At 41.4% G+C, this 63765-nt stretch overlaps 1 protein-coding gene across 1 annotated transcript; it reads right to left on the bottom strand.

Moving 5' to 3' along the window:
- Window positions 1-3017: 3017 nt before the first annotated feature.
- Cenpe (centromere protein E) lies at window positions 3018-62166 on the bottom strand. Its single transcript, XM_057793282.1, has 47 exons — window positions 62111-62166; window positions 60251-60342; window positions 59050-59139; window positions 58794-58912; window positions 58074-58193; window positions 57331-57412; window positions 57090-57157; window positions 56945-57010; window positions 55768-55819; window positions 54669-54756; window positions 53471-53600; window positions 51909-52028; window positions 50705-50863; window positions 48327-48495; window positions 47485-47573; window positions 45735-45902; window positions 44305-44379; window positions 44003-44122; window positions 42817-42939; window positions 41925-42081; window positions 41501-41655; window positions 39088-39402; window positions 38692-38964; window positions 38421-38576; window positions 36914-37114; window positions 35686-35844; window positions 33733-34023; window positions 33462-33611; window positions 32201-32482; window positions 29902-30060; window positions 29428-29712; window positions 28748-29035; window positions 28236-28331; window positions 27528-27809; window positions 26763-26921; window positions 25184-25444; window positions 22432-22536; window positions 20988-21206; window positions 19251-19448; window positions 18154-18357; window positions 16659-16886; window positions 15303-15488; window positions 11389-11501; window positions 9921-10018; window positions 6683-6863; window positions 4274-4560; window positions 3018-3292 (listed from the first exon to the last, which is right to left on the bottom strand). The coding sequence occupies exons 1-47, from the start codon at window positions 62164-62166 to the stop codon at window positions 3198-3200; spliced, it is 7569 nt and encodes a 2522-aa protein (XP_057649265.1). The 3' UTR covers window positions 3018-3197.
- Between the last annotated feature and the right edge of the window lie 1599 nt (window positions 62167-63765).

Raw genomic sequence — 63765 nt, 5'->3', positions numbered from 1 at the left:
AAGTGGACTTGATAGCTGTCTTTTCAGTTCTGCCTGGGCTGTGTAAGGCTCCTGCTGGTTGGCATCGCTGTCCCGTTTCAGGACGCTCCTGAGTCCACTCATGAGCTCACATCTGGCTGTGCTCCTTGCTTTAATAAACATGACTTTTCCTAAACCTTGCAGGGTTTGGAAATACGTCCTTTTATGACTGTGAGAGTTCTGCATCTCTTGCTTAATTTTATTAAAGATTTAAATCCAAGGCTCATGTCTGTAGTCCCTGTACCTGGGACGCCATGGTAGGAGATTACAAGGACAAACTGGGCTGCACAGCAGGGCCTACTCTCAAAGGAAGAAGGTTCCCATGCAGAAGTGCGTCTTTTCAGTCCCCAAAACAACAGGACAAAGGACACTAGCCCACTCCAAGCGTGTGGCTCTGGCAGGCCTTGCCCTTCCCCCCAGTTCTATCAGTCTGGCTAAAAACTGTTAAATTACATTCCTGAAGCTAGCCCCCAAGGTCCCTTCCCTAGTTTGGCCAATCCCTCCTCCTGAGGCTGATTACCAAGGTCCAGCTATCAAAGAATTGAAATGCAGCAAAAAGATTTCCTTGGCTCACCTAATTAGCATGCCCCATTAACGTTAAACACCTTATCCTAATACAGGATTTTACGTTTACAAAATGTCATTTGCCTGTGTGCCATAGCTGTCTCCTCTCTATCCAGAGACGGTCTTCTGTCCTCTGGAACAAACACCCTCGCCTCCGTTTCCTTGTTTCTGTCCCCTTCTCCCTTTTCCTCTTTCTCCAGTCTTTGTCACTTATTCCCCACCCTCTGTCCCTCTGTATAATGTGGCTGGAGGTGGCTATGTGGTGTCTCCTGACTCCGCCTTCTTTCTCCCAGCATTCAGTTTAGTTTTCCCCGCCTACCTCTATTGCCTGCCAGGCCCAAGACAGATTCTTTATTAACCAATGGTATTCACAGCATACAGAGGGGATTCCCATATCAAGGTAGATTTAAGTGTCCCCTTTTGAGCTCTCCTTGTTACCTAGCTTGTCTGGGTTTGTGGATTATCCTTAACAGCTAATGCCCAATTGTGAGTATAGTTTTTCTTTCTGTATTTTGCCTGAAATCAGCTGAGTAACTGAGTAATTCCATTGTGTAGATGTACTACATTTTCTTTAGTTGAGGGATATCTAGGTTGTTTCAAGTTTCTGGCTATCCATCAGAGTCTCTAAGATCCCATTTTACATTATCAGAATGGACAAGATCAAAACCACAAATGACAGCTCATGCTGGGGAAGATGTGGAGCAAGGGGAACACTTCTCCCTTGCTGGTGGGAGTGCAAACTTGTACAGTCACTTTGTAAATCAGTATGGTGGTTTCTTAGGGAATTGGGAATTGGTCTACCTCAAGCCCCAGCTATACCACTCTTGGCATATACCCAAAAGATGCTCTATCATACCACAAGGACACCTGCTCAACTACGTTCATAGCAGTTTTATTTGTAATTGTTATGAAAGACTTTCTTAAAAAGCAACGAAAGAGCATGTCACAGCATGCCTTGAGGTCGTGGGAATGCTTAGGCTCCGTCCGACTGCTGTAGAGGCAGGGGAGACTGAGGAATTAACGACCCAGCCCTCCTGAAGGCAAAGGCTGCATAATTTTACAGGGTGAGGAAATATTAGAACCATTAGGAACATTTGTTATCTCTGTCTGTAGTCCCCACAAACAGGGGCTGGAGGACCAGAGGGGCTGATGCTACTGAGGGAACTAGGAATAAGAGAAGCCATGTTTGAACCCTAGCTCAGTGGGCCAGATAGAACTATTGAGAGAGGAGTTAAGGAAAAGGCTGGCCCAGCGTGGACCCCTAACCCTGTGGTGGGGCATGAGCTGCAGAGAATAGGAAAGGCTTTCGCAGATGGCAGTGTCTTAGAGCTGCATGTGAAGTCTCTGTAAACAGAGGGAGCAACCTAGGGAGACAGGAAATAGTATAGCAGGTCTGGATTCCTTAAAGACAAATGCTGCAAGATTTTGTGTCAAACTAAAATTTCTAAGGGCAAAGTTGACAGAAAGCCAATTGCCCAATTGCGTGCTTACGGGCTTCTAGAAGGCTTTAAATCCTGAGGAGCTCACAGAAGACACCCATGATCGAACACCACAAGCGAACATGGTCCAATGGATGGGCCCTTTTCCATGTTGTTAGATCTTGCTTGTGCCCCGCTGTAGCATCTTCTTAGTTGTGAACTTCTGGGGTCATGTGACATTTGCCGAGAACAGACGACAACAGACTTTCAGACTTGCGATCTTTGTAACCCTCCTATTTGCTATGGGATGATGATTTGGGGTGCTGCCTTGTCCGGCCCATCATCTGAAAAAGGTTTTGTTAAATGAATGACATAGTGTTAACTGGTGTTTTGCAAATTTGGAAAGCCATCGGAGGGACAAGATGGAACTTCCACCTGCATTGCAACCCTACTGGTTCCCTAACAGGTGGAAAAGGACACCCCCAGAAGCCATAAGGTTATTGAATGAAAACCCCAGTGCCAGAGGTGGGCTACCTCCTTGTGAATTGTTGGCCAGGCAAGCCCTCTAAGCCTCACAAAGCATAAAGCTATTGGTATTGTCAAAACTAGACAGTAAGACCCTATTCCTGGAGAAATGCATGTGCGCGCTGTGACTGCAAGACATGGAGAAACGAGGCTGGGACTGAACTGGAAACAGTTTTCACAGGGCCAGAGGGGCCATGCAGCTTGCTGGAGACTGACAGCCTGCTCTGGGTAAGGCCTGCTGCACGAGATGGAGTTCCCATAGCGCTGTAAGCCACAACAGAAACTTGTGGCTGGGGAGGTCACAGGCGGTATTCACACTTTGGTCTGTCGTGGGCTCCCTATCTGGGGTCAGTAAGCATGTGTGCTGCGTCTTCCCGGGAAAAGTCGTCACACAGCAAAGCTTTATATTAATTTGTGCTATGGAAAGACTAGAGATTTCCTTAAGAACTTTATTCTTTGCAATATATAAAAATAAATAAAATATTCCAACTTTTGGGAGTATCACAAATACAAGAAGAAGATACTGCTATCACCACTCTAAATGACTGGAATAAATTTGTTTCTTGTTCCTCCATCTTCTCATTATAATGGCAAAGTGAGGATTAGACTGTCAGGTCAGGGTAGATACACAAAGAAGGCCACTCTGAAGGACGCTGTCGGTGGGCCGGCTGGCTATTGCATTTTGCACTCAGGTCCATCTTTCCCCAAGGAGGGCTGACGGAGGTCTGCCTTGGGATCCACATTCTCTACTTCTGCAGCTGGTTCCTCTGACAAAGGAAATAAAAACAAATTAGCCCTATGCGAATTCACCTGGTGCCCTCAGGGGCCAAGAGTATTAGATACCCTGGCTCAGAGATCCACAGTAGTGAGTTGCCATCAGGGTGTGGGAATGGAACCCTGGTCTTCTTGCAAGAGCAGCAAGTGTTCATAACTGTTGAACTATCTCTCAAATTCTGAGTTAGAGTTCTTAAAAAATACTATACTGTTTGGTAGCTATCCCAGCAATTGGGAGGCAGAACTGCTGCAAATTCAAGACTAGCCTGGGTTACAAAGTAAAACTGTCTAGAAACAAAAAAACCCAAACCAAATACCACCTCTCAACAACAAAACAACAAAATGTTACACTGTGTGCTGCTAGGTGTAGTGGAAATCTCACCCCTTGTCCACTGTGGACAGACACTACCTGCCCATCAGCGTCATCCCAGTGGGTGGATGGACTGTCACACTATGGTGGGGCTTATATGCTTATTTAACAGTCCACGACTAGCACTAATGATGTTGGAAGTGTGAACATGTGAACGTGGAGGTATAAATTCCTTTAAGTGAAAAGGGAAAATTTTACTATAATCTCTATGAATATCAAACAAACAAAAACAAAACAACAACAACAACAAAAAAAACCCTCCCAGTAAACAGTATTTTATGTTATTCAGGATTTAGAGTCCTCTGGAGGTCCTGGAATGAATCTCTCACAGATAAACGTGGACTACAAAAATATGCATTGCACAGAACACTTAGTGGTCTGACTCTGCGCACAGACTTGAGTGGGTGAAGTCAGATGTGGCGCTTTTGTAATTGTGGCAATGACAGCGAGAGGCGAGGGAACACAGTGGACGGCAAGTCTGGAAAACACCATGTGACTGTGAAGTAACCAAGGCAACAGGAACATGAGTTCTGACGGAACTGACGGTGCACACGAATCCCACCCATTGTCCCCAGGGATACCCAGCAGCCTATGCATTACCTACCTGGGCACAGTCCTAAACTGGAGTTATCAAAATAGCGAATCGGAGGAGGTGCTGGTAGAGACTTTGACCGGTTGTCAAAAAACCAAGATTTTGGTGAGTCTTTTGGCACAGGGTCCTGGAAATTCCGTTCCCTGCACTGAGAAGGTGTGTTCTGTCTCCTTTTAGACTCTGTCCCAGTCACTTTCGGGGACTTTGGCAAGGTCTCATGAGCTGCTTCTCCGTAGGTGTCTCTTGCAAGGGTCCTTTCCTTCCAGGCTTTAAGCTCCTTGGAGAGCTGAGATTTAGCACTTAAATGGAAGCAGAAAGACAGGACAATTCAATTCTTCTTTTTGGTTTTTTGAGACAGAGTTTCTCTGTGTAACAGCCCTGGCTGTCCTGGAACTAGCTCTTACAGACCAGGCTGGCCTCAGACTCACAGAGATCTGCCTGTCTCTGCTTCCCGAGTGCTGGGATTAAAGGCGTGTGCTACCATTGCCTGGCTGACAACTCAATTCTTAAGTGTGGACATGGAAAAAACTTAAAAAGAAGAACCCTACCCTACTAAAATCTCCACCATGAAATGTGCCTTGTTCCATTTGCTCTTTAATCTCACCCTAACGCCTTCTGTCTGGACGCTTCCATGGTTCAGAAGTGAAAAGGTGCTACATAAATTGAATAATTAAAGTAAAATTGGTTTGTTCTTTTTTTTGACAGGGTTTCTGTGTTTCCCTGGCTGTTCTGGAACTCACTCTGTAGACCAGGCTGGCCTAGAACTCAGTGATCGGCTTGCCTCTGCCTCCCAAGTGCTGGAGTTAAGGGCATGTGTCACCACTGCCCAGTAAAAATTTTTGATTATGAAGTTTTGAGAAAAAATTTTTTTTTTTAAATTCAAAGCTTAACTTCAGTTTTTCTGAATGAATCCACACCATCCAGAGTGCTTTATGTGCTCTGTAATTAGGTTATAGAATGTTTACTGAACCTTTGCACAAGTATATTTCTATCTATCCTATTTTCTGTGGTTTCTGTGCTGCTGTAATTAGGTTATAGAATGTTTATTGAACCTTTGCACAAGTATACTTTTATCTATCCTATTTTCTCTTTACTTTCCCGGTTGCTACTTCTCTACCTCCCTGAATCAATACATGACTGGATTCCACCTTCAAATTTTTTGTTTTTGCTGAGACAGGGTCTCAGTAAGTTCTAATGGCCTTGGCCTTGTGAGTCTCCTATCTTTGCCTCTTGAGTTCTGGGACTGTAGTCACACAGTGTCTGGCCCTTTGTTCTTGCTCAATGTTACTCCACATAAAAGGTTATTTCGCTGTTAAACCATTTGCCCTGGATATTTCACTCATTTCTGTGGTGCTGGGGATGGAAGCCAGGCCTTGTGCTTGCTGGGTGAGCATCCCGCCATTGAGCTTGCCCTTTAGACTTAATGTGTGGCTTTCTTCTTCTGGGCCACTAGGAGAGTGTTCGGTAAAAAACTCTACTCTTGTATGGTAGAAGAAGCCAACGAATGCAACGCTTTACATTTGTCTGTAAATGGGGATAATAATGGACTCGGGGGTCCTCTGTGGGACTCAGCTTCACTGACTGCAACAGATGTTTTCTCAACATTCTTCATTTCCTGGTTCTTGACCTAGTTAAAAATAGTTCAGAACAGCTGGGAAGATGGTTTAGTAGGTAACGTACTTAAGTTTAATTCCTAGAATCTGAGTAAAAAAACCAGCTGGCTGCACAGTATGAATCTGAATGTGTGCTGGGGAGGTGGAGGCACGAAGTTCCCTGGGGTGAGCTGGTCAGCCAGGTCTCAAACCCGCCAGAGAAGTACCAGACCGAGACACTCACACTGACCTCTGGCCCCACATACACAAGTGTGCACAGTTAATGAATAGCACACGTGAAATGGAGCCAGTATATTCCCATTTAATTTTCTTTTTCCCTTGACAGGGTTTCTCTGTGTAGCCCTGTCTGTCCTGGAACTCGCTCTGCAGACCAGGCTGACTTCAAACTCAGAGATCTGCTTGTCCCTGCCTCCTGAGTGTTGGAATTAAAGGCATATGCCATCACTGCCTGGTTATTCCCATTTCTTTTAACATAAGCATTTATTACACAATATCTAAAAATTGCCATCTCTCAAATTAGTGGAAGGTTGACAACTGCAGAAAATATATGCAAATAATTCCAATATATGTAGCCATAAGCAGGATATGCCATGCAAGCAAAACTTGTCTTTTTTGTTTGTTTGGCTTCTTTTTTGTTCATTTGTTTTCTTATGTTTTTTGAGACAGGCTCTCTCTATTAGGTAGCCCTCGCTGTCCAGGAACTTACTATATAAACCAGGCTGGCTTTGAACTCAGAGATCTGTCTGCCTCTGCTTCCAGAGTGCTGGGATTAAAGGCACGCACCACCACACCTGGGCTTAGAACTTACCTTAATAATTGATTCTTTTGCTTTATTAGCTGTTCATTCTGCTGCTTTAGCTTAGAAATTTCATTCTCCATCCTCACATATTCACTTTTCAGAATGAGAGCTTTTGTGTTCTGTACAATTCCGCTGCCACCCCCACAGGTTAAGGGTTTACTGGAAAGCTGGGAGCTCGGCTCTGACATAACTGAAAGAGACAAGCACACACAGGTTGATACTCTTTCTTTTGTAAGAAAACAAAAAACAATAGGTGTTTCTGTGTTGCCCAGGCTGGCCTTGAACTGGTACTGATCCTCCTGAATGCTGGAATTAGGCCCTGTGCTGCCATGTCTAGCCAGGCAGATAATCCTCATTAGCTCTGATGTTCAAAAAGAAATATTAAAACTGCAACAAGCCACTAAAAAACATTTCCTGGACATTACCTCTGATTTTCTGTTTCCCCCCAGTCTACCTGACCACCATTCTTCCTTTCCCTACGGTCCGCCCCTGCTGGTTACATCACTGCACCCTCCACCCCAACTGGGCAACAGCAGCCTTTTACAGTCAGAGCCATTCTGAGTTGACACGTTTTCGTCACTCGCTACCTTGCTGCAGGTCAGGCAGAGACTGCCCCAAAGTCACTCAGTACATTGCAAGTACTCCACATCTTAACTAAATACATCTTCAGATGGGAGTAGAATGACAGCATTGTGAACAAAACTGTATAAAAATCGAGGTATTATTTATCTGAACAATTCATTAGGTTACCAAAGTTCATTAAAGAGACAGAGAGGATATCTTAGGAGATTAGTGATGTACATTTTTATCATTCAGGTGCAATACAGGCAGACATTTCTGAAAATCAGAACTGCTGCAGTATCCCAGTCATGAGCATCTCGTTAGATGCAGGAAAGGCTCTTGATGATAAGTGTTCTGGAGAGACTAGAATAGGAGGGACATATCTCAAAATAACAACTGGAGTCTACAGCATCCCCACAGCCATGAGAACAATTCCAGACACTGTTACTGAAATCATGAACAAGACAAGGATGTCTACTCTCCCCGCTCCTGCTCAATACAGTGTTACAGGTCTTACTGAGAGGAACAAGACAACTGAAGAAGACCAAGGAAATATAAATAAGAAAGGAAAAAGTCCAAGTATCCTTATTTGTAGATGATATGATTTTATTTATAAAATAAAAGACCCTGAAAATCCACTAAGAAATTTCTCCAGTTGACAAATATTTCAGCAAAGTAGCAGGATATAAAACCAACATACAAAAATCAGTAAACTTTCTAAAAAAAAAAAAATCGTAGAATAACCCTAATCAAACAAGTGAAAGACTTATATAATAAAAATTTTAAGACATTAAAGCTAGGCACTGAAGATGACATCAGAAGATGGAAACATCTCCCGTGCTCATGAATTAGTAGGATTAATATTGTGAAGAAGGCCATCCTACCAAAAACAACCTATAGATCGAATGCAATCCCCATCAAAATCCCAATACAATTCTTCGTAGAAATTGAAAAAAATAATCTTAAATGTCATATGGAAACACAGAAAATCTGAGATAGCTAAACCAGTCCTGAATATGAAAGAACTGAGTTACCAATATCCCCAAATTTCAAATTATAGCACAGGGCTAAATATACAGTAATAAAAATAGAATGGTATTGGTATAAAATCAGACATGATCATCAATGGAAAAGAACTGAAGACCCAGATACAAGTCCACAAGCCTATGGATAGTAATACTCAGTCAACATTCTTCCTCTAATGGAACACATGACAGACATGAGAAAAAAGCTGCTGCAAGGAGCACACAGAAAGAAATTCGATCCTTCAGTCTCTAAACTATGTCTGTGGCAAATTTTGGTTTCCATGTAATTATGTATATTATCAGTCTTATGAGCAGACAGGCTAATGTTTACTCAGTTATTATGTAGCCATTTTAATTTCTTAGTTGTATGCATATAGCTATTACCTGACTGGATGTATTTGATTTTAATTGGGAAGTAAGTTTTCCCTTGATAGTTAAGTCATTCTCACACTAGTCAACACTTCAGTAATATGTAAAAACCTTAATTATGTAAGAGTGAAACTCATCCTCAAGAGTCTACAATGGATAATAAGCTCGTGGTACTGTAATGCTAGGAGTAACATGACTGACGTAACAGTGGACCTGTGCAGGCTTAGTACTGGACGTCATGTGAACAGCTGGAGTCCTCAAAGCCTGTATGTGCTTTGCGGAGTTAAATGGAAAGGACCTTAAGATGTATGTGTTCTTGCTAAGCTCACAGGCCTCACAGAATGAAGAGGCAATCATGGAGCCTGTGCTCATGGGATCTGTGCTAGGTTCTCCGCATATGTTATGGTTGTTAGTTTTGTGGGTTTTTTTCTCTTAATTTTAAGCAGTCACTTTTATTTTGATAGGATCACCTAACACTGTTCTCTTAGAAATTTCCAACACACAATAGTGTTGTTAACTACAGCTCTCATGCTCATTAGGGATTTGGATTCCTCACACAGCTGCAGCCCCGCACCTTTTGGCCTGGTTTCCAGTAGCTGTCATCCCACTTTCTGTGTCTGTGTGCTCAACTCTTTCTGCATACGTAAGCAAGACTTATGATGCCTTTCCGAGTCCAGTTTACTGAATTTAGTATGATGTCCTTCAGTTTGTATAAAAATTATTTATTTTATATCCTAACTGTAGTTTCCCTCCCCCACTTCCCCTCTGAGACTCCAGTCCTCCTTCGATCCACTCGGTTCTTTCCAAAAAGGGACAGGCCTCCCATGGGGTCAATAAAGCATGGCATAGCAAGCTGAGGTAGGGCTAAGTAAATCTCCTTAAGGCGGAGCAAGGCAACCAGTATGAGGAACAGGTTCCCAAGAGTCAGCCAAAGACCAGAGGCCACCCTGCTCCCACTGTTAGGGGTCCCACAAATAGCTTGGTGTTCTTTGGGGACTCCTAAGGTGGGACTGGGAGTGTTTCTGACTCTTTCTCTTGGGCCTCTTTTCCTCCTACTGGGTTGACTGGTCCAGCCTTGATAGGAGGTTGTGTACCTAATCTTATGGTGACTTTTTATGCCATGTTCAGTTGATATCCTTGGGAGGCCTGCTCGCTTTTGAAGGAAGAGGAGGAGTGGATCTGGGGGGCAGAGGTAGTAGTGGTAGGGAACTCGAAGGGATGGAGGGAGAGGAAACTGCAGTTGGAATGTATTTTATGAGACAAAAAAAAAAAAATTGTCTTTTTCAACTTACTTGAGGTATCCTGGGCCTGTTGGTTTCTCCTGAGGTTTTCTCTCAGCAGCCTTATTACTTCTTTCTGATGCTCAACAGTGGCTTTTGTAGAAAGAATTCTAACAAGAATAAAATAGAGAAAATATATAAGGGTCCAAGTGATTTTATAGAGGAATTTTTGATTTGATATGCCACATTGATGTAACACTCTTACACAGGGGCGGGGGCAGGTCAGCCCCTGGAATATAGCTCAGCTCTCATGGCTACCCAACTATTCTGTTCAGTTATAGGAACAGTCCAGCTTTACTACAGAGAAACTAATTCATTTAAAACTTTTAGAAACATAATAGGCATTAGTTATATACTAAACAAAATTATTTTTGGACACTATGAGCTCTCACCATGGGGTGACATAAACAGAATCTCACCAGGGAGTGAAAAGGAACAGAACAACAACAGAATCAGAGCACCAATTCCCATCCTGCCAGGACAGCAAATCCTCACTGCAGATGATGTCAGCAAAAGTGGAAGGTCAAACTCTGCACTGCTCCCCAGTGCAATTCAAGAATTAATCAGAAATAGTAAACTATAAGCCTGTCTTAAAACTTATACTGTTCTTGAGCTGGAGAGATGGCTCAGAGGTTAAGAGCACTGGCTGTTCTTCCAGAGTTTAATTCCCAGCAACCACTTGGTGGCTCACAACTATCTGTAATAAGATCTGGTGCCCTCTTCAGGCCTGCAGGCATACATGCAGGCAGAACACTGCACACATAACATATAAATAAATCTTTAAAAAAAATTAGACTGTTCTTAAAAACTATGAAAAGAGTGCTGAGCATTGTGGCATAGACCTTCAGTCCCACTGAACAAGTGGATCTCTGGGTTTGAGGCCAGCCAGCCTTGTTTACAAAGTGAGTTCTAGGACAGCCAGGGATACACGAAGAAACCCTGTCTCAAAAAACCAAAAACTATGAGAATATATGCTGACTGTATTTTACAGGTATGCTATTATGTGTAACAGGACACACAGTTAAGTTGGTAAAAAAATATGCTGTACTGTCCTAAATACTAAAAGAAAACACTCATGCACACTCAGAAAAGCAAAGGCTCTCAATATTCCTTCTGCAGGATGACCTTTAAGTTTTTATTCAGCTATCAATTGAGGCAGAATCATCAAAGACACCCGGCTAAACGAGTGGAATCATGCTTGGTTTCTTCAGCACTGGGGACTGAAACAAGGACCTTGTGTGTGTTAGGCAAGAACCTTACCACCAGTTACACCACAGCCAGAACTGTGCCTGTTTAACAGTTTGCGTATGCAATTACAATTTAATGAGCTTAAAACCTATGGGTGCTTACACATTTTTTAAATATAAAAATATTTTTACAAATTACTTTCTAAAAAGTAAAGAAATGCAAAGATATTTGTGGAGTTATAAAGAAGTGCTATGTGACTAAAGCCATGTTCAACAAAGGCAAAGAGACATACTCCTTCTCAAATTCTTTGGCATTTTCCTTCTTTTCTAGGTCAATTTTCACCAGCTGCATTTTGAGATCCTCAATTTCTTCCTTATAAGGCACAGCTCCTAAAGCAACTTTGTCCTGTCACAGAAGAAAAATAAAGAAAAACAATGATTAGTTCTGTTTTTGCCAGCTCTAAAGTGTTTGGTTGCCTTTCATGAAAGATAATGAAGGCATATCCCTATATCTGACATGAAGTTTATCTGAAACTATATATAAGCAAATACTGTTTCTTTCTTCAAGAAAATATTCTTCCCAATGAACAATGTGACATAGTTTAGCAGATGAAACAGAAGAGTTGAAAGAAATGAGATAGGGGCTGGCGCAAGGGCTCAGTGGTTAAAAAGCCCAGCTGTCCTTGAGAAGGACCCTGGCTTAACCTCCAGCATCCTCGGAACAGCTCACAACTGTAACTCCAGCACCAGGCCAAGTGTGTGGTACAGACACACACGCAGGAAAAACTCTCATACACATAAGAGACAAAATGAAACAAGTGAACCAAGGAACACTGGGGAAGGAAGAGCGGCAGTGCGGGCACAGAGCAGACATAATCCCAAGCCACAGAACTCCCGGGTGTTTTCTATCAGGACAGTTCAGTGAAACTGATATTTGACTTGGAGTACATATAACCTTACATGTCTGCAAAGGTATGTATCTTTTTAAAAAATCGTGACTATACTTGAATGTTTTCTCCATTTCCTTCTTTGTGGGGTGCACATACATGTGTCATGGCTTGCAGATGCAGGTCACAGGACAACCTGCAAAGTCCGTTCTCTCTTTCCATCCTGCGGATTCTGGGGATCAGACTCTGGCAAGCATCCTTACCAACTGAGCCACTTTGCAGGCTCTTGACTATTTTCAGAGTTTCATTTAGGTTTACAGAAAAACTGAAAGCAGGGAAAACTCATAGGCCTTGTCCCTTTTCTTCTTACTTAGTACTAAACGATGCAATAAATAGGACAGCACATTTTCTACAAGTGAGCTAATATTGCATCTTAGTTAATTTTTGAGATAGGGCCTCACTGTGTAGCCCTGGAAGTCCTGGAACTTACTATTTAGATCAATATGGCTTTGCTACAGAGATCTGCACGTCTCTGAGCACTGGTACTAAAGGTTCGCACCACCACCCTGCCCTGATACTAATGCTTTTATGTGCTTTAGATTACCCATGTTGTACTTTTTTTCTCTCTCCTTCCCCATTCCTGGCAAACTCTAATCATTTTACTGTTCCCTAGTTTTGTCTTCCCCGGAGTACATATCTGAAGTCTTTCTAGAAGGAGGGACCCTTTTAAGATGGCTTTCACTTAGCTGTTGTGTCTTTCCATGACTCGCTTTGTCTCCCCCATCACCCTCCAGCTTTTTAAAAACAGAGTCTTTCATATTCTTTTTTTTTTTTTTTTGGTTTTTCGAGACAGGGTTTCTCTGTAGCTTTGGTGCCTGTCCTGGAACTAGCTCTTGTAGACCAGGCTGGCCTCGAACTCACAGAGATCCGCCTGCCTCTGCCTCCCGAGTGCTGGGATTAAAGGCGTGCGCCACCACCGCCCGGCTCTTTCATATTCTTGATGCGCTTTAGTCCCGCGTTTATTTGTGGGCGGCTACTGTGAGCTCGGTTATACAGGAAGGCAATTGATTTGTGCTAATTTTGTATCCCATGATTTTACCAAAGGTGTCTATAAGTTCTGAGATTTTATGGAGTCCTTGGGGTCTTTTGTGTATAGAATCACATCATCACACGAGGGATACTTAGTGACTTCTTTTCCTATTCATATCCCCTTTCTTTCCTTCTTATTACTTTAGCTATTCTGAATAACAGTGGAGAGAGAAGACACCTGTCTCTGATCTTAGTGGGAATGGCTGGAGCGTTTTTCCTTCAAGTATGATATTGGCTATAGGTTTGCCATGTCTAGTCTTTTATTAATCGTGATATGTTCCTTCTGTCCCAGGGTGATCTAGGACTTGGCTATGTAGCTGAAGACGACTTTGAACTCCCGAATCCCATCTCATTTTCCATGTGCTGGGATTACAGGCTTGTGACACCAATGTTAGGGATGGAACCCAGGGCTTCCAGCTAGCCAGGAAAGCACACTATCATCCTTAGCCCTCTCATGACTTTTTAATAGTAATAGTCTATCCTCACTGTACAGACACACCAGGATGCACCCATGGATCTTCTTTTGAGAGTGTGCAGTTCATTCTAAGTTTTGCTCATTTCATATCAAATTGTTTGATTTCCTTTCTGTTATAATTTCATTCTATGTAAAGAGTCACCGCCTAGACTAAGGTGACACGTGCTCTCTCCTGTGTTATTTTCATTATTCTGTTATAATGTGCTCTGTCACTCCTGGCTTATGAAAGTCCAGGTGTCCAGTATCGATATTTGATGGATCATCCTGTTCACTAAGGATGTCCTTTTCTCAAACATCACATGGCTGCTTTTGAGTGTGTCTGTTTTAGGTTCTCTGTTCTATCTCACTGATCTATTTGACTATATACTGTTTTAAAAGTTCAAACAAACCAATAAAAAAATTTCAATATATGCCAAAAGTATAGAAATTTCAGATAGTCTTTAGCTACGATACAAAGACAGTATCTAAACAATTCTTGCCCCAGGGAAATGAAAATTGGAAAAGCTGATTCAGAAATGAGCAACAGAACTCTGTGTGACCACAGTCATGCTCACGAAACCCACTAGCCTTCAAGTGTTCAGTGTTAGTAATTAGAAAGCCTGAAGTAGAAGTTCCTAGCTAATAAGTCTTGTCGATTCTGGGGCTGGAGAAATGGCTCAGGGGTTAAAGGCTAGGCTCATGACCAAAATATAAGATTCGGTGATTCTGTTAACTATTCTTACACTAGAAAAACAGCCCTCTGTGCTTCTGACCTGAACCACACTAGATTTAGAAATTAATAATGGAAGGGGCCGGGAGGCGGCTCAGCAGTTAAGGCCACATCTGCTCTTCCCGGCACTCACAGGCTCCTGTACCTCCTGCTCCAGGGGATCAGTGGCTCGGGCCACCTAAGGCACCTGCATTAACCCCCACCCCCCCAGCTAAAAATATTAAACAGCTAAAAAAAGAGAAATGAGGAAATGACTCCGGAACAATCCCTACAGCTTCATTTCAGCTCTGACTGGGACATGGTGAGCTTCTTGTTTTGCGGCCCATTTTCAATCATAATTCATTCTTTCCACACGCTCTTACTTTTTGTTAAGGCTCAAGCATTTTACTTTAGTTTTTGTGGTCTTTATAATCTCTGAAAAGGCAACTGCATAGGATGGCTATAAAGGTCTAGTATAGTTCAGATTTTAAACACATTCATTTCTATCTGATCCGAGCAATTTGTAATGATACAAGAAGAAATTTCCACGATTTTATTCAAATTACGTTCTTTCTTTTTCAGTTAATGTTCTATTACCTTAGATGAATGAATGCGGAGGATAAAATTAATATCCTTAAAAATAGAAGTAAGTACTTTTGGAGACTACAGATTTAAAAATATGATTCAAAGCAACAATTTTAAAAAGTAAAACTATAAAAAAAGTTTATGGATCTCTTCTTCAGGATGGAACAAAACCATATCCTGGTACATCACCCAGGCTAATTCTGCTGGCTTGAAGTATCCCTGATGCCTGAGGCAGTCTAAACCGAGTTTTGACAAAATGTGCGGCTTATTCTACTTTGAAATTCTTTTTTCCAGTATATTAAAAATAATCAGGATTTTACATGTAAATACACCACTACATTTCATTTTGCCACTTCCTTTTGAAGTCTGAGCTCTTACACCGGTGCTGTGGTGAGGCTGTGATAAGAGGGGGAATAGAGCATCCGAATATTTGCTAAGCCCAACAGGCTGAACGTTTGTATTTACGAACCTGGCCTGACCTACCTGAAGCATCTGTAGTGCGGCTTTTGTGTTTTCAAGGCATTTTTTTGACTCATGAACTTCACTCTGGAGTTTTGCTACCAAGTCCTTAGACATTGCTAGTTCTTTCTGCATCTTTGCAATCTGACCCTCCTTATGAATGGCAGTTTCTTTAGCTTCTTGTAAAGAGGTTTCCAGCTCCTGAATTTTCTGTTAGAGAAAGCACAAATCCACAGTATGTTATATGAGACAAACATGACCATCTGTAGCTACGTATTGAGTTTTCACAGATTGAATCAACCAACAGTGAGAGGTTAAAACGGCCTAATTCATCCAAGTACAAGCCCTTCTAGAAAGTGATACTTCACGTATTGAAAGAATGCCAAAATTTCACATTGTAACCTGTCAGCAAGTTCTTGCAAATGAGAACACAGCAGTCACACGGCACACTAACTAGCAAAGTTCTAAGCACATTTAGTAGTGAATCATCTTTTAAATAAAGGGCACTTGGACTTTCTAAAGTAATTTAAAGGTGAAATATATGAAAAAAACCTCAAAACCATAATGAAAATAAAACCTCCCCAGATCCTCACCAAAGACTAGAAAAACATTTTGGGTATCCCCTCACCCTTAGAAAACTTCAGAGCAAGAATAAGCAAGTATACAATTTATAAAAATGGTCAATGAACTATACCCAATGAGTTATACTTGGGGGAAAAAATCTGTGATCTTCTAGTTTCTAATGGCATACATCAGGCTAATGGTTGACGTTGTATATTAAGTATTTATTTTGGTAAAAATGATAGATTATAATTGACTTTTGGTTTCCTATTAAGACATTTTGCATTGTAACAAAACACAGTAGTATATTTGCTGTTGCTAAAAACAACAAGCAAAGGCAGCTAGCTAACAGTCTACCTGGGTTGTTCAAATGATCCTGATTCTTACACATATTAGTTTGCCTAACAATTCTGTTATACTTTGAGCCTCTTAGCTTTTTATGATGATAATAACAGTCAATATTCAACACAATAGCTAAAGGTAAGCTAAACTTATTTTCTCTAAGCTTGCTTTCCACATATAGTTTAGCTGAAATTCATACGCTTTAGGAAACTTATAGCATCCTGTAGCAATACCACACACGGCATAAACTACCCTGCATAACCTGCATATAGTCTTTAAACTAGGGCTTACTTCTGTTTCCTAACTCACAGGAAAGACTTGACATGATACCAAGTTTCATTATTAGTTGAATGGTGACTACAGTACAACCATATGCAAAAATCCAACTCATCACATATCTATCTGTACAACAGTGTATTCATATTTAGTGGTTACATTACAGCTACATATTTGCTCTGGACGCCGGGAAGTTCGTACCTCTGATGCTAGCTGGGCACTGCCTGATGCAGCATGAGGACTTTTGCTGTCGTGTGGGAAAGGGTGCGCAGTAGGATAAGCGTGGGCAGCGGCCTGGGAGGCGGTCAAAGTCTGGCAGTCTTTGGATAGCTGTTCAGTTTTCTCCTTCAGAGATTTCAGGTAATGTTCTAATTCTTTGGATCTTGTGGCATTTCCTTCCTCAAAGTCTGTGAATTTGTTTATCATGGCCTATGAACAGAAAGAGACCACCACAGTTTAAAATAACTGGTGCATTGCAGTCACAGCAAGAAAAGCAGTGGAATTTCAGGTCAGTGCACGCATGTCAGATGCTAAGAATGGTGTGGCTAAAGTAGGGGCTTGACAAGATCATTAGGTTTAGAGTAACACAGGAGGGGACTGAAGAACTATGCAGGTCAAAGTCATCAACAGCAGAGTGCACACAGGAACCCTAACAATTACCTACTTTCCCCATTCATTCCATCCTCAGCCCAAAGAAAATGACTTACTGATGTCAACCCCCTTTTCTATGTGCTGGGATGTTTCCCTGTATGTTTGTCTGGGCACCATGTGTGTGTCTGGTGCTCATGGACATCAGAAGAGGCCATTAGGTCCCCTGGAACTGGAGTTACAGACAGCTGTGACCCACCATGTGGAGTGCTGGGAACTGAAACAGGTCACTTGGAAGAGTAGCTAGTGCTCTTAATGGCTGAGCCATTTCTCTTGCTCCAATTTACTGATTTTTACTATTAATCTATAAATCTTATATTTCTGTGTAGAATATACTCTTTTCCACTGAAGACTGGCTGACACGGGTTTGAAGGGAATGTCCTAATACAGTAAGAAGCTGACGGGGTGCTCAACACCAGGTGTGAGCTAGAAATTCATGTGTCATTTTGGTACAGGATCTTGGTAATAGGAGAGGTTATCTCTAGGGATGGAACATATGAGAGTTCTCTGTATTAACAGGCAATTTTTCTATTAAATTAACTGAGAACAATACTGACACACATCAAAGCAAAGCAACAGCTGGCACCTCTGTCTGGGACACGCAATCCGGGACTGCAGCAGGTGGTGTGAGGCTGCCAAGGCAAATGCTCAAAAGGCCCCGGATGTGCCCAGTCAGAATCGTCTATGGCTTCGCCACAGTGGCTGCCCACAGCCTTAGCAGAAATACATCTCCGTCTCCCTGAGGCCACTGGGGCAAAGGCTCTACCCTCGCGAGCACTGAGCAGAGAGTGAGAAGAGACCAGGGAGGAGAGACAAAATCTCCCGAGTGGGAACTCGGTGTCACATGTGAACAGCCTGCCACCTTCCCAAGCACAAACTGGTTTAATGATCCTGAAGAAGCATAATAGAAGAAAAAATTTTATATAATCAAAATGTTCACAGAGCCCTGACATATAAATTTAAAAAATATAAGCTAGTCTAAGCCTTTTAGAAACGAGGAGAAAAAGCAAAGTATAGAAGAGCCTGGATGATGAACAAGCATACTCACGGTTATTTTGCTATTGTAGAAGTTATTCATTTGGCAAACACTGTTGTTTTCTTCTTGGATACCACTTTTAAGCTGCTCTGTATCAAAAGGAGTATTCAGCCACTTTTTCAAAAACCGAGTCATTTCTTTCTTATTACTTAGTACTTGCTGGAATTCAGTTTTTATGGCGGGAAAGTCATTTTCTGAAAAATCCTTGAGAATTTCCTGTGTCAAAAACAGGAATCAAATTATATGAACATTAGGAAAGATTTCATCCAAATAACATATAAACTATAAAAATATCATAAAGGGGAGAGATACCTTCTGTACTCTATTTATTAGCAGATTAAAGTAAGTGAATTCTAATTTAAACCTTTATTCTGATTACTTGCATAAGAGAATGTTGGTAATATACTCTACATAACATTCTATGTACATGTCAGGCCTTACATGTGTGTTAGGAACTGCAGCCAGTTCCAACATCGCTGGGAGAACAAGAAAGTCCTTATGGTACTGATACAGGGAAGATTCTGACTTTCAGTCCCAGGTGCAAGAAAGCACTGGGGAACCTAAAATTCTGAGTTCTCATTTGCTGAAATTAAATCTATTTTCTGTCTATGCAGGTCTGAGAGCGTCTAAAGGGTCGTCCAGTCAGCTATCATTCGGTGAGTTACTAGTCATTTCAAATGCATACAAAGGTATCTATTTAAAAAGTATACCTCAAAGGAGGTCAAGATCACGATGGAGAAATCTACAGACAGCTGAACCATGAACTCATGAACTCTGACCCAACAGCTGTGGAGCCTCCATGTGTGGGAGACAGCTGTGAAGCTTGACTATCCAAGGGGCCCCCGACAGTAGGGCCAGGACCTGTCCCTAGTGCATGAGCTACCTTGTTGGAGCCCATTCCTTATGGTGCCATGCCCAGCCTTAATGCAAGGGGGAGGGGCTTGGTACTGACCCAAATTAATGTGCCAGACTATGTTGACTCCCCTTACCTGTTGGGAAGAGTGGATGGGGGTTGGGCTGGGGGAAAGTTAAGGGGGGCTGGAGGAGGGGTGGAAGGGAGAACTGTGGTTGGAATGTAAAATGAAATTAAATTAAAAAAAAAGGTATACCTCAATATGGAGGTCCATATCCTGGCTCAGTGTGAGGCTCTCCAGGTCTTCGGATGGGATATCACAAGCCCGCTGAAAGCTCCGTATTTTAGTCCACAGTCCATGCTGCTTCTCCACTTCCTGGACAAAAGCCACTTCGAATTTATTGATGAGCTCATGTTGCTCTTCCTTTATCTTTGTAATGTGGCTCAACACATACTTGAAGAAGATAAATTGAAAAATGAGACATTGTATTTAGGAGCATTTTCAGTGTCTGAGATGGCGAGGCCTCTTGTTTACTGTTTATACTGTGGTAGATGACGATGCAGGAAGCTACTCTTTATCCACAATTTCTCTTCTCTGCCCACTGGGAGAGCAGCTCTTCCAGACTGCTGCTTCCTTGTTTGACTTCCTATGGGATTCCTCATATTGAGTGGTTTTGTCACATGACCCTTTCTATAGCTCTGTTTTTCCTATTAGTTCATGTGTGTGAATAAATGTGTCCATGGACCCCCGAGGACTGCAGCTCAGGTGGCTGAGTCACAGCCTGGTGTTGGGAGACCACTGGGTCCTCTGGAAGAGCAGCCAGGGTCTCAACACCGAGATCTCTCTCCAGCCTTATTACATAGCTTTTGGTTAAACTGCCAATCTGCTGTCAGACATTTGAGATTAAAAAAAAAATTCATTTTATATAAAATTACATGTATATGTGTGGGTATGTGCACATGAGTTTAGTAGGTGTCCACAGGGTCCAGAAGAGACCTTCAGAGTCCCCGGAGCCAGAGTTTCAGGTGTTGTGAGCTGCTTTGACCTCAGTGTTAAAAGCTGAATTTGGGTCTGTGAATAAACAGTAAATGTTCTTAACTGCTAAGCCTTCTCTCCAGTCCCATTTTGGATTTTCAAAATATTCTCCTAATAATCTTGTTTAACCCCCCACACCCATCCGTCATGTCGCATGCTTCAAGATTTCTTTGTTAAGCACATTTAGATGTCTGGCCTTATGTCAAAGATAATTTTAATGCTACAATGGTCCCCAACCTCATAAATCTTGGGTATCTGACCGTCACGATCTGTGAGAGGATTATCAAGTAAAGACACTCTACACACCCCGGGAAGTGCCATGATCCACAAGTAGCCTCACCAGGGCTCTAGAGGCAGGAATTACCTGCTGGAGTGAGTAACTGACTCCGGGCAGCCATGCTGCTGAGGGCTTCCTTAGATTACTGAACCACCTCCATGTCGTGAAGGAGGCCCCAGGGATACAGCTTTCCTGAGTCATCACCCCTCTTGGGTGGGCTTTCGGTCAATGTGGTGGTTCTGAGTCATCCCTGAGTACCCCTCTAAACTGTAACCCCAATTAACTCATTGGTTTACCAAGTTGGAGATTGGTGCAATTGTGATTTTGGTCCGTCATGGATTCCCTATCTGGGGTGAACAGACCTGTGTTACATATCCTCAGGAAAAATATCACAGAACATGTTGTCCATACCTCTATGACCGCACTTATAACCAATCACAAGCCTGCCTTACTCGATCATGACATCTTTGGGATGGGACTCATGTGGATTCTGAGTATCCTTAAACAGTGTTTAGGCCGACAGGCAGAGCTCAGGCTTTGCTGAAGAAATCCTAGCTTCAGATCCATATTAATTTGGTGGTTAATATAAATAGTATCCATGGTAACTCCCAAAAGACTTAAATACATCGAAATGTACAATTGAAATTATAGTATAAGGCCAATACTAAAAAAGCTGGTACCTTAAGTTTCTTCAGGATTCTGTGGAATTCCATGAAACATCTCTGGTTTGCAGTAAATAGCTTTTCAATCTCTTTGGTTTGTGGGTATGGAAGTGAAAGCTTTGCTTTTATAGAAATTACCAGCTCTTTTTGGGTTTTAGTTTCCTTCTCCAAGTCAAGAGAGAGCCGATTCAAGCACTCATAATCATCACCCATTTCTGAGTACCTTTTCAGGAGCTCCTAAAGGAAATCCAAATTCCTGTTAATGAATACTGGAATTGTAACAAAATGTAACACTGTAATACCTTCTATTGGAAAAAAGAAATGAAGAACTTTGTGTTTAAAAGATATAATTAGTGATTTTTAGATTATAGAAGCAATGTATAAGATTGTAAAAATTAACCAGAGGAAAATACAATAAGAAATCCAACTTTTCTGGCTGATGTTGATAAAAGCAGCAAGAGTCTGTGCGTAAATCAGCTACCGTGACTCAAACAGCCCCTCTCCCCCGCTGTAGTCTGTGATCTGTTACACTGCTTCCACTTCTGTCTCTCTGTGCTCTGTCTACATCACTAAAATTCATCTTTCAAAAGAGCTCTCTCAGTGGGCAGCGGCGCTCACATCCTTTAATCACAGCACTCGGGAGGCAGAGGCAGGTGGATCTCTGTAAGTTTGAGGCCAGCCTGGTCTACAGAGGCAGCCCAGGACATGCAGGGCTACATAGAGAAACCCTGTGTTGAGAAAACAAAAACAAAAAGAAAGGTTCTCTGCTTATATTCCACTTTCAATACTCAAATCTCTCCTTTCCAGACATAGGTCATGTGGTGTCTCTCGCAGCACGACAGAACTCTCCAGTGGACCTCCTCCTACTCGGAGCAAACATGAGTTTTTCTGTGGCCTCGTGGTCTACTCCTCCATCAGCTTCGACCTTACTTCCTCTCACTAGCTTCCCTCTCGAAACTCCTGGAACAGGAGGAGCTTCTGCCTTGGGAGCTTTGTACTCTTAGTCCCCAGTCTACAGAACTCGTCCCCAGAGCAAATAGAGCCATTACTGCTTTTAGAGATTTGCTCAGGATTACTTTCCCACACGGTCCTTAAAAAGCAAACCACACACTCCCACTGTATCATTTGTACATATATGTGTGCATGTATATGCACGCATCACTGATTAGACTACACTGCTTAGGGAAACACACACTCCCACTGTGTCATTTGTACATATATGTGTGCATGTATACGCACGCGTCACTGACTAGACTACACTGCTTAGGGAAACACACACTCCCACTGTGTCATTTGTACATATATGTGTACATGTATACACATGCGTCACTGACTAGACTACACTGACTAGGGAGACATCTGGTATGGTCTATCTGCTGTACACAGTTTCCTTTAATTCTCTTAGGCTTACAGGACCTTTGGAACGGTGACAATGCCACACAGCTCCTACAGGAGCTCTTACTTTTATCCTGAGGCACTTTTCTCGAAGCTTTCTTGTTCCATGTTGCTCTCCATCACACAGTAACTCCTCTGCATGTTTTACTATCTCTTCATGGTTCTGATGATCCTGGTACAAAGAAATGCACAGCAATAACTACGTTTACATAGCAAGTCTAACCATACATGCTTACATCTTAACTACATTTACATAGCAAGTCTAACCATACATCTTACATCGGGTTTCTGTGATGGAATTAAATATTTCATTGTAATATAACAGTGTTAAAATAGGCAAAAGGGAGTAATAATTACTGCCAAACTACACAGTGAATGACTTCACCTCACTGAACTCACTCAATACGTGCGAGAAGCACATGGCATCTAGAAAAGGACTTGCTGCTCACTGGGTCTTAGATCTCCAGTTTGTAACCTCTCAAATGTCCACATTAGAATCACTGTCACCAACTAAATATGTTAGAGAACCCAAACCTTGTATGTTCTTCCACCTTGGGGTGGAAAGTCTAAATTTCTTTCATATTCTTGTTGCATTGATTAAAAAATACAGGACATACCCTTCCTCATTAAACTAAGTCATTAGTTTAAGTTGGGAATAGTAATACCTAGAAGAATATCTGCTCGATACAGATTTGCCAAACAAATTATGTCTGTTTGTAAATTTAGACAGGCCCCACATACGCTGGACTCCTAAGTGTTTAATGTTTATGATAACAGTACATGAGGCTTTCTACTTTACCCAGCAAACATGAAAATAGAAAGTTACAGATTTACTTTATATATCCAATTTGTCTAAATTTTATACTACTTTTTAGAGTAGTGAATTAAACTTTTAAAGATTATTCTGAAATAATGTTAAGAAAACTTTTTAATCTCTACTTTGCTTTTTTCCTTCTAACTTCAGTAATGAAGGCTCACTTCTAGAGTCTATCAATAGAGGAAAGGCGGCATTTACTCTTTCGCAGATGTAGTCTTTGCGGTATCTTCCACTTACGGTAAAGCTAGTTTCCTTCTGTGGTTGTTGTCTCAGAAATTTAGAAGGAAAATAGTATCTAACAAATCTTTTTTATAAAGATGAAGAATTTAATTTTCTGAAAAGCACTGTGGCTTTTATGCTTCCTTTCTGTTATAATTACGGCATGTTTCTCACCACTTTCACCATCTACAGACGTTTCCAAAAAGAAAATAAAAGAGGAAAAAACCCAAAACAAACCCACAACTCCCAAATCCAGATAACACACACTGGTAATCCCCCGGGCTTCGGTCTCAGAGCTGCTGAGCAAAGGCAGGTCTGAACCTGTGCTCATGTCGCGGTCTTAGGGTTTCTCGGAATTGTTCTCTTTCCACTCTGAGAGACTCTTTCTTCCCGGTCAGCTGCACTGCTTTCCTTGGCTACGATTCTTATTGCTTTAAGGTTTTTGTGAACTTTCTTAATCAAGTGCAAGCTATTTTCATCCACACTTTGCACATAGAAATTCTGGGCCTCAAACGGCTTCAACTGCTCAGTTTCCTTTCCTTTTGTTATAAACTTTGACATCTTTCTCTTTAAAAAGCTGAAGCTCTTCTTCCTGAAGTTCTTGGCTCTTGAGATAATTTATAAAATAGATCAGAATAAAAAATTTCTTCACAGAAGGGCAATGTCTATTGTTGTGTATGTATATACATATAAACAGAGTATCTTTTGAAATCAATGTTTCAGATTTTAACAGTGTTTGCAGTCTTGACTTTACTGAAATCCTCCCAAATTCAAGTTTTTGAGTTTCATGTTGGTGCTCAAAAACCTTTCTAAAATTGAGCATTTTGGACACTAGACCAGAAATTCTTAGCCCATATTTGTGTATTTTATCACTGCTTCTAAGAGACTAAATACGCTCAAAGAAAAATATATGCTCAGTTAGAAACAAGCTCTACAGTATGCCTGGGGTACAAGATGGTCAAAGGAGCCAGGCTTTAATCCCAGAACTCAGGAAGCAGAGACAAGAGATCTCTGTGAGTTCGAGGCAAGCCTGGTCTACAGAGTGAGTTCTAGGACAGCCAGGGCTATAAAGAGAGACCCCTGTCTTGAAAAACAAACAAAACTCAAAACCAACACAAAAACAGACCAAAGGAGCCAGAGTACAAGTTCTGACCCTATTTTCCCCACTCTTTGACCTGTTTTTCTCTTTCACAGTCTTTTAAGGGCAGAGTCACATAAATAATGTGAGGCCTAGAATTCCATCATAGGGATGAGCCCTATGTAGCCAGTGCCTTGCAGGTGGATACTTGGCTTACTTCTAGATTTTGGTCACTACAAATCACTATACAGAACAATGTATTTTTGCTAAATCAGCCAATCTATTGGCTGGGTAAATTCCTAGAAGTGGTACTGCTGAAACCAATGCACTGTACGTACTGGTAAGTTTTCAAAGATGCAATGTTTGGTTAGAGGATGGCTGCTCAGCAGTTAAGAGCACCACCTGCTGTTTTTTTCCCAGTTCCAGGAGCTCCAACACCCTCTTCTAGTTATTGCAGGTACAAGACAGACAGACAGACAGACACACAGAGGGAAGGAGGGACGGACGGAAGGAGGGAGAAAAGGAGAAAAGGAGGGAGAGAGGGAGAGAACGAGGGAGGGAAGAGAGGAAAGGTGGGAGGGAGAGAGGGAAGGAAGAAGAGGAGGGAGGGAGAGAACAAAGGGAGGGAAGGAGAGAGCTCATCTCTATGGATCCTGTACTTTCAAGTAGTGGTGGTTCCAGACAGGAAGGCGGCACACAGCTCACCTTATGCATGTTGTCCCTTAGGGTCTCCTTGAGCTGGTCTCTCTCCATCTTGAGCATTTCCTCCATTCTCTTTAGATTATCTCTTTCTTTTATTACAGATTTCATTTCTTCAAGATTTTCATGAAGCTTCTGGGCCAGATTTAAATTCTCCATCTCTATCTTACTCAGAGTTAAGCCCTGCTGCTTGAGTTGCTTTTGTGTTTCACTGGCATCTCCTTTTAATGTAAGAAGTTGAAGTTCATTTGCCTTAAGTTCTTGAATCTGGAGACAAGAAATCACATTAGGATAGACTCTTCAAAGTAAGCTTTAACTTTTATTGTTTTACTTTACAGTTAAGGGTGCTTTGCCTACATGTATGTCTATGCACCAAGTGTATGCCTGGTGCCCATGGAAGTCAGAAGAGGGTGTCAGGAGTCTCCTGGAACTGGAGGTAAAGGAGAGTTGTAAGCCACCAGCTAGTCTGTGGGAATCAACCCTGGGTCCTCTAGGAGAGGACGACGGAGCCATTTCTCCATCTCCAGAAGCTTCATTCACTTTCCACTATGTGAGCGAGGTGATCATGGAGGGCAGAGGAACTGGAGGGCCAGAGATGCTGGGAACTCCTAACTGCAGGCCAGGATACGGACTGCTTTAAAAGAAGGCTGGAGCACAGCTTTGCTGGGAGTGGCTATGCATGCCCTAATCCCAGTACTCTTGGAGGGGAGAAAAGAATAGTCTCTAAACCGACTAAGACAGCAATCTTTCCATCTAATTTTTATAAATGGTTCCTAAAGGCACCCATTTTTCTTTTGAGGTATACACATAGAGAGTATACTAATCTTAAATGTAGACTTTGGGTTTTTGGTGTTTCTTTCCTTTTTTTTTTTGAGAATCTCTCTGTGTAGCCCTGGCTGTCCTAGAACCCTTGCTATAGACCAGGTTGGCCTTGAACTCATAGAGATCCACCTGCCTCTGCCTCCCAAGTGCTGGGATTAAAGGCGTGTGCTACCACCACCTGGCTTAGTTATTCTTGATATATGCATGCATCTATAAAACCATAACCCAGCCGGGCGGTGGTGGCGCACGCCTTTAATCTCAGCACTTGGGAGGCAGAGGCAGATGGATCTCTGTGAGTTTGAGACCAGCCTGGTCTATAAGAGCTAGTTCCAGGACAGGCTCCAAAACCAGAGAAATCCTGTCTCAAAAAACCAAAAAAAAAAAAAAAAAAAAACCATAACCCAGACCAAACTAGACAGCATTTCCAGCATTCAACATCTGTGTATCCTTTCCTTGAGGTTAATATAAACCTGACCTTTAACACCCTGGTCTACTTTTGTTTCCTTTTGAACTTAAGATGACAGGTGGTCCCCACTCACTCGCTGGTATGCCGGCTGTTCTCACTTTCCCACTGTTCTGGATAAACTGCTGCCAACATTGTTGTTGGCTGTGCAGGAGAATGGTCCTTGCTCTTTTCAGTACACACCCAAGGGAAGGAAATGCAGGTCTTACAGTGAGCACTGCCAAACTGATTCCCAGTATGGAGAACCTTTATAACCCCAAAGGCTTTCAGACATGAACAAATGGGATGCCCAATCAATACCTTTTCCTGTAATTTAATATTTGCATTTTCTAATTCCATTTTCATACTTGATACTTCATCTGTCTTCTTGGACACACTCCCTCTGAGTCTCTCGATGGTGTCCTGGTGCTCCTTCAGGTCCATGTGAGCAATTCTTAGTTTCTCTTGCTTTTCAAGGTCCTTTTAAAACAGGAACATATCTTAACATTAAATAGCATTTTCAAAAATAAGTGTTTATCAGTGGACAGTTCTGTGGGTCTGTTTCCCCACCCTTCTTTTACGTAGATTCCAGAGAATGAACTGAGATCGTCAGGCCGGTGCAGCAAATGCTTCACCCAGTGAACCAAACTGGAGGGGCAGGGGGGGCGGGGGAGAGGCTCTCACTACTTAATATTCTTTACTGTTAGAAATCCACAGACCTTTTCCTGATTGGGACATTGAGACCAACCAACTTGCACAGAATTTTGGCATATTGCTTGTATTTGCCATTTCTTCCTAAGACACCTTTAGGTTGTTTCTTTCCCATTTTTTATCACAAACTGTTATAACCAAGCAGCACTGGGAACCACTTGTACATATGTTTATGTATACGCTCATCTGCACATACACTTCTTTGACAACTGGATCAGTATATTATATCTAGGTTAAAAACTCCACAAAGAAATGCTGAATTCAAACAGTTCAAGAACACAAACCACCTGCCATTCCTGTCGGAACGAAGGACTCAATGCCGACCCACCCCTGCCCAGACAATCTGGAAACCTGCTCGGGCAGGACAGAACTCACACTTGCTTCCACTTGTTGAAGACTTTTCCTCAGTTTGTCTCGCTCTGCTCTGAGGGCTTCATCCATAGTTTTTAGGTCATCATTTTCCTTGGTGACAATTCTTATTTCTTCAAGGTTTTCATAAACTTGCTGAGTCAACTTTAACTTCTCTATTTCTATGTTCTCCAGAGTTGAACTCTGGGCTCCTAGCTGCTTCTTCAATTGTTCCATCTGATCCATCCTTTCCCCGAGCTCAGCTTCTACCTGAGAAAGTTGACGTGCTTTTTCCTGGAGTTCTTGGCTCTTAAGACAACCATATAATAAGTTAGAGCACTGAACATAATGAGCAAAAATCCCCAAACAACAGTCTTAAAATTCAATCAGCAAATCATGGGCTTCAGATTTAGACAGGTTCACAGTTTACACAGAGGATCTGACTTCAGTTCCTATCTGTCCAGATTAAAAATACCCGTGCTATGCCGGGCGATGGTGGCGCACGCCTTTAATCCCAGCACTCGGGAGGCAGAGGCAGGCGGATCTCTGTGAGTTCGAGACCAGCCTGGTCTACAGAGCTAGTTCCAGGACAGGCTCCAAAGCCACAGAGAAACCCTGTCTTGAAAAACCAAAAAAAAAAAAATAAAAAAATAAAAAAAAAAATAAAAATACCCGTGCTTCTAGAACAGCATGTGAGCGTACCAAGACCCCTTGGATACGTGATAGTTCATCTACCTTATCAGACACACTCTCCCTGAGCTTGCTGATAGTCTCCTGGTGCTCTTGCAGGTGCACATGAGCAACTCTCAGCTCCTCTTCTTTTTCCAGACCCTTAATTATTAGGAAAAGAAAGAAGACATTGAAGAAAAACAGTTCAGACAGAAGCTATACCAAAGATCAAAGTTCTCTTGTCCTCTCAGGCCTCCCAGTCCTCACTCTTGAGCTGCTCCGGGACGTGACTGCATATTCTAGATGAGCCACTGTTAGCTCACCTTTCCCCAGGAGGACACTACAAACACAGTGCTGGTCTACTTTGTGAGCTAAGGTACAGCACTCCGTGATCCAGATATGTTATGTGTCTCTTACCAGTCCCCTATGAATGGAGAGTGTGAATCTGCTGTCTTTGCAGGACCGTGCAAATGTGTATAGTGTAAAATGCTACAACTAGACTCTTGGGACAAACTGTACACTTTGCCCAGTGTCATTAGCACATTAAGCTGCATGATGGCAGAGAAATGGCAACTCACTCTAGTTACTGTCTCTTTAAGGGTGTCCTCCAGCTGGTCTCTCTCTACCGTGAGGCGCTCTTCCATACTCCTAAGCTCATCTCTTTCTTTTGCTACAGATCTCATTTCGTCAAGGGTTGCATGAAGCCTTTGAGTCAAGGTCACATTCTGCATTTCCACCCTCTCCAGAGTTGCCTTCTGGGCCTCCAGCTGCTTGTTCAAGCATTCCACTTCATGTCCGCTTCCTCGACTCTCATTAACAGTCTTCATCGCTAGGCATTCATGCTCTCTGTCCTCAAGTTCTTGGAGCTGAGAAAATAAGTTAGGTCACAGGTCCACAGAAGTGGGTTTTGCTTGTTTTTAAGAGAAAGGAAGATGTTTTCCTAAATCAAGGCAGGTATTTTACATTTAGTCTAGGGCTGCTGTGTTTCTTTGATGAGAAGGAGGGAACGAGTAACTAAGTACACGTCCTTTTCCACTTAACTGAAAGTCAGCATTTGCCTTTCCCAAATCCAAGTACCTGCTGCTTGACCCACTTCTAGAAACATCACTCGAACTAGTAATCTCAATGCCATCACTCAGATGACTACTACAGTTTTAGCTTCCCCTTTATCATTACAGAAAAATTAATAAAACTTAGCAGGTGACATCACAATCATCTTAGTCCTCGTTTTGTTTCCCACAAATTAGCAGAGACTTACCTTAGCGCCAATTTCTTTCATGGCTTCTTTCTGCTGTTCGCTTTCCACACGGAGAGCCTCCTGTACTCTTCTGAGCTCATCTCTTTCCTTAGTTAGAATCCTCACTTCCTCCTGACTTCCTTCTAGCTCTTTAGTCAGCTGCAGCCTGTCACTCTCCAGCCTCTGCAGTGTCGCGTCCTTGGCTAGGAGAAGCGCCTTGACTTGGTCTAGTTCATTCATTTTCCCTTGCGCCTCATTAGTTTCTTTTATATTAAGTTGTTCCTGTTTCTCACAGAGTTCTTGAACCTTTAAACAAAATAAGTTATCAGCACAAAATATCCAGGCACATGTGCACAACACACACAGTCTCTTTCTCCTATTTTAATGAAAAAAAAATACAGAACAGAAACCAAAATAAATGAGTATGTGAGCAGTAGTCTTAAAGTTAGCAATCCCATTCTGGTCTCCTCCCCCTGCTTCTCTCCCTCAGTTTACCTTTCTCTCTAGTTCATCAGTGGCCGACTCTAGTTGTGTACGAATACTTGACAGCTCGGTTTCCTTCTGGGAGAGGCTCGCTCTTAGTGCATCAATTTTTTTCTCTTGCTCTTTCTGGCAACAATGAGCAATGTTAAGTTCCTCTTCAGTTTCTAGATGCTTTAGTATTAGAGAAAATTCCAAGAAGTTTATTGAAATCTAACCATTACAGTATAACTACTTCCATTTTGAAAAGCTTTGCTTATAAAGCTCGAGAAATATAGAGCAAAGAGGAAACTCTTTGAGTTGTAACATCTCTGAGATGCTGTGACGGCTCGTGCTCTGCTGGGGAACCGGCTGCAGGTACAGTAGACCTCTTTCTCCTCTGACCAGTACAGCACAATAACCCCATGGGAGCGGCAGTAGCAAGTATACATTGTTGGTAACCAGCAGTTCTCTAATTAGATTTAAGACCTGTTCAACAAGAAAGAAATCATACCTGGTGCTGGAAACCGAGCCAACTATTGGGGTTAGGGAAGTCATGGATCTCGGAAGATCTATAAACGCCTTTCTACTAAGCTAGCACAGTCCCTAGCTACATTCCTAAAACTTGTCCTATCACACCTCGAGCATTTCTGTTTCTCCTCTCGGTGACCTGGAGCCGACTCTGCTCTGCATAGCCCCCCAGTCGTCTCACTGCCCTTTCCTTCCACATCCAAGAACTGGTCTGGTCTGAGAGAGCTTCCTGTATCTTAAGGGAATTCCAAGACAATACATTTGATAACTAAAGATAATTATAAAGAAAAGAAATTAGGCATTTTCTTATATAATAGAGAGTATCCAATGGCTCATTTTCAGAGTAAGTTTTCCACATTCTCCCACTCTCCAGGCAGTTAATATGTTTATTTAAGGGCTCACTACATTGTCAAGTGTCCTATTAGACAAGACTACAGATAAAATAGTGAGATTTTTCTTTCTTTCTATGATTTCTGCCAGAATCACACTTTAGGAGGAAAAGACAGACGCTATGACAAATTTCACCAAACAGAAGAGATGAGCTACTCAGGGCATTACTGTCATCATGGTGATTGGAAAGGCTTTCTAGAGAACAAAGACCTGAGAGCTGAGGGAGAAAGCACCACCTACAAAAGGCACACGTGTAAGTCCTGCAGGTGGGGAAATGATCAGATCACTAACAAGTCCTGAGGAGAACAGAAGGGCACAGAGGGCATCATGGAAAGGGAGGCTGCAGCAAGGTTAGATACCGGTAGGGTCTGTGGTCCTGGGCCTCATGGGTCATGAGTGGAGTCTAGGTTTTAAAGAGTAACACTAATGTGAACACATTCAAGAAAATAGCACTTTGTCTCAGAATGGGAACTGTATTAGATACGTGTAAGAATGAATGTAAGCACCCACACGGAGGCTCATCACTTTCTTGAGCATCAGGCATGCATGTGGTAAACAGATTATACATTATCAGGCGAAACACACAGACACATAAGATAATAAAAATCTAAAACAAAATGAATATAGGGAGTGACAAAGAAATAATGGTGATTCTGTATAAGGGTATTGGTAATGTGGATTAAAAAACTGGAGGGTTTTAACACAGCCAACCTTTGATAAAAAACACTGTGTCTATAAAGTCTACCTGTTCGTGTAACACACACGCACGTGCACACAAACACACACACATGCGCACACACACACATACCAGCACACATACCAGCACATTTTGGACACTGTATTGCAGTGAGTAAACAGGAAGACACAGCAAGAGCAGGGATGATTTCCAGGTTTCCAACCAAAGCGAAGAAGAAGATAGAAATGCCTTCTAGGAGAAAAGGGTTTTCTGGCAATTTAATACAGGATCTCACCCCTTGTCTCAGACTCCCAGAGTGAGGAGATTATACACAGTTCCCTATCACCAGGCATAGTGTGGAGGCGTGGACTCAAAGAAAGAAAATATTCTCTTTTCTGTTATTAAAGCATTGATTTTCCTAAGTCAATTTTGAATACTCAAGAACAAAGATGTTCAGACAGTTTCAATTATTTCTTTACATTCAGAAACAATTTTATTATCTGCTTCCTATCATTACATGATTAGAACCATCTGCAGAGTTAGCACTGAGATTTTTAAATGTGACACAAGCAACCCTTTTATAAAACACTAGTTAAGAAGGAAGAAAGAAGCTCATTTATCTAAATATAGTGGTACACATGCCTGTGTCCTAGAACTGGGGAAAGGGAGGCAAGAGAAATATGAATTCAAGGCCAAGTCTGGTTACATGAGACTCTCAACACAAAACAAAATACTCACTTTAGCCAAAGTTTTTCTGGCATCTTCTTTCAGCTGGGCACATTCGACATCAAGTGTTTCTAGCATCATTTTCAAGTCATCCCTCTCTTCAGTGAGACATCTGATCTCTTTCTGACTTTCGTGAAGCTTCTCAGTCATCCCGCGCCTCTCTATGCTTTCTGCTGGCTCTGAATCCACTGTTCTGCAGTGTTCTTCCAACGGCTCCAGTTCATCCACTTTTCCTGGAATCTCCTTGACTTCGTTCAAAACAGGAAGGAGCTCTTGTTCTCGAAGCTCTGGGATCTTGTGATATTGATAAAGCGCAGTGTTACTATCTAGAGAGTACATTTCTTTTTTTAAATAGAAAAGATGAGGAAATTTTACCCAGCAATGAATGTGCCCTTGAATATCAGAGTCTCCCTTAGGGCAATAAGTCTCTCTTACACTCTCTCACTTTCAATCCCTGTGGGTTCTACATGACGTCACTACCAGTCTGTCATGCTTCCAAAGTGAGCCAATCTGTATGTATTATCATCACACTATTAATTCAGTTACAGGCTTAGTTTCTAGACTTGTTCTCAAATTATAAGCAAAAAAGGAAACTATCTTAGGTGTTTACGAATATTCCAGTAAATGTACAGTCCCCATCTTTTGTTGAATCCCAATGCTATCTCCCACGTTTTCTGTTGTGCACACTGACTTCCTATTCACACCAATCGCTAGTGGAATGATGCACTTTGCGCATCATATTCCCACAGGCACCACGTTAGAACTGAGGAACTGTCACGTGTCACACTGACAAAAAGACCTGCTTTATTACACAGTACTTCCAGTGCTTGGCAAAGAGCAGACTGCCCAGTTACCCCATTGTCATCTTTCTATAACAGTTACAATTATTTGATGGTGTCTTATTCATTTATGATTGTTCATTTATCAGCTTCTACTACAAACCAATCAGGATTTTGTCCCTCCATTACCACTGGTTTTCTTTCTCTTTTCTTTCTTTAGACAGGGTCTTACATAGGCTAGCCTTAAACTCTCTGTGGAGTATGCAGTACAGGATGGTCTTAACTCCTGATTCTCCTGCTCCACCCAGCAAGTTCTGAGGTTACAGGTATGCACCAACATACCTGACTTTCCCCATTATATCTGTAACCCAGACTATGTTTAGTCCAGCAGACAGTCAACAAATTCCTAGCCAATACATTATAACTATCTACTTATTTTCCTTCAAAGGAGGAAGAAAGAAGTGGCCGAGGACATGAGGAAAAAAATGACATACCTTTTCTTGCGATTCGGTATTGGATTTTTCTGTGTTCTGAGCGCTTGCTACCCGAGCTTCTTTCTCAGAAATGCTTCTTAGCTCGTCGGTGATTTCTTGGTGCTCTTTCAGATGTGTGTGAGCAATGCTTAGTCCTTCTGTTTGTAGGCCCTTAGGAAGTGAAATGTAAAGAATTTTACAGCACTTACTCAACACAGCCTCCCTCTTTCCAGCTGACTAGGCTTCCAAAGAAACATTTAGCAGATAGAGAAAAGGCTACAGTATTATTTACCGTAGCTTTGATTTCTCTTGCATATTCTACAAGCTGTCTTCTTTCTATTTCAAATGATTCCTGCAATTCCTTTAGATCATTTCTTTCTTTGGTTAGAGATTTCAACTTCTCACAATTTTCCTGAAGTTTCTGAGACAACTCAAGTCTCTCTGCTTCCATGCGCTCCAACGCCAGTCCTTGGCTCCTGAGTTGATCCTTTAGGCTCTCCATTTCAGCCATCCTTTCCTGCATCTTACTCACATCTTCCTCTGCACTGAGAAGGAGTTGCTGCTTTTCTTGGAGTTTCTGGTTCTTAGGAGGGACAATTTTTTATAATTATCATGTTGCTGATACTTTGCTAAATTTTTATGTAGTACCATTAACAGAGCATTGTCTACACAAAGCAAACAGACAAGCATCATTAAGAGTGAACTAGCTCTCTAGACATGCTTATGGTTGGTTAAACAATTCAGGACTATTCAGAATGTGAACCTGATTGGAAACGGGACTTTTACAGCTATAACTGTAAGTCTTGAGATTAGATTCTTTTGGACTACAGTGATCCTTCAAATCAATGGCAGAGAAGGACACAGAGAAACCTGGAAGAGAGGCTACGAGAAAACAGCATCAGAGACTGGAGTGGTGCAGTCCCAGGGCAGCTGGGAGATATTAGATACTAGGAAGAAGCACAGAAGAACTCTTCACTGAGCCATCAAAAGGACACCACTGGCACCTCAACTTTTAAAGGATCAAGAACGGTGACAATGCTGCCTGTGGAGGCACTGGGGAGGCAGAGGCAGTGGGTCTCTACAGAGTGAGCTCATGGAGAGAGAGAGAGAGAGAGAGAGAGAGAGAGAGAGAGAGAGAGAGAGAGAGAGAGAGAGAGAGAGAACAGTGATATATTGCGTGATATTGCATGTCTGGTCTTGTAGACCACTAACTTTATGGTAATTCTGGTATTATCTTGGAAACTTACATAGGTTGATCAAGGTAGCAAGATGAGAAGAGAAAATAAAACTAAAAAGCTAAGAGACTAAAGTACATAGGTATAGATTCCAAATAACCATAATTCCCTATGATATAAATATTATACATTTATCATTTGTTTATTTAGAGACAGTCTCATTCTGTAGCCCACGCTGGCTGAGAACACTCTAGGAAGTCCAGGCTGGTATCAGATTTACAGTGGCCGCCTTGCCTCGGCCCCCAACTGCAGGGATTAACAGCTGTGAGTGACCATACCTAGTTTCCCATTGTCTTTTACTTTTAACAAGATGTTTACAGAATGGCTCAAATAAACTCAGAAGCATCAACCATTATCAGCTGCTGATTTCACTTCTTTGAAGAGTTTAAAAAAAACCACAAAGTTTTAAAGTAAATTCAATTATATAAAAGGAGTTGGGATTTTAAAAAAAAGAATGCTACCCAAAACATGACACAAACTACAGTGTGCCATCCAGCAGTGGCATTGCTCTCATCCTAACAGAAGGAACTGTAGAGTCACTCAGTTGCTGGTCATAGCCTCAGGCCTCACATGACTTATTTCTCTTTTACCAGTGATGCAGAAACCCATCAGCATCCAAGATGGTGATCGTAAGCAGTCTTATAATTCAAAGAAATGCCAACACGACTCCATATGGGAGGAACTTTTATTTGATGAGTAATATTTCTCAAGTACTCAGAGTGTCTAATCCATGGTAGTAGTCATTAATTTTGATGGATGACTATATTACATGATTAATTTAGACCATATAAGGCTGCCTGACTCTCACCTAAAGATGTTATAATTATATAATCTTTGCAAGGACTTAATTAAGAATTTAATACAAATCAAAACTTCAAACTGTTAACATTAATACTTCTTCACTTTGGAGATATTCCTTATTCCTTAATTTAAGACTAGTGGAAAAGCATTTATTACCAATGTTCATGTGGTGGGGATGGACAGTCAAGACAACAGTGTGGGAGGCGCACCTTTTCCTCTAGCTCTTCTTCTACTTCTGCCAATCTCTCACACGCCCTGGAGAGCTCGTCGCTCTTCTTGGAGACTTCGTCTTTTCCCCGTGCAGCTATCTCTTGTTGCCTTTTGAGTTCATCTCTAAGAATTCTTAATTCCTCCTGGTTTTCAATAGTCTAGAGTTTAAAAAAAGTTCTAGATTAGAATTTATAATATTTTCTCATCTTTATGAAATCAGGAAAACTCAGAAATTACTTTTGACTCAAAATGAAGAAATCAAAGTGATGCTGCATAGACAAAGACAACTCTAACGTAGTCAGTCTGCTTTCAGTGGCCAAAAAGACTAAAGCCACATTGTTTTTCTTATGTTTTTATGGCTTTGCATTCAAGTACTGATCAGTGAGCAGTCAGTTCACAATGGCTCCCACCCTTTGCTGGCAGGATGTGGAACTAATCCATTATGAAGATCACACAACAGCAGACTTGAATACGAAGGTCATCGAAACATAACGAATCAGAGAAGGAACACGCTTTGTGTTTGCATGCTAATTTTCATTTAGTCTGTTGATAAAACAGACGACACAATTATAAATACAGAAAATTAAAACAGCACAAATTATAGGTTCTAGGGGATCCACAGTGAATTTCCTAAATTATTAATTTCAACCCATACAAAAACCTTATAACAGATTAAAAAAAAAAAAACAAAAAAAAAACCTAGCCAGGGATTACTGGCAAGCACGAATGACTTAACATTAAAAGTTACAATAGCAAAAGAGAAATATCTAGGAACCAATTTAACAAAATATGTACGATACCCGCAAACTATAACACAACATTAAGAGAATATATTATTAAGGATATTCAATGGCTATTTAGTTTATGAAAAAGTTACAACATCTTTTGTTGCTAGGGAACAGTAAAGTAAGATAGGTACATTTGAAAAAGAATGGCTAAAATTGAAAGCACAAATAAATATAAAGTGTTGGTAAGGGGAATATGGAGCCACCAGAATTCTATTTATTTGTTGATGGAAATGTAAAATGGCAAAGCTGATCTGGCAAATTATTACCAAGTTAACACATAACACCCAGGGGCTCTATGTAGACAGAGACATTTGTCAAAAGTCATCCAACCTACACTTCCATGACATGTCTACTGCATATAGATTATACCCAAATAAAGTTAATAATATCAAAATAAACAGATAAAATGTATAACCAACTGTAGAGAGCCAGATCTTACCATTTCTATATTTTCCTTCAGGTCCTTCTTCAATTGCTCCTTTTCTGCAGTAAGACTTTGCAGTGTTTGTTGGAGTCCACTATTCTCCTGCATTAAAGAATGTATTTTCCTCTGTTCATCTGTTACCCCGTTGTCGTTACCACCTGAAACCAATGTTTGGGCATTTCCAGCCAGTAGATTCTGTTCATCTATGCCATCCACCTAAATACGAATACATTAAAGAAGAGTTTAGGTAGTTAACAACTACCTTAGTATTATTAAAGTACCCACTTACGTTCTGTATCAAGTGCTAGCCTCATATCAGCACCCGAGTCTCCTCGATGACCTCAGGAGCTAGGCACTATTTCTATCCCTATTTGGTAACTAGGGAACTCAGATTTACACAAGACCACGAGAGAGCACACAGCCAGCTTTGGACACAAGTGGACAGGCTCCAGTACTGGTGTTCTATACCTGTTCACTGATGAGAGCCACCTAGGTAGCTGTACACATTGCAATTTTCATGTACAATAGGTTAACCTGACTCTTTGGACATTCATTTACTCAAACTGATTAGATAATCAAGATATGCCTTTCCTGCCTATATATCTTCCTTAAATGTTTTCTAAGTTATATAATTGTAGTTTTTTTATTTTCCCTTTTTGTTTTTTGATTTTTTTGTTACAAAAACAATGAATACTGACGACTTTATGGCTTCCCTGAGTTCTGACGGTTACAGTTGGAGTAAGAAAACACAGACTTTGTTCCTGGTCAATGGGCTGGTCCTGGAGTGAATGAAAAGGAAAAGGGGGCGGAGCTGCAGCATCCACCCCTCTACTTCCTGACTGGGAGCAGGATGTGACTCCACATCTCTGCTGCCCTGAGTTCCCAGCACAGCGCATTAGACCTTTTACACCGGGAGGTCAAGCAATTTTCACTTAATTGCTTTTGTCAGATATTTTGTCACAGCAACAAGAGAGCAACCTAAGGAATACATGAACTTTGGTGACACCATGATTCCTTAGGTACACCAGTGGTGGGAAATAGCTCATGGGGTTATGCTTTGTGCCTCAGGGAGGAGTGGCCTGGCACCATCCAGAAGGAGAATCTATTGCTAAGAAACAGCCTTGAGGAAAAAGTCCAGGCTCCCAATAGTTTTAACAGACTCTTCACGATCTTGTCCCTGTCCAAAACATGTGTCACCTAGTCTCAAATTCTGTCTTCCTATCCATTAAGAGGTTTTAAAAATACTTTTAAAGCTAGATGTTATCTCAGGGCTTTTATATCTGTCATACTTTTCCTTGAATTATTTTCCTATTCTAATTGACTCCCCACTTCCACCGTTCAGGTGTGTATCATCCTAGTTAAGTTTCTGCTGCTGTCATGGAGTGCTGATCAGGGGCAACTTGGGGAGGGAAGAGTTTATTTCGCCTCACAGGTTATGGTCCAGCATTGCAGGAAATAAGGCAGTGTCTGCTGTTAAGGAGCAGCTTGTAGAAGCAGACGGAAGGTCAGCCATCATTCTTACCTTCCGCTCAACTTCGTCTCCACTTCCTCCACTGTCCTCCATATGCAAATTCTTGGACATCTCCTCAGCAGCTTTCATTTTCAGCACGTTAATTGTTTCTTGGTGTTGTTTCAAAGACTCAAGAGCATTTAGTAACTGTTCTTGAGTCTCTACGTTCTTGGCAAGAGAAAAAGAAAACCATTTCCATCAGGATGTGAAGCATACTGATCTTACAGTTACTATTCAATCATACACAACATGACTTCCACAGTTCTACCCGGCTGAAACATACCATGTTTACAGTGTCCTGAATGTCACTTCTCAGTTGGTCCCTCTCCATCTGCAGGCTTGTTTGGAGTTGTTTTAAGTCTTCCTTTTCTTGGGTTAAGACTCTTACTTCTTCCAAGGTTTGCTGAAGCCTCTCACTGAGCAGTGCTCTCTCCTTCTCTGCAGACTGCAGGCTGGACTCTCTGCATTCTAACTGCGTTCTCAGCTCGTCCATTTTATCTGACCTCTCTTGACTCTCATTTGTTTTCTGCTGAAGCTCTTGAGTCTTGTGGGAAAGCTTTAAAGAAAAAGTGTGATAGAGTAAAAGCAGAACGTTGTATCACACGTAGACAGACTCACGTGCATGTAGACCACACTCAGGAAAGCAGAAGCCCATTTCTTGTTGACAGTTTGTACCAACCTCAGCCTTCAAGGAATCCAAACTTGAACCAAGGTTTTCTGCTTCTTTAGAGAGATTTCCTATTTCCTGTTTCATCTTCTCATTGTCCTCCAGAACCACTTCATATTTCTGCTCGAGTTCCACGTGAAGGGCTTCCAGTGTTTGGTATGCTTCCTCTCTGCTTTTGCAATTCAGCTGGGAAGCTGGAAGGTCGTCTTTAGTCCTTCCAATTTCTTCAAGTAAAGCTTGAATTCTACTGTCCTTATCAGCTACTTCAGAAAACAAGTTTTCCCTTTCTGAGGTTCTTAAACAGAGCTCTTCAGATTTCTCATGCAGCTGTGGAAAACAAGTCAGAATTAGGGATGGTAGCAAAATTTGATAGATACCCTGAAACAACTTTCTGGAAACTTTGAACGTTAGCAAAGGTTGTGAGGAATGAATGGCAGTCATTTTCATTTGCGGCTCTGAGGGTCGACCTCAGAGCACCGTGCACAGCAGCAAGCACACAGCCATTCAGTCTGTCTACAGCAGACGGCAACGTTCTTGTCATTATCTCTCCATGTAGCCTGTTTAATCCGTCTTAAATGCTTGTTTCATGTCTTTGAGTTCCAGTTAAAGAATACACGGAGAAAGAGCAGTAGAAACAGTTAACTGAGATTTATTTAGTTCCCAAGTTACCACTTCAAAGTGTTTTTTAATATGTCTGTGTGGCAGGCACTTTACGTTTTCCTCAAAACTCAACCCCCCTTCCCCCATTCCCCAACTAAACATTGACTGCAATTCAAATTCCTAAACATTTAATACATGGACAAACTAGGCTTTTAAGAATTACATAAGAAGCAGCATTAAAAAAAATTTAAAATTTTTCTTTAATTGATTTTATTGAGCTATATATTTTTCTCTGAGAAGCATCATTTTAAATAATGAAATAATCCACAATATATTTATGGATAGTTTACTCATTGTGAAAGGGGAAGATGAGAGAGCTAAAAAGCCCACCAAGAGAAGGGCAAAAGCACAGAGGTTAGCGGCTGGCTGAGGGGCACACCGTGAGGCTCAGCGCCAGCCTGACAGCCATGTTCGGGGACTGAAAAGAGCACCTGTTGGTCTTTCCGTGCACTGAGTGCTCAAGGGACTCCGCTGTTACACGTTTACAGCATAAATAAAATAATGCTTCATTCTTTAGCAAGATGTTTCCATAGAGTAAGCACTCAAATTCTTGGCACTTTTATTTCTTTTAGGAAAACAGACAGACAGAGAAGCTGATGGATGAGTTTGCAGATGTGTTTACTAACCAGGAAAACTTATAGTGGCTACAAAAACTATCAGCGCTAGCCTTTAACCTTGCTACATTTTATTTTGAAATTTATTTTTCTCATGTGTTTGGATGCTTATGTATGTATGTATATCTATGCACCATTTGCATGCAGTGTTCATGGAGGTCATATCAAGGCTTCAGATCCCCTTGGAACTGAAGTTAACAGGGTAAGTTGTGAATTGCAACGTGGGTGCTGGGAATCAAACTTGACTCCTCTGGGAGACTAGTCAGTGCTCATAACCACCGAGCTCTCTCTCTCTTCCCTTGCTATTTTTTAAATATGGAATTTTAAAATTTAGTCTTGAGAATATCAAACATAAATATGATGTATTTCAATTATATTCAGGCCCTTACCAATTCCTCCTGGAATCTCCTAAATCCCCCTCCCAACTTTGAGTCCTCTTTATTGTTTTGTAACTTTCTAAGTCCAACCAGTCACCTGTGTATTTGCACAACTGTAGCCACCCACTAGACCATGGGAAACCTACTAGGGACCCCTAAAGAGAACGGCCTCTCTCTCCCCTAGTGGCCATCAATTGCCAATAGCTTTTCAGCTGGGGTGAGGGCTCACGTGGCCCTCTCTTGATCTTGGGCAGCCACCACAGTTGCTGTGGTGTAAGCACACGAGTCCTGTCACATGCGGGACTTCGCCCTAGCCCCCTAATCACTGCTCTTTACAATCACTCCACCCTTCGTCAAGACGTTCCCTCATTCTTGAGAGGAGGACATATAAAATACATGTCACAGACATTTGTTTTTTGCATAAAGAAATTTGTTTGAGTCTAACTCTGTAGCCCAGGCTGGTCTGTAAACCCACCTCACCTTCTTGAACGCTGGGATCATAGGCATGAACTACCATCTCCATATACCTTCTTATTTTCTATTCTGTGTTCTCCAACGCAGTGGTATGGCTAGTACCAACAAGAGGGACAAATACTAATGGGCGCTAAAAGTGTGCAAATACATTTGAAGACCAAACACAGCCAGTGCATGGATTACGCTACTAAGCACTTGGGTAAATACACCTTGAAAACACTGTTTCTCTACCAAGTTCCCTAAGAGCCGGTGAGCGCATGAGCCGTCTCTGCCAGATGTTTACAGCGTCTGCTGTCTTACCTCTTTCCTCAGCATTTCTACCTCAGAGGGTAAAGACTTCAACTCTGAGAGCAAGTGAACTTCTTTTTGCAAAGTTTCTTTTTCTTCAACTTCTTTATTCAGTTCTCGTTGGAGATCAGTAATCCTGTTCTCCAGCTCTAAATTTGACAGCAAACCTACAAGTTTTTGATAAATTAGTCTATGTTGACAAGAAAGTAATTAGATTTTTAAGATTTTAAACCACCCCTCAAGTCATGCCCACTGCACTGAAAAATAATTTTAAGCCCTTAATATTTAGAAACATAGACATCGAAGATATTTAAACTGAACAGTAAATTTTTTTAAAAAGTAAGAGTTTAGCAGGCACGTGATTCCGGGAATGTACTCAATCACTGTAGGTAAACTCCTGGGGGTCAGGGTGCAGACATATAAATTTGTACGGTACCTTTGCCATCTACCAGGGCAGTGAGTTTTGATATTTCCTGAAAAGCAAACTGTAATTCCTTATCTAGATCATCTTGCATTTTCTTTTTTGCCTCCAGCTGGCGTTGATAGGCCTGGATGTCATTTTCCATTTGCTTACAAGCATCTGAAAGTTCATTCTGTCAGAAAAACATTGAAAATTGACAACATATAATATAAAAAAGGGGTCAAGACCACCATAGGGACAGTCACAGAATCACCTAACAATATAATAAACATAATATAATATAAACAAAGGGGTCAAGACTGCCATGGGGATACCCACAGAATCACCTAATAATATATAGAATATAATATATAAACAAAGGGGTCAAGACCATCATGGGGATGCCCACCGAATCACCTAACAATATATAAAAAATAATATAATATATAATATAAACAAAGGGGTCAAGACCGCCATGGGGAGACCCACAGAATCACCTGACCTGAGCTAGTGGGAGCTCACTGAACTGATAGCAGGGGACCTGCATAGGACCAACCAGACCCTCTGAATGTGGTGACAGTTGTGTGGCTGGGGCAGTCTGTGGGGTGGCAGTGGGACCAGGACTTATCCCTGGAGCTTAAATTGGCTTTTTGAAGCCCATTCCCTAAGGAGGAATACCTTGCTCAGCCTAGCTATGGGGGTTGGGCCGTGGTCCTGTCTCAAAGTGATGTGCCAGACTTTGTTGACTCCCCACGGGAAGCCTCAGCCTCTCTGAGGAGTACATGGGGGCTGGGGTGGGAGCGGGAGGAAGGGGAGAGTGGCAACTGTGATCAGTGTGTAAAACGAGAAAAGGTTGTTTAAAATAGAAAAGCCTGATGACACTGTACTGATCACCACTGCGTGTCATAACCTCTGGAAGAGTACTAACAACTTTCTCCTTCAGCGTCAGGTTCTCACTCCTAAGGAAGGCCGACTCTCTCTTGGCATCAAGGGCCACGGTGTCCATATCAGACAGCGTCTGCATCATCTGCTTCAGGTCTTCAGTGGGTTCCTAGACAGATGACAAAGAGGACTCAGGAGATCCAGTTTTGGCAGATTTGGGAAATACACTGGAGAACACACATACACACGCAGCAGAAATCCAGCTGGGAGGAGCCAGAGAGCTAAAAACTAGCCCGAACCCCTGCTGGGTCACACAAGGCCTCGCTCTGGAGTTGGCACCTAGCTCCAATCCATCTTTTTGGTTACAGATAGCTTTTGTTGCCCTATGTGCATCCTGTCTGAAGAGTTTCCCAAAGATACAAAGCTACACAGAACTCAGCTGGGAGGAAAAACTCAGATAACTGTGGTACCCACTCTTTATTGAGACTTTGGGCTCGGCATTTACTTGTGGAAGCTTCATTCAGGCTGTTTGGAGCACATGGAAATCAACTGGCATAATTGTAATGGAGAAAACTAAAAATGCCCTGGGTGAAGGGAAAGCGCTGCCGGCTGCCAAGGCTGGGGACCCCATTCTCAAGTGTCTCTGAGCATTCTTTCACCTGTGCCACAACACACACGGCAACAAACACACTCATCTTATTCTTAGCTCATCAAGAAGGGTAAAGATAAGATAAAAATTCTGGCCACATTTTTATATATCATAACAGCTGGTCTGGAAGTACAATTTAAGAAATTGGTTAGTGTTTAATAAAAAAAAAACCTAAACCAGGTATGGTGGCACATACCTTTAAATCCCAGAACTGGAGACAGGCAGGTGGATCTCTTGAGTTAAGAGGTCAACCCATCCAACATATCGAATTTCAAGTCAGCTTGAGCTTTACAGAGAGACCCTGTTTCAAACAAACCAACCAAACCACCCACACCCACTGATACAGAAGGAAAAAAAATCCTAAAACCATTGAAGCAGTTACTTCAACTCTCTATTGGTAAAATGTTGATCACACTAATGATTCATTAATTGAAGATTTATGCCCATATTAAACATATATAAATCGACTATAACCAGCCTGGTACACAGTTGGCTCAATATAACCAAGCATTTACGAGGAAGATTATGACGATGTACTAGAAATGCCAAGTCAATCACACAGCAAAAGAAAACCTGATTTTACCGATGAGTATGACAGGTCTATTTTCATCTTTTCTGACTTCTGGGCATCTATGTATTTCTGCAGGTCCTTAATCTGATCCTCTTTTTCTTTAAGAAGCTCTACTTTTGAACTTAGTTCATTCTAAAAGAATCAAAGAACAATAAAATTGAACTTAAGAAATGATTTGTTAAAAATTTAAATTGGTCAAAATTCACTAATATTTAAAATATAATTTCTCTATTTTCTGTAATTATGTTTAATTATAGGACACATATTTTAAGTTGTAGTTACTTATCAAAGGAAATACTAAGATAAATGTTTACCTCAAGATCTTGATTATATACTTCTGCATGCTTAACTAAATTCTTTAAGTTGGAAATTTCATGAATTAGTTGCATCTGTAAGAGTATATGAATAGGAAACAGCAAACCAATTGTTAATAAAGCAAAAAAGAAAGAAAACCAAAGAAAGCATTTACTGCTTCAGAAACACCCGTCTTAGAAGGGATTGAGAGGTCAACTGTTCCAGCTACTGTAGTAGAGAGCACCTGATAATCTAAACTTCCAAGAGGAAAAGGGGCTAGAGAGCTGGCCCAGCAGTCACGAGGACGGCGCTCTCCCTACAGAGGACACAAATTCAGTTCCCAGTATCCCGTCAGGCATCCCAAACTATTTGCAACTGCAGCTCTACAGGATCTGACGCTTCTATGGGCACCTGCATTTATTCATGTATACACTTAACACTGATACATAGACCTACATGCAGTAAATAACAAAAATAAGATCTTAAAAAATCTAAGAAATACTACCCAAACTCACACCCACAAATCAAACAAATAAGGAAAAGCATGTCTTCATAATTATCTCAACAGGTCATAATGACATCACTAGTGAATAAGCAAACTCCAGTCACAATTTTAATAACCTATATTTTGGACAGACTGTGTTTGGGGAATTTTAAGTTTTTTTCCTTCCAATTAATGATCCATCTGGCCCTTTAATGACATAGTTTCATATGATTTGAATTTAGGTTGATTGGGGTAGGTTCACTTCATGTAGGAACTTTAAACTATTATTATTGTTGCTGAGAACCTACAAGGTGTAAGATTATTAACTCTTACTTTGCTATCTATCCTCAGGAAAACATTGAAAATGATGCTACTACATAAAAATGTAAAGCAGAAAGCATTTGTCTTAATGTTGTTTATCAAAGTATCTGCAGTTTTGAATTTTTGACCACCAGAAACTTTCATAGTGAGGAACAAGAGACCCAAACCAGCCAAACAATCAAACCAATCCACTTTGTGTAAGACAAAGTCACTAAAGCCTTCAATTTGTTCTCCTGTTCACGTACAGTGGAAACTAAATCTGGTTATCTTAAAAAGAGTATAAACTAACTGCCTCTCAATCAAATTCTTTTTTTTTAAAAAAAATATTTATTTATTTATTTATTTATTAAGTATACAGTATTCCATCTGCTTGCATGCCTGCAGGCCAGAAGAGGGCACCAGAACTCATTACAGATGGTTGTGAGCCACCATGTGGTTGCTGGGAATTGAACTCAGGACCTTTGGAAGAGCAGGCAGTGTTCTTAACCTCTGAGCCATTTCTCCAGCCCCTCAATTAAATTCTTTAAATTGTGTACACACAGGTAAAACAGCAGCACCTCCATGTTCGAAACCAATGTCTTCACGAGGCTGAGGGAGCTGCCGTTTGCGTTTTTGTTTCGCATTCATTATTTCTATTTTTCTTACCTCCTGATCTTTCTCTGCTTTTCTTTCGAGAGCCTCAAATTCCTCTAAGTCATTTTTTTCTTTTAATTTCAATTTCAGTTCTTCATTTTCTCTTCTTAGTTGCTCGTAGTCCAATACTAGATCATCGTACTGAGCATGAATTGAGGTCAACTCACTTTCTAAGTTTTCCTGTTATAAACAGAAAACAAATCATCAGTCAGGGGAAATTCAGATCCACTTGCTAAATTGTTTTGTTAACCAAAATGTAGATTAAATGAATAATCAGTTCATCTCTGAGCCAGTTGAACAGGTCATTCTCCCATCCATCCATCCATCCATCCATCCATCCATCCATCCATCCAACCGTCCGTCCATCCATCCATCCATCCATCCATCCATCCATCCATCCATCCATCCATCCATCCATCCATCTCTTCATTTATTTCTGAGGTAGGGTTTCTCTATGCATATCTAGCTGTCCTGGAACTTACTCTGCAGAACAGGCTGGCCTCGAATTCAGAGATCCGCCTGCCTCTGCCTCCCTGAATGCTGGGATTAAGGGCGTGTACTACCATTGCCTGACCATGCTTTCCTTTAATCTAATATTTGCGTACTCTTTTTTTTTTTTTTTTTTTTTTTGCGTACTCTTGCTAATGTGAACTAGGAATAGAAAGGAAACAGAAATGGGACGACTAACCTGTCCAAGCTGCTAATGGTTTCCATGTTTTACCATATCATCTTGGGAGAAGCAAATTTCTACTTTCTATGCTTCTTTGAGAAAAACTATGTTCTTTATTTTTGTTGTTTGGTTAATTTTTGAGAATCATTTTTTAAAAAAAATTAAATTAAAAGTGTCTGAGTGTTTTGCCAGCATGTGCATAAATTCAGGCTGCATGCTGTCTTGGAGGTCAGAGAGGGGGTTGTATCCACTGAAACTGAAGCTGCAAACAGCTCTGAGCTGCCACGTGGACGCTGAGAACTGAGCCCGGGTCCTCTGGAAGAGCAGCCAGTGCTTTTAACCTCTGGACCATGTCTCCAGGCCTCTATTTATTTTTAAATAAGAAATTCTAGAACATGTGCAGAACAGAAGAACACGTTGCCTGGACAGCCATCAATTAGTAGTGGTCAGAATTGCAGGAACGACTGCAGATGTTTCCAAAAGAAAACCAAGAATTTCCTTGCTGGACATTTCTATAACATTATTACATACCTGATCAGTTGTTTACCCTCAAGGGGTTTCTCAAATAAAAATATAAAACTTGGAACTATTACAGGTCCTAAGATTTGTTAGTAAGAGCTGTAGGCAGGTTTCTATTCTATCAGCACACATCTGCTTTACAGTCTAGGTATCTCACAGCTATCAATCAAGAGATATAAAAAGAGAACAGTCTTCCCTATAATCAAGCTTGTCTCTGACATTAAGTCAGGCAGGGTTAACACTCAGTATAAGAGCAAATCCAGCAAGAAATCGAAAAACAGTAGCAGGAGAGATGGCTCAGCAGTATGAATACTTGTTACTCTTCAGCGGCTCTGAGTTCTGTTCCCAACACCCATACAACAGCTTGAAATCACCTGAAATTCTGGTTCCAAGGGATCTGATGTTCTCTGCTGACCCTACAGGCACCAGACATGCAGTGGTACATAGACATACCCACATGTGCGCACACACACATACACACACATACAATATGCACACATGTAAGATAAAATTCTTAAGAAAAAACAAAAAACAAACATAAAGGCAGCTGCTCTAATGAATACTTAAAGTTACCTCGCTTAGCATCTTTGTTGCTGAATTCCACTCTACCTCAGCCAGTGACTCAAGACTGTTACTGAACACATCAGACTCAACAGAGAGTGCTGTAAGTAGAAAAACAAGACGCACGTCACCAACATGTTTAGCATAAGTTTTGCAAAAAATAAAAATGAGTTTAATAAAAAGTTGTGAATAGATGCAAGCTCAAATGAAATTATATTCAGGTATGACTGCCAAGAGCATGTCAACAATAGATATAATCACTTATCATACTACTGTATGAATTAAGAAAGCTGACTGGAATTGTGATAAAATAAAGATCCTTGAGACAATACAGATAAAAATGACAAATTCTGTATCTGAGATTTGACCAGTATCAGTAGATTAAAATGTCCTTAAAGATGATTATAATGCTGGAGAAACAATTTTGAAACACAGTCCTATAGAATTGATATAAATGGCATTCTGAAAACTAGAATAAGGTTAGCTGGATGTTATGTGAAGACCGTACCATTTTAACTGAACTTCAGAGAAAAATTAAATCAAGCACCTGATTTGCACGCTTCTAGTACACTATATTGTTCTGTTTTTGACACGGTCTTACTATAACCCAGTCTATCTTTATATTCCTGGCAATCCTCCTGCCTCAGTCTCTCAAGTGCTGATACTATAAACAGAAGCCGCTGCACTTGATTTACAATTCACGCTTAAGAATCAACAGAATTTCATAATGTTTGCTACTGCAATCATATCTGAACTGTAACACCGTGTTCAGCCATGTTTCTCAGATTCAGCACGCTAGAGTCTGTGGACACACATTTCTAACTCGGTGTAGTCCCACTGAAGAAGGTACTCACATTCATCATTCTCTCCCAATCTCAGAGAATTTTCTTGCAAAAAAGTCACAGAAGTTTTATGTGCCCTTGTAGTTACATTTAGTGGAACTTTAAATTCATTTACATAGTTTGACTCCTTCATTTTGCTACTTTTGCCATAGCACCAAGTAACTCTTCGTTTCTTTTTAATCTTAAAAAACAAGAACAAAAGAAATCAAAATTATTTCACAGAAGCCCAAACTGAGACAAAATAAAACAAGGAAACTACTTATTTTCATATATTTTTATGTAAGCAGCACGGTAGGATTCTTAGGACTCCAAGAAAACACCCTGAGTTCTGTGGAAGAGCACATGCTTATCCTGCACAAGGCCCTGGCTCAAATCCCAAGAACCAAAAGAGAAATGTGACACCTCTGTCAATTACAGAATTAAGTGCTGATTCTGAAGTTAAGTAGACCGCTTTTCTCCTGCGCATCCCCATCCTCACCACATGATTTAAGATTGCTCTTGCAAGTGCTAGTGTTGGCGCACACCTTTAATCCCAGCACTTGGGAGGCAGAGGCAGGCGGATCTCTGTGAGTTCGAGGCCAACCTGGTCTACAGAGTGAGTTCCAGGACAGGCTCCAAAGCTACAAGAAAACCCTAACTCGAACCTGCTCCCCACCCCCACAAAAAAGATTGCTCTTACAAGTAAGTCACGGCTTCACTGTATCCACAGCCAAGGAACAAAGCCCCAAACATCAAAGTCCTGTTTAGTTTATCCCTCATTTCTCCCACCAATTGGACAATTTGCTATCTTTCCAGAGTCATAATTCTCCCAGAGGTATAACTTATCTGCTGCAGACAGTAGCTATACCTTTCTGAAGATCAATGTTGATGGTACATAAAAGACTCTATTGTCCTTAGCATAATGTCACATTCAAATTCCTCAATGCACTTTAATATGCCCTGGCCACTGTGCATTTTAAGTTCAAAGTATGTTTACCATGCATTTGCAAAACTCTTAAGCTTTTGGAAATGGTGGTTGCTTCTTGAAGCATCTGCTTCCACTGAGCTACTTCCTGTTCATCGCTTAGTCAACCAACACTTCCTGAATGAATGTACATCTGCTAGTGACTTCACAGCACGCCTACTGGTAATTACACTGAAGGCTTACACTAGGATTTTCTGTGTAGAAAGGACTGTTATACACATTCATGGCACTGGATATCAAGCTGTCCTTCAGGTAAAGTCAATAGTTAGGAACTGACAGAACTGAGATTAGAGTTCCATCGGTCTGACTTTGAAGGCTACCCTCTGAACCAAAATACTCCGTCATTTCTACTGAACAGAAACCTATCCCAGGAAGAACAAAGTCCACCTGCTGGAAGGTAGGATTTTGATCCCTACACTGATTTATATTGTCAATTGGTTTTCCTGAGTTAATATTACCATTAATTAAGTAGAAGGTACTGTCATAAACCCTAGAGATCTTACTTCCTAGTCATCTTATAAATTTCTTTTTTTTTAAAAAGATTTATTTATTTTAATATGCACATGTTTTGCCTGTATATATTCTGTGTAAGGGTGTCGGATCCCGTAGAACTGGAGTTACAGACAGCTGTGAGCTGCCATGTGGGTGCTGGGAATTGAACCAGGGTCCTCTGAAAGAGCAGTCAGTGCTCTTAACCACTGATCCATCTCTCCACTCCCATCCTACAAATTTCATTAAGACTTTATTACGAATCATAGTCCAGACAGTCTTTACTAACACCCTAGACTTTTTGAATTAGTATCTGTTTACATGCAGACAGGGGAGAGGCAATCACCACTCCCTTCTTAGGTAGAGTTGATATACGGCAAACACACAGAGTGCTCTACGTTTCTTAAGGATCCATATCAAAGGATAAAGGGTTACATCTTAAGGACTCAGAAAGACCTGTAGTATTGTCTGCCATCTTAAGGACTCAGAAAGACCTGTCGTGTTCTCTGACATCTTAAGGACTCAGAAAGACCTGTCGTGTTCTCTGACATCTGAGGACTCAGAAAGACCTGTCGTGTTCTCTGCCATCTGAGGACTCAGAAAGACCTGTCGTGTTCTCTGACATCTGAGGACTCAGAAAGGCCTGTCGTGTTCTCTGACATCTTGAGGACTCAGAAAGACCTGTCGTGTTCTCTGACATCTGAGGACTCAGAAAGACCTGTCGTGTTCTCTGACATCTTGAGGACTCAGAAAGACCTGTCGTGTTCTCTGACATCTGAGGACTCAGAAAGACCTGTCGTGTTCTCTGCCATCTGAGGACTCAGAAAGACCTGTCGTGTTCTCTGCCATCTTGAGGACTCAGAAAGACCTGTCGTGTTTTCTGCCATCTGAGGACTCAGAAAGACCTGTCGTGTTCTCTGCCATCTTGCAGCTCTACCTTTAGCTCCTGCTGCAATGCAATAGAAGACGACGTCACCAGCATCCGCTTCAGGTTCTGAATTTTCTCATCCTGTACTTTCTGGAGCAAGTCTTTTTCATCCAGAAGCTGGGCCAGCTGATCTTTTTCCATTTCCTGTGCCCGAGTCTTTGTATTTACCTAAGAAATATTGGGTTATGTTAACCATAAATGTAGCAAAATCGGGCTATAGAAAACAGCTTCAACAGAAGATTACATTTGCATGTGATCTATGAGAACTTTAATTTTATTAAAGTAAGATATCGTCTACATACAGAAACCCAACATGTAGCTATCATAGCCAATAGTTAAACTTAAGAGATAAAATATATACAGTTCTTTTCATTAGGATACTATATTTCATGCTAGGATAATGCTGTTAATTCTATTAATTGTCTGTGAAGATATAAATAGGTAGGGAAGTCAAAGAAGCTGAAATGTGAAAACTGTAATAGAAGAGATATTCTCATTTCACTTGACATTTTAGTCATTAAAAAGACCTGCTAAAAGGAAAGGTTTTTTACAAGCTTAGGAACACGATGACAGAAACAATGACGCAAAAGAAAGGCTGGCTGGTCTACCCTCAGAGGCCACCTTCTCAGGGTGGAAGGTGTTCAGGAGATTGACAGCACAAGGTAGACTTCGGTCACTATGCAATCCACATAGGAAGACACATGGTCTCTCAACAAAGCTTAATAATTTCAATGCCCCCTCCTTCATTTTGGGTTTATGAGACACATGTAGCCTTGGCTGGTCTAGAAATGGTTACACGGCAAAGGATGACCCTGAATTCCCAGGTTTCCCAGCCTCCAACCCCAAGATACTAATATTACAGGCATCCACCACAGGCTTGGTTTGTCTGAGGTAATCTCAGGGCTTTGCACACACTGGACAATCATCCTATCGACTTAACGACATCTCCAAAATTCAGAAACAAGGTATTTCAGGTTGTAGTAAACTTCTTTCGTTGTTGCTGGAGACAGACCCAGGGCCTTGTATATTCCAGGCAACACTACCATTAAGTTCCATCTTATTTCCTAAAGTTAAAACTTTATGAATTGAATTATGGTAAGCTAAAATCTGTGTGCTTTAAAATTAAGTTGTTTTGATTCATATATTCATAAATTTATAGTCTCTCAGGCTATATCAGTTCTTAATCCTTTACCCAAATAAAAATCATACATACCTCCTCCAATTGTTTTTTGAGATCCACTATTTCCTTTCTGTACCTTTTCAAGAGAGCTTCATCATTTGACACCTCATTAACATAAGGAGTATTCTTCATATATTTAGCAGTGCTGGCAAACTGGGACAAAACGTAAGATGTTCAATATTAAAACAATTCCAGTAATCGATATACTTACTTCTTCTAATAAAGTTTCTTTGAAAAAAAAAGCATTTTTGGCTGAAAATGCTTTTAACCTTTGTTCTGATCTCGCTGGGTGGGGGAATGTTGTGTGTGTGGTGTGTTCATGTGTGCATATATGTGTGTGCACATGGAGGGCAAGGGTTATTGTTAGATATCTTCATTGACTGCTACACCTTCTTTACTGAGCAGAGTTTCTTCCTGAACCTGGAGCTTGTTGATAGGCTAGTCCAGCCAGTCAGCTTGTCCTGGGATCTCTTGGCTTTGTTTCCTGGGTGCAGAGGTACAGGAGAGGTGCTCTGCATGTCCAGCTTGGATGCTGGGACTCTGGTCCTCACACTAGTGAATGAAGTGCTTTGTCCCAGGACTCGGCTCCCAGGACTCCGTTCTTATTAGCCAGCTTACTAATTCAAGATAATCACGTTGGAAGCCAAGTCGCGTCTACTTTATAAACACTGTGAGGCCAGCAGCACCCTGACCCAGTTCTCAACAGCTATAATTCTTTTCCTTTCTAGACAGGATCTTGTTACATGGTCAGACTGGCCTGAGACTTCATAGGCAGACCAAGCTAGTCTAACTTAGAGAAATCATCTCGTTTCTGCTTCCCAGGAGCTAGAACTAGAGACACACATCAGTACACTTGGCTTAATTTGCTTTCTATTTTAGAGAGAGTGTTTTACGTTACCCAGGCCAGTCCATCTGCTTCAGCCTCCTAAACACTGGGATCTGGGGCACGTGTTATCATGCTCAGCTTTGAAGCATTTTCCCACCATGGGGAGAACTTAGGGTCTGTGTCTGCTCTGCAAGCATTCTCCCAGAGCTTCATCCCCCACCCCTGCAGCAGCTAAGAGTTGTATGTGACAATCTTCAGGTAACCATTAACAAACAACACTGGACCCTCACTGAGAAAGTTGCTTTATTAACTTGTTTTCCATTTTCCCTTTCCATATCCTTTCTTTTTCAACAGAAAATGCAGGCCTGCAGTTCTTATGCAGCCAACTGTTAGCAGACAGTCACTGAATGTTTGGTCACACACATTATATATTTTTATAATCACTATTTGTGACAAGAAACACTAGTGTTTCATTTATGAATCTAACATAAAGTTTCTAGTTACCACATAATCAATAGATATACAGTTATTTAAAGAAAGCATCAAATCACTCCAGTTAAAAGTATTGGATGTTCCCAAAACTACAGAGATGGGATACAAATACAAAAGCCTGGGAAATTACACTAAGGAATGCTGTTTGCTAGGTTGCACATCTGTCCTATAGCAGGCACATCAGTGGGAGAAAAACGGCTTGTCATTTCAGTAGAGAATGTTTTCTTCTGAAAGCCGGGCATTCCCTATAGTGTAACGAGATGAAAATTAAACTCACCTGGAGAGTTGTTAGGGTTTCATCGAACGATGCTGGGGTAATTGTGCAGATGATGCGGGTTTTTGCATTTCCTCCCAAGGAATTCTGAAGAATTCGTGTCAGTTTGCTATCTCGGTAATTTATGAAACCACTTAGCAAGAAACAAGTATGGGAAGAAAAGGGTTGAGAGTGCATACATAAAAATGTTGTCCTTTAAGAAAACAAACACTCATAATCTTATAAATTAAATTTTTACAAGTTGTGTAAGGCAGATTAACCTGCTAATTAAAAATACTTAAGATAGGGAATAAATTTAGTAGGTTATAGTTATTTGTGTAAGAAGCTATGCTCATAAATTATGCACATATATTAAAATGTCACAATGAATGAAGCACATTATTATGTATAATTAATATAGGCTAATAAAAAACAAAAAAATTAAAGCTGGATGCATGGCAAACACCTTTAATCCCAGCAGGCAGATCTGTGAGTTTGAGGCTAGCCTGGTTTACAAAGTGAGTTTCAGACAGCCAGAGCTGTTACATAGAGAAACCCTGTCTTGAAAAACCAAAAAAAATTTAAAAGGCTGATGAGATGGCTCAGTCGGTAGAGGCACTTGTGCAAAGGTCTGAAGAGCTAAACTAGACTTGGGTTCTACAGGTGACAGGAGAGACGTGAGTCCTAAGAGCTCTCCTCCGACTATCAGTTGTCTTTGCAAAATTAAAAAGAAAAAAAAATTAAGGAAAGGATTCTCTAGGCAAACAACTCAGGATTAAGCTATAGAAGCAGTGTGGTTGGCAAACCAGTGCTGGAGCGGGGATGGAAATGCTGTGGCTCCAACACCTGCAGTGTGCACTGCACCAGCTACGGAAGGGCCTCGGGAAGGCGGTTAGAGTAGGAGGTCAGATCACCTAGGGCTCCCACACATGAGGAGCAAAGAAAAATGCTAAGCTATACAACAGGAATATCACAGATTCTTAAGAGATGAAACGTTCTTAAGAATGCCACATGAGTACCAAAATGTCACGCTGTACTCTGTAATATGTCCAATTATCACATCACAAATAAACACACAAGCTTAAAAAAACAAACAAACCGAAAGACAGCTCACAAAACCTTTAACAGTGTAGAAGAAATCAATACATTTGATTATGACTAAAGTATTACAATTCTCCAAATAATAAAAACCCATAAGAAATAAGTATATAATACAACTTACCCAACTTGTTCATCACTAAGTTTCTTAATCACTTGTCCCAAAATAAATAAACTCCGGTTTATATTACAGCCTTCCTTGAGTCGCACACCTGAGTTAAACAAATGTGAAACTTAACCTCTGTGCTAGATAAAGTGCTTGCTTGTAAGTCCTAAGTCAGATGTGAAAGGGTCAGATGCTAAAATCTACGCTGTGGTTCAACCTGAGCTCACTCTTGATACTAGGAGTTCTCTTTCTAGTCTGCCTACATATGAAGTTGAGCAGAAACATCATCATCCGAGAGAAAAAACATTGAGAAAATAGAAACTAAGATGGGAAAAAAGCCTGTTTCCCAAGGTCCTCTAATTTATCAGTTAAATCCTTTTTATAACCTTTAAATAAAAGCGATCATGGACTTCCAATCAAATGCCAGTAATTTTCATTTTTAAACTGTTAAGATGCTTACACCATTCAAAAAGTTAAAATGCAAACCTTGAAAAAGCACACTAAAATATTCAAACTTTTCTTTTGCTTATGAAGTTGTTTTACTTTTATCGATTTATTTGAACTCTACTATCTTACTTAGTTTTTCTTATGTTTTAGTACTCATACAAAAAGAACAGGAAAAATCAAATGGTCAATCTTGTCATGAAAAGTTACAAGTATTCAGTTAAATCTGGACTCAATGCTGCACTCTCCCTGTAGGGACGCATCTGAGCTCTGCAGTTCAGATACTCGACAGAGTCTTCTTGGAGTGATTCTGATTCTTGTTCTTTTCCTTCTGAGCAATAGTCATGGTCATTGTGTTCTTCAATGGAGGGAAAGTGTCCTGAAATACGCTGTCCAAGTAAACAGCAAAGCATCGAGCCAGTACATCGGCACTAGAAGGAGGCCGTCCACGGCCATTCTTAATGTTCTAATCAAGACAGCTTAGATGGTTTTTATAATGCATTCCTGGGCTTCCCAGCTGCACAGCCCTATCATTTGAAAAACTGAAATTTTAAGTTGGTGCTGTAGTAGGTCAAAGTTATTAAGTTTGATTTATAATAAAGACTTTCATCTGGAAATCATTACACTATCAGCACTTTAAAATGCATGGTCAGACATCACCAAGTTTCATTACCTTCAGCTCCTGTTTGAGCAGCTCTTTCACTGCCCGCAAGATCAACCAAATTCTGTAAGACAGATGAAAATATGTTTAGGAGGTGTAACTAGAAACAATAAACTCTAACTTGATGAAGAAATGAATCCTTATCTCCCAGCCTACTATTTAGGCCTTTTCTTTTTTTTTTAACTAAGCCACACTGATCTCCATGTCTTGTTCCTTATCTCTTCTCTTCCATCTGTCTGTCTGTCTATCTATCCATGCTCCATGTTGCTGAGGTGTGCCCTATACAAAGTCTAATACTTTGCAGAGGAGAATATAATCTTAGCAACCTGGCCTCTGCTGTGGCTTTTGATGCTTTTCCTCTTTATTTCTAATGTTTTAGTTCATCCTTAACTCTGTATTCAAGAACCAAAGCAAACACTGTCTTCTCAATGGAGTTTTGCCACCTTTACCCTTCTTGTATACCTAGAATGAATACATCCTTAACTGCACATCCAAGCTCTTTAGAGGTGAGACTCATTCACATGGTTCTTATTTTGCTGGGCTGGCATGTATGTACCACACTACAACTGTAGCTTTTAAGAGCTTTGGCCTCTCTTTCATTTCATAAGTAACACAGAGAAAAGTGGGTATCGCAATGTGGGCAGCATGCTAGGTGCCGAGCAACAGCAGAGAGCCATGCACCTAAGTTCCCACATTTATAAACATGCTTTCTCATTGCTGCAAAAAATGTTTTAACCATTCTTCCTACTTTTTTCTTTTTTTTATCATACTCTTTTAAGTTACACTGGCTAAGATTTAAAAACAAACAAATAAATAAAACATATTCAAACTCCAAGATTCAGCTCTCAGGCGAGAGAAGATTGTTCTTGCAGTTGTACAGCCAACACACACAGGGACAAAGATGAGCTGACCACTACACCAGCAGCTCAGCTAGTACCCGAGGCTAGCCCTTACACCAACAGCTCAGCTAGTACCCAAGGCTAACCCTTACACCAACAGCTCAGCTAGTACCCGAGGCTAACCCTTACACCAACAGCTCAGCTAGTAGTACCCAAGGCTACTCCAATGATCACTTATTCTGCCAGCTATTGACCCTTTGATTCCTACTTAGTAAACAGTTCTTATTCAAGCATCCCCCCAACAGCCTGTCTCTCCGGGCCCACATGGAATGATGTTTATAAACACTCACCAAATGTGACACTTTGATAGACCCGTCACAGTTAGAAGATTCACCTTTTTCTCTGCTTTCCAAAATCTAGGCAGAAAAGGCAGCTTGTCAAAATGAGTAAATTCTTCTTTGGAAAGACCAAGTGTAGGAGGACAGAATCACCTACCATCCTAAAAATTGTATGGGAGCGACTGCTTCTTTGATTCATTTTGGTTACTCCATAATGTCTGTTCTCTGTAAAAATAATGAGCTATATGTCAACTGTGTATTGACTTAAAGCACAAGAAAGACATCAGGCTGCACATCTGCTCAATGCAACAAGTCTAGTTGGAGCCCATCTTATTTCAGCTTAATAAAACATGGGACATGATAGTTCTGGAATGCACTTAAAAATACAGCAGCCTTACTTTCTCCTGTTGTGATCCATTTCAAAGCCATTTCTGCTGTATAAACCACTTCTTCTGTAAGATCAGCAACATATACATTTCTCTGAAAAACAGTTAATTATGAAAATATTAGACAAAGTTTGCTTTCAAAGTTAAAATCTACTGTAGAATTTGGGAAAGTTAAAAAAAAGAGGGAATGACTATTCTGTAGAAAAAAAAGCCACTTATTTACTTATTTTATAAAATTCATTATAAAAAGAAACTTGCAAATAAATACATCACACACCAAAATTATGCAGACTCAAAATATGTACGGCTCAGTGAACTTTCATATACTTAGAATGGGTAATTGGAACAGAACCTATTTTAAAGTATAAATTTTCTGCATCAAATACATTTTATGCCCTTAGTCATATTATGCATTAAGTTTTAAATAAATTCATACCATTATATATGACTATTTCATACATATAACTAGATTTCTCTACCACCCTTTACCTCTCTCATACCCCTATCAACCCCATCATTGGTACCAGTGCTGTTCCTGACAGGACTTTTAGTTAATTAGGGACATTATGTGGCTACTGAATCCAAATGGATCCTCTTAAAGTGAGGTTCACAAGTGAAGGCAATGACTCTTTTCCTTGTAGCAAACGGTTCAGCATTGTGCGTAGGGTCCCCTGAAAGTCACCTTCCTCCCTGACTGACAGCTGGCAGGCCCATTCTATGCTGACCCAGTGACGTCACCTAGTTCTTTTACTCACGTTGATGTCTTCCCGAATTATCAAAGGTTTCATTTTTTGGGCACTACAGAGTAAGTCTGTAATGGTTTCATTGTAGATCTCCATGTAAGACACCCGTAAGAGAAATTCTCTCTCAGGAAACTAGGAGGAAAAAAAAAATCACCCATTTATAAGCTGGTATTATACAGTCACATATTGAGAGCAAAGAGCCCAAAAGGAGTTATCTGTGAAGTCAACAGAATCCACGGCTATATGCTGATAAAAACCACAAAAGCGGTATTTCAGAAGTAACAAGTTGTCTAGGCTCAAAAGAAAGCAGTGGGTAGTGCACGCCTTTAAGCCCAGCACTGGAGGCAGGCGGATCTCTGAGTTCAAGGCCAGCCTGGTCTACAGAGTGAGTTCCAGGACAGGCTTCAAAGCTACAGAGAAACCCTATCTTAAAAAGACAAAACAAACAAAAAAAGCAAAAAAGAAAAAAGAATTACTGGTAACTAAACAAAGCTAACATGGAACTAACTGTTTCGATAGGATCTCCTACTGCTTAGTCCGCTTGTTGTTGGGAATAATGTTGTTCTGGGACTCAGTGGGAAAATAAATCAGAACTTCAAGTTCTAGGAAGCGTGTGAGGCAATGCGATGCTTATCTATCAGGAGATAAGTGTGCCTGACTTGTCTCTTTCACCAATTGCTACTCATCTGCCACTACTTTCCCTACACGTGCTAGGAAGTCTGACGCTGTTACCTTCTTAATCCTTTGGAAAATGTCATGGATTGCCCTGGGTATAACTCCCACACAGTCCTCAGAGCCCATCATAGTATGTGTTTTTCCTGATGCAGTTTGCCCATAGGCAAATATGGTACCTGTAAAAGCAAGTAAAACAGATAAACACACACAAAGACTCAAGACGAACTTCTAGTGAATAAAACTACCAATACTTAAGTTAATGGAACAGACACCCAAGACCTAAGGATCCCCACAACAGGAAGTGAATACAGACCGTTGTAGCCCTGTATGGCAGAATTGATGATCGGTACGGCAATTTCTTCGTACACATTTTTAGTGGATTCATTACTATGAAAGACACGATCTAAAAAGAACAACACAGAAATTCAATCAAACATATCAACTGCATTTTCCAAGTGTTAATAATTACCTAAAGAAATAAACCATCAGAGTCTAAAACGGTGACATAGCTAGGATTTTATTTAATTTTTTTCTTTTTCAGTAAACAATCTTCTCAAGGGGAAAATGCCCTGGTCTTCATATAGAAAAAAACCCTACAAGTCAACAACCCTATGCATTTTCAAAGGCCGCAGAGCACAGTGGCTCAGATGGGTCTAGAGTCTGCTAGGTACAATCCTGATTGGATTCTCTAAGTGTTGGGTCTCAGTCTAGAATTTATAAGACAGCTACAGTACCATCTTTATAGAATTACTGTGATCATATCGGTACTTAGAAAATGTGAGCAGTGATTTTTGAGAAATCTTATTTTATAACAATCTTGCCAAAAGCCTAGCTCAAGCTAAATCCAGAAAACATCAAACAAAAAAATGTGACAGGAAACAGTCGTCTGCCTGCTAAATGTAGGCATCTGTACTGATAAATTTGCCACTTTAGGATCTGAATCTTTGCTTTTGTTAATAAACTTTAAAAAAAAAAAGTGACAGTTTCCATGGTGAAAAAGTTCACAGGGGACAATAAGGAACCCAGCAATCGGCGTGCTTCTACCCTAACAGTCGTCCCACAGGCAGAAGTCATGGGAAAACCAAGCACCACACACAGGCTGTGTAAAGTCAGGATTTCAGGTGGAGGGGAGTTGGCAGACGCTTGTACTTCAACCTCAGGCAGTGGCTGAGTTCTTCTATATGTGGAGAGGGCCACCAAAGCTTATTTGGTAATAAAGTCTTGGGGAACCTATACCCTTGGTCTTATAATCTCCTAGACATAACAGTTTTACCTCTAACACTACATTATAAAAATGGCTGTTTACCAGGGATCATTTTATGTCACATACTTCTCCGATCATTTCAGTTTTAACAGGGTGACAAACCTAGGGTCTGGGAAAATGGCTCAGCTAAGAGCACTTATTTTGTAGTTCAGGTTGTCCTTGAACTCCTGATCCTCCTGCCTGACTTCAGAGTGCAAGGAACAGAGGCTACACCCGCACATGATAACTTTCGACGCTGTTATAAACTTACCAAAATTGAACGATTTCCCCCCATCACTCTGGTAAATAGTATTACTTTCAGTTTTCCAGTAAACATGGGCGTCCTCTCCAAGTTCTTCTTCTCTGGAAGAAGAGAACCCAGAACTTTAGTGACCACAGAGGTCGGACCACAGGAGGGATCATCTAAAACATTTCACATTCTGAAGAATACTCTTAAGAACCTGGTAATTAGCCGGGTGGTGGTGGCGCACGCCTTTAATCCCAGCACTTGGGAGGCAGAGGCAGGCGGATCTCTGTGAGTTCGAGACCAGCCTGGTCTACAAGAGCTAGTTCCAGGACAGGCTCCAAAACCACAGAGAAACCCTGTCTCGAAAAACCAAAAAAAAAAAGAACCTGGCAATTACAGAAAGTCTGCCTTGGGAGAGCAGGACTTAGCTGTCTTAAATGGACCTTAGCGATCTGATTCTCATCAGTGAAGGCACTCACTCTAAACATCAGCCTGGGAGGGGAGCAGTGCAAAGTGCTACTCGGATTAGGTTCCTTTCCTAGGGGTGTCTGACTTTTCACATGTGACCTGATGCTGTCATCTACAAAGTTCATGGAGAACCTTCCAATAGACTGCTACAAAAGAAAAAAAAAGTAACCCCCCCAACCTCTTGTAAAATAAAGTTTTATAGTTTCAAGTATGATTATGGTTTTATGTTGCACTATATTTATTCATGGTTATGTCTAGCTGCGTGGGGTCTACCGTCCGTCTGAAACCCTTAAAAACAATGCTGGAAACTTCTGGAAAACTTAACATGCCATAAATTACCCGAATGATCCCACTAATCCTAATCTCTCTCTCTCTCTCTTGAGACAGTGTCTCACTACGAAGCCCTGGTTGGCCTGGAACTCACTGGGTAGCTGAGGCTGGTCTACAACTCAGAGATACCCCTGCCCCTGCCTCCAGAGTGCTGGGACTAAAGCTGTGAGCCACAACGAGCACTCTAATCTCTTCAATGCCATCTTCCTCTAAATTCCTATACACACCAAGCAGCACATTAATCAACCATTGACCCATCCATCAAGTAACTGCCTATCCTTTCTTTCGTGGAAAGTGTCTGGATTTTCCTGATACCAGGCGCATCAACCAATCACCATTGAAGGTTCAATGTCTCTTCCCACATTTTCCACGCTCACTTTCCACAGTGTATTGCAATGGCTTACCAGTACACATGCTGTTCTAGTTTACTTTCTGTTGCTACGACAAAATATTCTGATCAAAAGCAACTTGGAGAAGAACAGTTTTATTTCAGCTTACACTTCTAGCACTGAGGGAAAGTTGGGCACGGTTTCAAGTAGGAGCAGAGGCAATATCCATGAAAAAATACTGCTAGCTGTCCTGCCCTCTCTGGCTTCTGCTCAGCTAGCTTTCTTATACAGCCTTGGATCCCATGAGCAAGGATGGCACCACCCACACTGGCCTGAACCCTCCAGTGGAGTCTCCCTCAGATAAAATTAGGCTGTCAAGTTGTCAGTCAAAGCAAACCAGAAGAAAACGTTTCCCAAATTAGGGAAGGAACTTCTTAAGTACAAGAAATCCCCAATTTTGAGACTCTCAACTCGTTCGATACCAATTTCGCGAACACCAAAAGCTCTGGCATCTCTAGCTGAAGGCCGGAAGCTAGCAAACCCAGGAGACTGCATTTCCCACTTCCTGCCCTGTCTTTCTAGCATTTCCGACCCTTCTCCACAACTGCACATTTTCTGTCCTTATCGCGGTCTGAACTTGTCCTCGGGAAACACCGAGTCCTGCTCTGGGGCGAGCCGGGACAGCGCGGCCGGGGCGCAGGTCCCCAGCCGGGAGGGTAGCACAGTCGCCCGTTCCCCGCCGGCCCACGCCGCCTACCTGCTGTTGAGCGGCCGCACCCGCACGCACACCGCCACCGCTGCCTCCTCCGCCATCCCGCCGGCTGCAGCCCAGGAAAACGCAGAAGATCAACGGCGTCCACCAAGCTCCGGGACCGCCCCGCCTTTAAATTTAAAATGTCCTTAACGTCGCAGCTGATTGGGTTGCGCAGCGTCATGACGTCACTGGACCGTCCACGTGCCCCGTGGGAGCGGGAGGGGGTGCGGGGAGGCGATGGGCGTGTCCGTAGATCCAATGTAGGCGGGGGACGATCAGGGATCGCGGAACTGAGAAACGCAGAGCAGCGAGAGTGGTCCTGTAATAGATTATTAGTCAGGAGCCACCGAGCACCGTCTTTCTCCCTACCCCACCCTCAGAGAGCTGTCAGTTTGCAGAAAAATTTTATAATCTTTAAAAAAATAATCCAAACTAAACCTTTGCTTTGTTTCAAAGCCTCCAATGGGAGGAGTTGGAACTCATTGTCCGTATTTCTTTGGAACTGCATTGAGGCGTTTTCCGTTTCCTTTCTTTTTTTTTTTTTAATTTTTTATTACTTTATAAATAAACCCAATCAAAATTTCCAATCCCTCCCCTCCTCCTACTTCCCTCCCGCTCCCCCACTCTCTCTCCCCCTTCCCCCTCCAGTCCTAAAAGATGGCAGGGTACCCTGCCCTGTGGGAAGTCCAAGGCCCTCCCCCTTCCATCCAGGTCTAGGAAGGTGTGCATCCAAACAGACTAGGATCCCAAAAAGCCAGTACATGCCGTAGAAACAAATCCCAGTGCCATTATCATTGGCTTCTCAGTCTGTCCCAATTGTCAGCCACATTCAGAGGGTCCAGTCCAGCTGGATCTGGTGAGCTCCCTTTAGCTCAGACACACCTTCTCAGTGGGTGGACCAACCCCCTCGTGGTCCTGAACCTTAGGAGCTCAGTCCAGTGCTCCGATGTGGGTCCCTGTATTCATCTCCATCTGTCGCTGGGCGGATGAAGGTTCCATGGTGATATTCAAGATAGCCATCAGGGACAAGGCCAGTTCAGGCACCCTCTCCTACACTGCCCAGGGTCCTAGCTGGGGTCATCTCCATGAACTCCTGGGAACTCCTCCAGAGCCAAGCCTCTTACCAACCCCCAAATGGCTCCCTTAATTAAGATATCTCCTTCCCTGCTCCTATATCTATCCTTCCGCCATTTCAACCATCCCACTCCTTCAAGCTCTCCCCAACCCTCTCCTTCTCGCTTCTCTCTCCCCCTCTCCCCTTTCCCCCACCCCACCCCACCCCGACCCCCATGCTTCCAACTTTTGCCAGGAGATCTTGTCTGCTTCTAAGGAGGATCTATATATGTTTTTCTTTGGGTTCACCTTATTCCTTACCATCTCCAGGATCGCGAACTGTAGTCTCAATGTTCTTTGTTTATGGCTAGACTCCACTAATGAGTAAGTACATACCATATTCATCTTTTTTGGGTCTGTGTTATCTCACTCAGGATAGTGTTTTCTATTTCCATCCATTTGCATGCAAAATTCAAGATGTCATTGTTTTTTTACCACTGAGTAGTACTCTAATGTGTAGATGTGCCACACTTTCTTTATTCATTCTTCCATTGAGGGGCATCTAAGTTTTTCCAGGTTCTGGCTAATACAAATAGAAATGGAAA

This window comes from Chionomys nivalis, chromosome 18 (assembly GCF_950005125.1).
Source record: "Chionomys nivalis chromosome 18, mChiNiv1.1, whole genome shotgun sequence".
In the NCBI taxonomy this organism is placed as follows: Eukaryota; Metazoa; Chordata; class Mammalia; order Rodentia; family Cricetidae; genus Chionomys; species Chionomys nivalis.
This window is presented reverse-complemented; position numbering and strand designations above follow the sequence as displayed.

What these genes read in the sequence shown, in the direction of transcription:
- Cenpe (XM_057793282.1), bottom strand. Translation starts at nt 62,166, where the DNA reads ATGGCGGAGGAGGCAGCGGTGGCGGTGTGCGTGCGGGTGCGGCCGCTC. An exon ending in ATTGGGAGAGAATGATGAAT is followed by an intron (nt 47,574 to 48,326) that starts GTGAGTACCTTC and finishes TTCTACTTACAG; the next exon opens with CACTCTCTGTTGAGTCTGAT. An exon ending in TGAAGGAAAATATAGAAATG is followed by an intron (nt 35,845 to 36,913) that starts GTAAGATCTGGC and finishes TTTAAACTCTAG; the next exon opens with ACTATTGAAAACCAGGAGGA.